The following is a 72089-nucleotide window of genomic DNA, read 5'->3' on the forward strand; positions in this document are numbered from 1 at the left end:
CTGTAATCTGTGGACTATCAGATTGTTGATGAAACACAGAAATTGCATCGGGATTGAATACAACAGTCACCATGTGTACATTCCTCCATAAAAGTAATGTCTCAAACAGTCTACGCTTTGATGGTTTCCTGGAAGACCAGTAGTAGTTTCCGATTCACATGTGGAGGCATTCTGTAATCTGTGGACTATCAGAGTGTTGATGAAACACAGAAATTGCATCGGGATTCAATACAACAGTCACCATGCGCGGTTTCTTACATAAAAGTAATGTCTCAAACAGTCTACGCTTTCATCGTTCCCTGGAGACCAGTAGTAGTTTCCGATGCACATCTCGTGGCATTCTGTAATCTGTGGTCTATCAGAGTGTTGATGAAACACTGTAAATGCATCGGGATTGAATACAACAGTCACCATGAGCACTTTCCTCCATGGGAGTAATGTCTCAAAGAGTCTACGTTTGGTCGTTCCCGGGAAAACCAGTAGTAGTTTCCGATGCACATCTCGTGGCATTCTGTAATCTGTGGTCTATCAGAGTGTTGATGAAACACTGTAAATGCATCGGGATTGAATACAACTGTCACCATGCGCCCTTTCCTCCATGGGAGTAATGTAACAAACAGCCTACGCTTTGATCGTTAACTGGAAGACCAGTAGTAGTTTCCGATTAACATCTGGAGGCATTCTGTAATCTGTGGACTATCAGAGTGTTGATGAAACACAGAAAATGCATCGGGATTGAATACAACAGTCACCATGCGCACTTTCCTCCATGGGAGTAATGTCTCAAAGAGTTTACGCTTTGATCGTTCCCTGGAAGACCAGTAGTAGTTTCCGATGCACATTTGGAGGCATTCTCTAATCTGTGGAGTATCAGAGTGTTGATAAAGCACAGAAATTGCATCGGGATTGAATACAACAGTCACCATGCGCACTTTCCTTCATGGGAGTAATGTCCCAAACAGTCTACGCTTTGATCGTTCCCTGGAGGACCAGTAGTAGTTTCCGATTAACATCTGGAGGCATTTTGTAAACTGTGGACTATCAGAGTGTTGATGAAACACAGAAATTGCATCGGGATTGAATACAACATTCTCCATGCGCAGTTTACTCCATGGGAGTAATGTCTCAAGCAGTCTACGCTTTGATCGTTCCCTGGAATACCAGTAGTAGTTTCCGATTAACATCTGGAGGCATTCTGTAATCTGTGGATTATCAGAGTGTTGGTGAAACACAGACATTGCAATGGGATTGAATACAACAGTCACCATGCGTACATTCCTCGATAAAAGTAATGTCTCAAACAGTCTACGCTTTGATGGTTTCCTGGAAGACCAGTAGCAGTTTCCGATTCACATGTGGAGGCATTATGTAATCTGTGGACTATCAGAGTGTTGATGAAACACAGAAAATGCATCGAGATTGAATACAACAGTCACCATGCGCACTTTCCTCCACGGGAGTAATGTCTCAAACAATCTACGATTTGATCGTTCCCAGGAAGACCAGTAGTAGTTTCCGATGCACCTCTGGTGGCATTCTGTAATCTGTAGAATATCAGAGTGTTGATGAAACACAGTAATTGCATCCGGATTAAATAAAACACTCACCATGCTCACTTTCGTCCATGGGAGTAAAGTCTCTAACAGTCTACGCTTTGATCGTTCCCTGGAAGATTAGTAGTAGTTTCCGATGAACTTATGGAGGCTTTCTGTAATCTGTGGACTATCAGAGTGTTGATGAAACACAGAAATTGCATCGGGATTCAATACGACAGTCACCATGCGCACTCTCCTCCATGGGAGTAATGTCTCAAACAGTCTACGCTTTGATCGTTCCCGGGAAGACCAGTAGTAGTTTCCGATGCACATCTCGTGGCATTCTGTAGTCTGTGGACTATCAGAGTGTTGATGAAACACAGAAAATGCATCGGGATTGGATACAACAGTCACCATGCGCACTTTCCTCCATGGGAGTAATGTCCCAAACAGTCTACGCTTTGATCGTTCCCTGGAGGACCAGTAGTAGTTTCCGATTAACATCTGGTGGCATTTTGTAAACTGTCGACTATCAGAGTGTTGATGAAACACAGAAATTGCATTGGGATTGAATACAACAATCTCCATGCGCAGTTTCCTCCATGGGAGTAATGTCTCAAACAGTCTACGCTTTGATCGTTCCCTGGAAGACCAGTAGTAGTTTCCGATTAACATCTGGAGGCATTCTGTAATCTGTGGACTATCGGATTGTTGATGAAACACAGAAATTGCATCGGGATTGAATACAACAGTCACCATGCGCACATACCTCCATAAAAGTAATGTCTCAAACAGTCTACGCTTTGATGGTTTCCTGGAAGACCAGTAGTAGTTTCCGATTCACATGTGGAGGCATTCTGTAATCTGTGGACTACCAGAGTGTTGATGAAACACTGAAAATGCATCGGGATTGAATACAACAATCACCATGCGCACATACCTCCATAAAAGTAATGTCTCAAACAGTCTACGCTTTGATCGTTCCCTGGAAGACCAGTAGTAGTTTCCGATTCACATGTGGAGGCATTATGTAATCTGTGGACTATCAGAGTGTTGATGAAACACAGAAATTGCATCGGGATTCAATACAACAGTCACCATGCACTGTTTCTTACATAAAAGTAATGTCTCAAACAGTCTACGCTTTCATCGTTCCCTGGAGACCAGCAGTAGTTTCCGATGCACATCTCGTGGCATTCTGTAATCTGTGGTCTATCAGAGTGTTGATGAAACACTGAAAATGCATCGGGATTGAATACAACAGTCACCATGCGCACTTTCCTCCATGGGAGTAATGTGTCAAAGAGTCTACGTTTGATCGTTCCCTGGAAGGCCAGTAGTAGTTTCCGATGCACATTTGGAGACATTCTGTAATCTGTGGAGTATCAGAGTGTTGATGAATTTCAGAAATTGCATCGGGATTGAATACAACAATCACAGTGCGCACATACCTCCATAAAAGTAATGTCTCAAACAGTCTACGCTTTGATCGTTCCCTGGAAGACCAGTAGTAGTTTACGATGCACATCTGGAGTTATCCTGTAATCTGTGGAGTATCAGAGTGTTGATGAAACACAGAAATTGCATCGGTATTAAATACAACAGTCACCATGCGCACTTTCCTCCATGTGAGTAATGTCTCAAACAGTCTACTCTTTGATCGTTCCCTGGAAGACCAGTAGTAGTATCCGATGCACATCTGCAGGCATTCAGTAATCTGTGGACTATCAGAGTGTTGATGAAACACAGAAAATGCATCGGTATTGAATACAACAATCACCATGCGCACTTTCCTCCACGGGAGTATTGTCACAACCAATCTACGCTTTGATCGTTCCCTGGAAGACCAGTAGTAGTTTCCGATGCATCTCTGGTGGCATTCTGTAATGTGTAGACCATCAGAGTGTTGATGAAACACAGAAATTGAATCGGGATTGGATACAACATTCTCCATGCGCAGTATCCTCCATGGGAATAATGTCTCAAACAGTCTACGGTTTGATCGTTCCCTGGAAGACCAGTAGTAGTTTCCGATGCACATCTGCAGGCATTCAGTAATCTGTGGACTATCAGAGTGTTGTTGAAACACAGAAAATGCATCGGGATTGAATACAACAGTCACCATGCGCACTTTCCTCCACGGGAGTATTGTCACAAACAATCTACGCTTTGATCGTTCCCTGGAAGACCAGTAGTTGTTTCCGATGCACATCTGGCGGCATTCTGTAATCTGTGGACTATTAGAGTGTTGATGAAACACAGAAATTGCATCGGGATTGAATACAACAGTCACCATGCGCACATTCCTCCATAAAAGTAATGTCTCAAACAGTCTACGCTTTGATCGTTCCCTGGAAGACCAGTAGTAGTTTCCGATGCACAATTCGTGGCATTCTGTAATCTGTGGACTATCAGAGTGTTGATGAAACACAGAAATTGCATCGGGATTGAATACAACAGTCACCATGTGCTGTTTCTTACATAAAAGTAATGTGTCAAACAATCTATGCTTTGATCGTTCCCTCGAAGACCAGTAGTAGTTTCCGATGCACCTCTGGTGGCATTCTGTAATGTGTAGACTATCAGAGTGTTGATGAAACACAGGAATTGCATCGGGATTGAATAAAACAGTCATCATGCTCACTTTCCTCCGTGGGAGTAATGTCTCTAACAGTCTACGTTTTGATCGTTCCCTGGAAGTCCAGTAGTAGTTTCCGATGCACATCTGCAGGCATTCAGTAATCTGTGGACTATCAGAGTGTTGATGAAACACAGAAAATGCATCGGGATTGAATACAACAGTCACCATGCGCACTTTCCTCCACGGGAGTATTGTCACAAACAATCTACGCTTTGATCGTTCCCTGGAAGACCAGTAGTACTTTCCGATGAACATCTGGAGGCTTTCTGTAATCTGTGGACTATCAGAGTGTTGATGAAACACAGAAATTGCAACGGGATTGAATACAACATTCTCCATGCGCAGTTTCCTCCATGGGAGTAATGTCTCAAACAGTCTACGCTTTGATCGTTCAGTGGAAGACCAGTAGTAGTTTCAACTGCACATCTGGAGGCATTCTGTAATCTGTTGAGTATCAGAGTGATGATGAAACACAGAAATTCCATCGGGATTGAATACAACAGTCACCATGCGCACTTTCCACCATGGGTGTAATGTCTCATAGAGTCTACGCTTTGATCATTCCCGGGAAGACCAGTAGTAGTTTCCGATGCACTTCTCGTGGCATTCTGTAATCTGTGGACTATCAGAGTGTTGATGAAACACAGAAAATGCATCGGGATTGAATACAACAGTCACCATGCGCACTTTCCTCCATGGGAGTAATGTCTCAAAGAGTTTACGCTTTGATCGTTCCCTGGAAGACCAGTAGTAGTTTCCGATGCACATTTGGAGGCATTCTGTACTTTGTGGAGTATCAGAGTGTTGATTAAACACAGAAATAGCATCGGGATTGAATGCAACAGTCACCATGCGCACTTTCCTTCATGGGAGTAAAGTCCCAAACAGTCTACGCTTTGATCATTCCCTGGAGGACCAGTAGTAGTTTCCGATTAACATCTGGAGGCATTTTGTAAACTGTGGCCTATCAGAGTGTTGATGAAACACAGAAATTGCATCGGGATTGAATACAACATTCTCCATGCGCAGTTTCCTCCATGGGAGTAATGTCTCAAGCAGTCTACGCTTTGATCGTTCCCAGGAAGACCAGTAGTAGTTTCCGATTAACATCTGGAGGCATTCTGTAATCTGTGGACTATCAGAGTGTTGATGAAACACAGAAATTGCATCGGGATTGAATACAACAGTCACCATGCGCACTTTCCTCCAAGGGAGTAATGTCAAAAACAGTCTACGTTTTGATCGTTCCCTGGAAGAGTAGTAGTAGTTCCCGATGCACATCTGGAGGCATTCTGTAATCTGTGGAGTATCAGAGTGTTGATGAAACACAGAAATTGTATCGGGATTGAATACAACAGTCACCATGCGCACTTTCCTCCATGGGAGTAATGTCTCAAACAGTCTACGCTTCGATCGTTCCCGGGAAGACCAGTAGTAGCTTCCGATGCATATCTCGTGGCATTCTGTAATCAGTGGACTATCAGAGTGTTGATGAAACTCAGAAATTGCATCGGGATTGAATACAAGAGTCACCATGCGCACTTTCCTCCATGGGAGTAATGTCCCAAACAGTCTACGCTTTGATCGTTCCCTGGAAGACCAGTAGTAGTTTCCGATTAACATCTGGAGGCATTCTGTAATCTGTGGACTATCAGAGTGTTGATGAAACACAGAAATTGCATCGGGATTGAATACAACAGCTTTGATCGTTCCCTGGAAGACCAGTAGTAGTTTCCGATTAACATCTGGAGGCATTCTGTAATCTGTGGACTATCAGAGTGTTGATGAAACACAGAAATTGCATCGGGATTGAATACAACAGTCACCATGCGGACAATCCTCCATAAATGGAATGTCTCCAACAGTCTACGATTTGATCGTTTCCTAAAAGACCAGTAGTAGTTTCCGATTCACATGTGGAGGCATTCTGTAATCTGTGGACTATCAGAGTGTTGATGAAACACAGAAATTGCATCGGGATTGAATACAACAGTCACCATGCGCTGTTTCTAACATAAAAGTAATGTCTCAAACAGTCTACGCTCTCATCGTTCCCTGGAAGACCAGTAGTAGTTTCCGATGCACATCTCGTGGCATTCTGTAATCTGTGGTCTATCAGAGTGTTGATGAAACACAGTAAATGCATCGGGATTGAATACAACAGACACCATGCGCACTTTCCTAAATGGGAGTAATGTCTCAAAGAGTTTACGCTTTGATTGTTCCCTGGAAGACCAGTAGTAGTTCCCGATGCACATCTGGAGGCATTCTGTAATCTGTTGAGTATCAGAGTGTTGATGAAACACAGATATTGCATCGGTATTGAATACAAGAGTCACCATGCGCACTTTCCTCCATGTGAGTAATGTCTCAAACAGTCTACGCTTTGATCTTCCCTGGAAAACCAGTAGTAGTTTCCGATGCACATCTGCAGGCATTCTGTAATCTGTGGACTATCAGAGTGTTGATGAAACACAGAAAATGCATCGGGATTGAATACAACAGTCACCATGCGCACTTTCCTCCACGGGAGTATTGTCACAAACAATCGACGCTTTGATCGCTCCCTGGAAGACCAGTAGTAGTTTCCGATGCACCTCTGGTGGCATTCTGTAATGTGTAGACTATCAGAGTGTTGATGAAGCACAGAAATTGGATCGGGATTGAATACAACATTCTCCATGCGCAGTTTCCTCCATGGGAGTAATGTCTCAAACAGTCTACGATTTGATCGTTCCCTGGAAGACCAGTAGTAGTTTCCGATGCAAATTTGGAGGCATTCTGTAATCTGTGGAGTATCAGAGTGTTGATGAAACACAGAAATTGCATCGGGATTGAATACAACAGTCACCATGCGCACATTCCTCCATAAAAGTAATGTCTCAAACAGTCTACGCTTTGGTCGTTCCCTGGAAGACCAGTAGTAGTTTCCGATGAACATCTGGAGGCTTTCTGTAATCTGTGGACTATCAGAGTGTTGATGAAACACAGAAATTGCATCGGGATTGAATACAACAGTCACCATGCGCACTTTCGTCCATGGGAGTAATGTCTCTAACAGTCTACGCTTTGATCGTTCCCTGGAAGACCAGTAGTAGTTTCCGACGCACATGTGGAGGCTTTCCGTAATGTGTGGACTGACAGAGAGTTGATGAAACACAGAAATTGCATCGCGATTGAATACAACAGTCACCATGCGCACTTTCCTCCATGGGAGTAATGTCTCAAACAGTCTACGCTTCGATCGTTCCCGGGAAGACCAGTAGTAGTTTCCGATGCACATCTCGTGTCATTCTGTAATCTGTGGACTATCAGAGTGTTGATGAAACACAGAAATTGCATCGGGATTGAATACAACAGTCACCATGCGCACTTTCCTGCATGGGAGTAATGTCTCTAACAGTCTACGCTTTGATCGTTCCCTGGAAGACCAGTAGTAGTTTCCGATGCACATCTGGAGGCTTTCCGTAATGTGTGGACTATCAGAGTGTTGATGAAACACAGAAATTGCATCGGGATTGAATACAACAGTCACCATGCGCACTTTCCTCCATAGGAGTAATGTCTCAAACAGTCTACGCTTCGATCGTTCCCAGGAAGACCAGTAGTAGTTTCCGATGCACATCTCGTGGCATTCTGTAATCTGTGGACTATCAGAGTGTTGATGAAACACAGAAAATGCATCGGGATTGAATGCAACAGTCACCATGCGCACTTTCCTCCATGGGAGTAATGTCTCAAAGAGTTTACGCTTTGATCGTTACATGGAAGACCAGTAGTAGTTTCCGATGCACATCTCGTGGCATTCTGTAATCTGTGGACTATCAGAGTGTTGATGAAACACAGAAAATGCATCGGGATTGAATACAACAGTCACCATGCGCACTTTGCTCCATGGGAGTAATGTCTCAAACAGTCTACGCTTTGATCGTTCCCTGGAAGACCAGTAGTATTTTCCGATGCACATTTGGAGGCATTCTGTAATCTGTGGAGTATCAGAGTGTTGATAAAACACAGAAATTGTATCGGGATTGAATAAAACAGTCACCATCCGCACTTTCCTCCAGGGGAGTAATGTCTGAAACAGTCTACGCTTAGATCGTTCCCGGGAAGACCAGTAGTAGTTTCCGATTAACATCTGGAGGCATTCTGTAATCTGTGGACTATCAGAGTGTTGATGAAAGACACAAATTGCATCGGGATTAAATACAACAGTCACCATGCGCACTCTCCTCCATGGGAGTAATGTCTCAAACACTCTACGCTTTGATCGTTCCCTGGAAGACCAGTAGTAGTTTCCGATTAACATCGGGAGGCATTTTGTAATCTGTGGACTATCAGAGTGTTGATGAAACATAGAAATTGCATCGGGATTGAATACAACAATCACCATGAGCACATTCCTCCATAAAAGTAATGTCTCAAACATTCTATGCTTTGATCGTTCCCTGGAAGACCAGTAGTAGTTTCCGATGCAAATCTGGAGGCATTCTGTAATCTGTGGAGTATCAGAGTGTTGATGAAACACAGATATTGCATCGGAATTGAATACAACAGTCACCATGCGCACTTTCCTCCATGGGAGTAATGTCAAAAACAGTCTACGTTTTGATCGTTCCCTGGAAGACCAGTAGTAGTTCCCGATGCATATCTTGCGACACTCTGTAATCTGTGGACTATCAGAGTGTTGATGAAACACAGAAAATGCATCGGGATTGAATACAACAGTCACCATGCCCACTTTCCTCCATGGGAGTAATGTCTCAAAGAGTTTTTCGCTTTGATTGTTCCCTGGAAGACCAGTAGTAGTTTCCGATGCACATCTGGAGGCATTCTGTAATCTGTGGACTATTAGAGTGTTGATGAAACACAGAAATTGCATCGGGATTGAATACAACAGTCACCATGCGCACATTCCTCCATAAAAGTAATGTCTCAAACAGTCTACGCTTTGATCGTTCCCTGGAAGACCAGTAGTAGTTTCCGATGCACATCTGGAGGCATTCTGTAGTCTGTGGACTATTAGAGTGTTGATGAAACACAGAAATAGCATCGCTATTGAATACAACAGTCACCATGCGCACTTTAATCCATGGGAGTAATGCCTCAAACAGTCTACGCTTTGATCGGTCCCTGGAAGAGCAGTAGTAGTTTCCGATGCACATCTGGAGGCATTCTGTAATCTTTGGACTATCAGAGTGATGATGAAAGACAGAAAATGCATCGGGATTGAATACAACAGTCACCATGCGCACTTTCCTCCATGGGAGTAATGTCTCAAACAGTCTACGCTTTGATCGTTCCCAGGAGAACCAGAAGTAGTTTCCGATTAACATCTGGAGGCATTTTGTAATCTGTGGACTATCAGAGTGTTGATGAAACACAGAAATTGCATCGGGATTGAATACAACATTCTCCATGCGCAGTTCCCTCCATGGGAGTAATGTCTCAAACAGTCTACGCTTTGATCGTTCCCTGGAAGACCAGTAGTAGTTTCCGATTAACATCTGGAGGCATTCTGTAATCTGCGGACTATCAGAGTGTTGATGAAACACAGAAATTGCATCGGGTTTCAATACAACAGTCACCATGCGTACATTCCTCCATAAAAGTAATGTCTCAAACAGTCTACGGTTTGATGGTTTCCTGGAAGACCAGTAGTAGTTTCCGATTCACATGTGGAGGCATTCTGTAATCTGTGGACTATCAGAGTGTTGATGAAACACAGAAATTGCATCGGGATTCAATACAACAGTCACCATGCGCTGTTTCTTACATAAAAGTAATGTCTCAAACAGTCTACGCTTTCATCGTTCCCTGGAGACCAGTAGTAGTTTCCGATGCACATCTCGTGGCATTCTGTAATCTGTGGTCCATCAGAGTGTTGATGAAACACTGTAAATGCATCGGGATTGAATACAACAGTCACCATGCGTCCTTTCCTCCATGGGAGTAATGTAACGAACAGCCTACGCTTTGATCGTTAACTGGAAGACCAGTAGTAGTTTCCGATTAACATCTGGAGGCATTCTGTAATCTGTGGACTATCAGAGTGTTGATGAAACACAGAAATTGCATCGGGATTGAATACAACATTCTCCATGCGCAGTTCGAACCATAGGAGTAATGTCTCAAACAGTCTACGCTTTGATCGTTCAGTGGAAGGCCAGTAGTAGTTTCAACTGCACATCTGGAGGCATTCTGTAATCTGTTGAGTATCAGAGTGTTGATGAAACACAGAAATTGCATCGGGATTGAATACAACAGTCACCATGCGCACTTTCCTCCATGGGAGTAATGTCTCAAAGAGTCTACGCTTTGATCGTTCCCGGGAAGAACAGTAGTAGTTTCCGATTAACATCTGGAGGCATTCTGTAATCTGTGGACTATCAGACTGTTGATGAAAGACACAAATTGCATCGGGATTGAATACAACAGTCACGATGCGCACTTCCCTCCATGGGAGTAATGTCTCAAACAGTCTACGCTTTGATCGTTCCCTGGAAGACCAGTAGTAGTTTCCGATGCACATTTGGAGGCATTCTGTAATCTGCGGACTATCAGAGTGTTGATGAAACATAGAAATTGCATCGGGATTGAATACAACAATCACCATGAGCACATTACTCCATAAAAGTAATGTCTCAAACAGTCTACGCTTTGATCGTTCCCTGGAAGACCAGTAGTATTTTCCGATGCAAATCTGGAGGCATTCTGTAATCTGTGGAGTATCAGAGTGTTGATGAAACACAGATATTGCATCGGGATTGAATACAACAGTCACCAAGCGCACTTTCCTCCATGGGAGTAACGTCAAAAACAGTCAACCTCTTTGATCGTTCCCTGGAAGACCAGTAGTAGTTCCCGATGCACATCTTGCGACATTCTGTAATCTGTGGACTATCAGAGTGTTGATGAAACACAGAGAATGCATCGGGATTGAATACAACAGTCACCATGCGCACTTTCCTCCACGGGAGTAATGTCTCAAACAATCTACGCTTTGATCGTTCCCTGGAAGACCAGTAGTAGTTTCCGATGAACATCTGGAGGCTTTCTGTAATCTGTGGACTATCAGAGTGTTGATGAAACACAGAAATTGCATCGGGATTGAATACAACAGTCACCATGCGCACTTTCCTCCATGGGAGTAATGTCTCTAACAGTCTACGCTTTGATCGTTCCCTGGAAGACCAGTAGTAGTTTCCGACGCACATGTGGAGGCTTTCCGTAATGTGTGGACTATCAGAGTGTTGATGAAACACAGAAATTGCATCGGGATTGAATACAACAGTCACCATGCACACTTTCCTCCATGGGAGTAATGTCTCAAACAGTCTACGCTTCGATCGTTCCCGGGAAGACCAGTAGTAGTTTCCGATGCACATCTCGTGGCATTCTGTAATCTGTGGACTATCAGAGTGTTGATGAAACACAGAAAATGCATCGGGATTGAATGCAACAGTCACCATGCGCACTTTCCTCCATGGGAGTAATGTCTTAAAGAGTTTACGCTTTGATCGTTCCCTGGAAGACCAGTAGTAGTTCCTGATGCATATCTTGCGACATTCTGTAATCTGTGGACTATCAGAGTGTTGATGAAACACAGAAAATGCATCGGGATTGAATACAACAGTCACCATGCGCACTTTCCTCCACGGGAGTAATGTCTCAAACAATCTACGCTTTGATCGTTCCCTGGAAGACCAGTAGTAGTTTCCGATGCACTTCTGGTGGCATTCTGTAATGTGTAGACTATCAGAGTACTGATGAAACACAGTAATTGCATCGGGATTGAATAAAACAGTCACCATGCCCACTTTCCTCCATGGGAGTAATGTCTCAAAGAGTTTTTCGCTTTGATTGTTCCCTGGAAGACCAGTAGTAGTTGCCGATGCACATCTGGAGGCATTCTGTAATCTGTGGACTATTAGAGTGCTGATGAAACACAGAAATTGCATCGGGATTCAATACAACAGTCACCATGCGCTGTTTCTTACATAAAAGTAATGTCTCAAACAGTCTACGCTTTCATCGTTCCCTGGAGACCAGTAGTAGCTTCCGATGCACATCTCGTGGCATTCTGTAATCTGTGGTCCATCAGAGTGTTGATGAAACACTGTAAATGCATCGGGATTGAATACAACAGTCACCATGCGTCCTTTCCTCCATGGGAGTAATGTAACAAACAGCCTACGCTTTGATCGTTAACTGGAAGACCAGTAGTAGTTTCCGATTAACATCTGGAGGCATTCTGTAATCTGTGGACTATCAGAGTGTTGATGAAACACAGAAATTGCATCGGGATTGAATACAACATTCTCCATGCGCAGTTCGAACCATAGGAGTAATGTCTCAAACAGTCTACGCTTTGATCGTTCAGTGGAAGGCCAGTAGTAGTTTCAACTGCACATCTGGAGGCATTCTGTAATCTGTTGAGTATCAGAGTGTTGATGAAACACAGAAATTGCATCGGGATTGAATACAACAGTCACCATGCGCACTTTCCTCCATGGGAGTAATGTCTCAAAGAGTCTACGCTTTGATCGTTCCCGGGAAGAACAGTAGTAGTTTCCGATTAACATTTGGAGGCATTCTGTAATCTGTGGACTATCAGACTGTTGATGAAAGACACAAATTGCATCGGGATTGAATACAACAGTCACGATGCGCACTTCCCTCCATGGGAGTAATGTCTCAAAGAGTTTACGCTTTGATCGTTACATGGAAGACCAGTAGTAGTTTCCGATGCACATCTCGTGGCATTATGTAATCTGTGGACTATTAGAGTGTTGATGAAACACAGAAATTGCATCGGGATTTAATACAACAGTCACCATGCGCGCTTTCCGCCATGGGAGTAATGTCTCAAACAGTCTACGCTTCGATCGTTCCCGGGAAGACCAGTAGTAGTTTCCGATGCACATATCGTGGCATTCTGTAATCTGTGGACTATCAGAGTGTTGATGAAACACAGAAAATGCATCGGGATTGAATGCAACAATCACCATGCGCACTTTCCTCCATGGGAGTAATGTCTCAAAGAGTTTACGCTTTGATCGTTACATGGAAGACCAGTAGTAGTTTCCGATGCACATCTCGTGGCATTATGTAATCTGTGGACTATCAGAGTGTTGATGAAACACAGAAAATGCATCGGGATTGGATACAACAGTCACCATGCGCACTTTCCTCCATGGGACTAATGTGTCAAACAGTCTACGCTTTGATCGTTCCCTGGAAGACCAGTAGTATTTTCCGATGCACATTTGGAGGCATTCTGTAATCTGTGGAGTATCAGAGTGTTGATAAAACTCAGAAATTGCATCAGGATTGAATACAACAGTCACCATGCGCACATTCCTCCATGGGAGTAATGTCTCAAACAGTCTACAATTTGATCGTTCCTTGGAAGACCAGTAGAAGTTTCCGATGCACATCTGGAGGCATTCTGTAATCTGTGGAGTATTAGAGAGTTGATGAAACACAGAAATTGTATCGGGATTGAATAAAACAGTCACCATCCGCACTTTCCTCCAGGGGAGTAATGTCTGAAACAGTCTACGCTTTGATCGTTCCCGGGAAGACCAGTAGTAGTTTCCGATTAACATCTGGAGGCATTCTGTAATCTGTGGACTATCAGAGTGTTGATGCAAGACACAAATTGCATCGGGATTGAATACAACAGTCACCATGCGCACTTTCCTCCATGGGAGAAATGTCTCAAACACTCTACGATTTGATCGTTCCCTGGAAGACCAGTAGTAGTTTCCGATTAACATCTGGAGGCATTTTGTAATCTGTGGACTATCAGAGTGTTGATGAAACATAGAAATTGCATCGGGATTGAATACAACAATCACCATGAGCACATTCCTCCATAAAAGTAATGTCTCAAACAGTCTATGCTTTGATCGTTCCCTGGAAGACCAGTAGTAGTTTCCAATGCTAATCTGGAGGCATTCTGTAATCTGTGGAGTATCAGAGTGTTGATGAAACACAGATATTGCATCGGGATTGAATACAACAGTCACCATGAGCACTTTCCTCCATGGGAGTAATGTCAAAAATAGTCTACGTTTTGATCGTTCCCTGGAAGACCAGTAGTAGTTCCTGATGCATATCTTGCGACATTCTGTAATCTGTGGACTATCAGAGTGTTGATGAAACACAGAAAATGCATCGGGATTGAATACAACAGTCACCATGCGCACTTTCCTCCACGGGAGTAATGTCTCAAACAATCTACGCTTTGATCGTTCCCTGGAAGACCAGTAGTAGTTTCCGATGCACTTCTGGTGGCATTCTGTAATGTGTAGACTATCAGAGTACTGATGAAACACAGTAATTGCATCGGGATTGAATAAAACAGTCACCATGCCCACTTTCCTCCATGGGAGTAATGTCTCAAAGAGTTTTTCGCTTTGATTGTTCCCTGGAAGACCAGTAGTAGTTTCCGATGCACATCTGGAGGCATTCTGTAATCTGTGGACTATTAGAGTGTTGATGAAACACAGAAATTGCATCGGGATTGAATACAACAGTCACCATGCGCACATTCCTCCATAAAAGTAATGTCTCAAACAGTCTACGCTTTGATCGTTCCCTGGAAGACCAGTAGTAGTTTCCGATGCACATCTGGAGGCATTCTGTAATCTGTGGACTATTAGAGTGTTGATGAAACACAGAAATTGCATCGGGATTGAATACAACAGTCACCATGCGCACATTCCTCTATAAAAGTAATGTCTCAAACAGTCTACGCTTTGATCGTTCCCTGGAAGACCAGTAGTAGTTTCCGATGCACATCTGGAGGCATTCTGTAATCTGTGGACTATCAGAGTGTTGATGAAACACAGAAATAGCATCGCTATTGAATACAACAGTCACCATGCGCAATTTAAACCATGGGAGTAATGCCTCAAACAGTCTACGCTTAGATCGGTCCCTGGAAGAGCAGTAGTAGTTTCCGATGCACATCTGGAGGCATTCTGTAATCTTTGGACTATCAGAGTGTTGATGAAAGACAGAAAATGCATCGGGATTGAATGCAACAGTCACCATGCGCACTTTCCTCCGTGGGAGTAATGTCTCAAACAATGTACGCTTTGATCGTTCCCTGAAAGACCAGTAGTAGTTTCCGATGCACCTCTGGTTGCATTCTGTAATGTGTAGACTATCAGAGTGTTGATGAAACACAGTAATTGCATCCGGATTGAATAAAACCGTCACCATGATCACTTTCCTCCATGGGAGTAATGTTTCTAACAATCTACACTTTGATCGTTCCCTGGAAGTCCAGTAGTAGTTTCCGATTCACATTTGGAGGCATTCTGTAATCTGTGAGGTATCAGAGTGTTGATGAAACACAGAAATTGCATCGGGATTGAATACGACAGTCACCATGCGCACTTTCCTCCATAGGAGTAATGTCTCAAACAGTCTACGCTTTGACCGTTCCCGGGAAGACCAGTAGTAGTTTCCGATGCACATCTCGTGGCATTCTGTAATCTGTGGACTATCAGAGAGTTGATGAAACACAGAAAATGCATCGGGATTGGATACAACAGTCACCATGCGCACTTTCCTCCATATGAGTAATGTCTCAAACAGTCTACGCTTTGATCGTTCCCTGGAGAACCAGTAGTAGTTTCCGATTAACATCTGGAGGCATTTTGTAATCTGTGGACTATCAGAGTGTTGATGAAACACAGAAATTGCGTGGGGATTGAATACAACAGTCACCATGCGTACATTCCTCCATAAAAGTAATGTCTCAAACAGTCTACGGTTTGATGGTTTCCTGGAAGACCAGTAGTAGTTTCCGATTCACATGTGGAGGCATTCTGTAATCTGTGGACTATCAGAGTGTTGATGAAACACAGAAATTGCATCGGGATTCAATACAACAGTCACCATGCGCTGTTTCTTACATAAAAGTAATGTCTCAAACAGTCTACGCTTTCATCGTTCCCTGGAGACCAGTAGTAGTTTCCGATGCACATCTCGTGGCATTCTGTAATCTGTGGTCTATCAGAGTGTTGATGAAACACAGAAATTGCATCGGGATTGAATACAACAGTCACCATGCGCAGTTCGAACCATAGGAGTAATGTCTCAAACAGTCTACGCTTTGATCGTTCAGTGGAAGGCCAGTAGTAGTTTCAACTGCACATCTTTAGGCATTCTGTAATCTGTTGAGTATCAGAGTGTTGATGAAACACAGAAATTGCATCGGGATTGAATACAACAGTCACCATGCGCACTTTCCTCCATGGGAGTAATGTCTCAAAGAGTCTACGCTTTGATCGTTCCCGGGAAGAACAGTTGTAGTTTCCGATGCACATCTCGTGGCATTCTGTAATCTGTGGACTATCAGAGTGTTGATGAAACACAGAAAATGCATCGGGATTGAATACAACAGTCACCATGCGCACTTTCCTCCATGGGAGTAATGTCTCAAAGAGTTTACACTTTGATCGTTCCCTGGAAGACCAGTACTAGTTTCCGATGCACATTTGGAGGCATTCTGTAATCTGTGGAGTATCAGAGTGTTGATATAACACAGAAATTGCATCGGGATTGAATACAACAGTCACCATGCGCAGTTCGAACCATAGGAGTAATGTCTCAAACAGTCTACGCTTTGATCGTTCAGTGGAAGGCCAGTAGTAGTTTCAACTGCACATCTTTAGGCATTCTGTAATCTGTGGAGTATTAGAGAGTTGATGAAACACAGAAATTGTATCGGGATTGAATAAAACAGTCACCATCCGCACTTTCCTCCAGGGGAGTAATGTCTGAAACAGTCTACGCTTTGATCGTTCCCGGGAAGACCAGTAGTAGTTTCCGATTAACATCTGGAGGCATTCTGTAATCTGTGGACTATCAGAGTGTTGATGAAAGACACAAATTGCATCGGGATTGAATACAACAGTCACCATGCGCACTTTCCTCCATGGGAGAAATGTCTCAAACACTCTACGATTTGATCGTTCCCTGGAAGACCAGTAGTAGTTTCCGATTAACATCTGGAGGCATTTTGTAATCTGTGGACTATCAGAGTGTTGATGAAACATAGAAATTGCATCGGGATTGAATACAACAATCACCATGAGCACATTCCTCCATAAAAGTAATGTCTCAAACAGTCTATGCTTTGATCGTTCCCTGGAAGACCAGTAGTAGTTTCCAATGCTAATCTGGAGGCATTGTGTAATCTGTGGAGTATCAGAGTGTTGATGAAACACAGATATTGCATCGGGATTGAATACAACAGTCACCATGAGCACTTTCCTCCATGGGAGTAATGTCAAAAATAGTCTACGTTTTGATCGTTCCCTGGAAGACCAGTAGTAGTTCCTGATGCATATCTTGCGACATTCTGTAATCTGTGGACTATCAGAGTGTTGATGAAACACAGAAAATGCATCGGGATTGAATACAACAGTCACCATGCGCACTTTCCTCCACGGGAGTAATGTCTCAAACAATCTACGCTTTGATCGTTCCCTGGAAGACCAGTAGTAGTTTCCGATGCACTTCTGGTGGCATTCTGTAATGTGTAGACTATCAGAGTACTGATGAAACACAGTAATTGCATCGGGATTGAATAAAACAGTCACCATGCCCACTTTCCTCCATGGGAGTAATGTCTCAAAGAGTTTTTCGCTTTGATTGTTCCCTGGAAGACCAGTAGTAGTTTCCGATGCACATCTGGAGGCATTCTGTAATCTGTGGACTATTAGAGTGTTGATGAAACACAGAAATTGCATCGGGATTGAATACAACAGTCACCATGCGCACATTCCTCCATAAAAGTAATGTCTCAAACAGTCTACGCTTTGATCGTTCCCTGGAAGACCAGTAGTAGTTTCCGATGCACATCTGGAGGCATTCTGTAATCTGTGGACTATTAGAGTGTTGATGAAACACAGAAATTGCATCGGGATTGAATACAACAGTCACCATGCGCACATTCCTCTATAAAAGTAATGTCTCAAACAGTCTACGCTTTGATCGTTCCCTGGAAGACCAGTAGTAGTTTCCGATGCACATCTGGAGGCATTCTGTAATCTGTGGACTATCAGAGTGTTGATGAAACACAGAAATAGCATCGCTATTGAATACAACAGTCACCATGCGCAATTTAAACCATGGGAGTAATGCCTCAAACAGTCTACGCTTAGATCGGTCCCTGGAAGAGCAGTAGTAGTTTCCGATGCACATCTGGAGGCATTCTGTAATCTTTGGACTATCAGAGTGTTGATGAAAGACAGAAAATGCATCGGGATTGAATGCAACAGTCACCATGCGCACTTTCCTCCGTGGGAGTAATGTCTCAAACAATGTACGCTTTGATCGTTCCCTGAAAGACCAGTAGTAGTTTCCGATGCACCTCTGGTTGCATTCTGTAATGTGTAGACTATCAGAGTGTTGATGAAACACAGTAATTGCATCCGGATTGAATAAACCGTCACCATGATCACTTTCCTCCATGGGAGTAATGTTTCTAACAATCTACACTTTGATCGTTCCCTGGAAGTCCAGTAGTAGTTTCCGATTCACATTTGGAGGCATTCTGTAATCTGTGAGGTATCAGAGTGTTGATGAAACACAGAAATTGCATCGGGATTGAATACGACAGTCACCATGCGCACTTTCCTCCATAGGAGTAATGTCTCAAACAGTCTACGCTTTGACCGTTCCCTGGAAGACCAGTAGTAGTTTCCGATGCACATCTCGTGGCATTCTGTAATCTGTGGACTATCAGAGAGTTGATGAAACACAGAAAATGCATCGGGATTGGATACAACAGTCACCATGCGCACTTTCCTCCATATGAGTAATGTCTCAAACAGTCTACGCTTTGATCGTTCCCTGGAGAACCAGTAGTAGTTTCCGATTAACATCTGGAGGCATTTTGTAATCTGTGGACTATCAGAGTGTTGATGAAACACAGAAATTGCGTGGGGATTGAATACAACAGTCACCATGCGTACATTCCTCCATAAAAGTAATGTCTCAAACAGTCTACGGTTTGATGGTTTCCTGGAAGACCAGTAGTAGTTTCCGATTCACATGTGGAGGCATTCTGTAATCTGTGGACTATCAGAGTGTTGATGAAACACAGAAATTGCATCGGGATTCAATACAACAGTCACCATGCGCTGTTTCTTACATAAAAGTAATGTCTCAAACAGTCTACGCTTTCATCGTTCCCTGGAGACCAGTAGTAGTTTCCGATGCACATCTCGTGGCATTCTGTAATCTGTGGTCTATCAGAGTGTTGATGAAACACAGAAATTGCATCGGGATTGAATACAACAGTCACCATGCGCAGTTCGAACCATAGGAGTAATGTCTCAAACAGTCTACGCTTTGATCGTTCAGTGGAAGGCCAGTAGTAGTTTCAACTGCACATCTTTAGGCATTCTGTAATCTGTTGAGTATCAGAGTGTTGATGAAACACAGAAATTGCATCGGGATTGAATACAACAGTCACCATGCGCACTTTCCTCCATGGGAGTAATGTCTCAAAGAGTCTACGCTTTGATCGTTCCCGGGAAGAACAGTTGTAGTTTCCGATGCACATCTCGTGGCATTCTGTAATCTGTGGACTATCAGAGTGTTGATGAAACACAGAAAATGCATCGGGATTGAATACAACAGTCACCATGCGCACTTTCCTCCATGGGAGTAATGTCTCAAAGAGTTTACACTTTGATCGTTCCCTGGAAGACCAGTACTAGTTTCCGATGCACATTTGGAGGCATTCTGTAATCTGTGGAGTATCAGAGTGTTGATATAACACAGAAATTGCATCGGGATTGAATACAACAGTCACTATGCGCACATTCCTCCATGGGAGTAATGTCTCAAACAGTCTACGCTTTGATCGTTCCCGGGAAGAACAGTAGTAGTTTCCGATGCACATCTCGTGGCATTCTGTAATCTGTGGACTATCAGAGTGTTGATGAAACACAGAAAATGCATCGGGATTGAATACAACAGTCACCATGCGCACTTTCCTCCATGAGAGTAATGTCTCAAAGAGTTTACGCTTTTATCGTTCCCTGGAAGACCAGTAGTAGTTTCCGATGCACATTTGGAGGCATTCTGTAATCTGTGGACTATCAGAGTGTTGATGAAACACAGAAATTGCATTGGGATTGAATACAACAGTCACCATGCACACTTTCCTCCATGGCAGTAATGTCTCAAACAGTCTACGCTTTGATCGTTCAATGGGAGAGCAGTAGTAGTTTCCGATGCACATCTGGAGGCATTCTGTAATCTGTGGACTATCAGAGTGTTGATGAAACACAGAAAATGCATCGAGATTGAATACAACAGTCACCATGCGCACTTTCCTCCACGGGAGTAATGTTTCAAACAATCTACGCTTTGATCGTTCCCTGGAAGACCAGTAGTAGCTTCCGATGCACCTCTGGTGGCATTCTGTAATCTGTAGACTATCAGAGTGTTGATGAAACACAGTAATTGCATCCGGATTGAATAAAACACTCACCATGCTCACTTTCCTCCATGGGAGTAATGTCTCTAACAGTCTACGCTTTGATCGTTTCCTGGAGGACCAGTAGTAGTTTCCGATGAACTTCTGGAGGCTTTCTGTAATCTGTGGACTACCAGAGTGTTGATGAAACACAGAAATTGCATCGGGATTGAATACGACAGTCACCATGCGCACTTTCCTCCATGGGAGTAATGTCTCAAACAGTCTACGCTTTGATCGTTCCAAGGGAAGACAAGTAGTAGCTTTTGATGCACATCTCGTGGCATTCTGTAATCTGTGGACTATCAGAGTGTTGATGAAACACAGAAAATGCATCGGGATTGAATACAACAGTCACCATTCGCACTCTCCTCCATGGGAGTAATGTCGCAAACAGTCTACGCTTTGATCGTTCCTGGGAAGACCAGTAGTAGTTTCCGATGCACCTCTGGTGGCATTCTGTTATCTGTGGACTATCAGAGTGTTGATGAAACACAGAAAATGCATCGGGATTCAATGAAACACCCACCATGCTCACTTTCCTCCATGGGAGTAATGTCTCTAACAGTCTACGCTTTGATCGTTTCCTGGAAGACCAGTAGTAGTTGACGATGAACTTCTGGAGGCTTTCTGTAATCTGTGGACTATCAGAGTGTTGATGAAACACAGAAATTGCATTGGGATTGAATACAACAGTCACCATGCACACTTTCCTCCATGGCAGTAATGTCTCAAACAGTTTACGCTTTGATCGTTCAATGGGAGAGCAGTAGTAGTTTCCGATGCACATCTGGAGGCATTCTGTAATCTGTGGACTATCAGAGTGTTGATGAAACACAGAGAATGCATCGGGATTGGATACAACAGTCACCATGCGCACTTTTTCCATGGGAGTAATGTCTCAAACAGTCTACGCTTTGATCGTTCCAAGGGAAGACAAGTAGTAGCTTTTGATGCACATCTCGTGGCATTCTGTAATCTGTGGACTATCAGAGTGTTGATGAAACACAGAAAATGCATCGGGATTGAATACAACAGTCACCATGCGCACTTTCCTCCATGGGAGTAATGTCTCAAACAGTCTACGCTTTGATCGTTCCTGGGAAGACCAGTAGTAGTTTCCGATGCACCTCTGGTGGCATTCTGTAATCTGTGGACTATCAGTGTGTTGATGAAACACAGAAAATGCATCGGGATTGAATAAAACACTCACCATGCTCACTTTCCTCCATGGGAGTAATGTCTCTAACAGTCTACGCTTTGATCGTTTCCTGGAAGACCAGTAGTAGTTTCCGATGAACTTCTGGAGGCTTTCTGTAATCTGTGGACTATCAGAGTGTTGATGAAACACAGAAATTGCATTGGGATTGAATACAACAGTCACCATGCACACTTTCCAAGATGGCAGTAATGTCTCAAACAGTCTACGCTTTGATCGTTCAATGGGAGAGCAGTAGTAGTTTCCGATGCACATCTGGAGGCATTCTGTAATCTGTGGACTATCAGAGTGTTGATGAAACACAGAAATGCATCGAGATTGAATACAACAGTCACCATGCGCACTTTCCTGCACGGGAGTAATGTCTCAAACAATCTATGCTTTGATCGTTCCCTGGAAGACCAGTAGTAGTTTCCGATGCACCTCTGGTGGCATTCTGTAATCTGTAGACTATCAGAGTGTTGATGAAACACAGTAATTGCATCCGGATTGAATAAAACACTCACCATGCTCACTTTCCTCCATGGGAGTAATGTCTCTAACAGTCTACGCTTTGATCGTTTCCTGGAAGACCAGTAGTAGTTTCCGATGAACTTCTGGAGGCTTTCTGTAATCTGTGGACTATCAGAGTGTTGATGAAACACAGAAATTGCATCGGGATTGAATACGACAGTCACCATGCGCACTTTCCTCCATGGGAGTAATGTCTCAAACAGTCCTCGCTTTGATCGTTCCCGGGAAGACAAGTAGTAGTTTCCGATGCACATCTCGTGGCATTTTGTAATCTGTGGACTATCAGAGTGTTGATGAAACACAGAGAATGCATCGGGATTGGATACAACAGTCACCATGCGCACTTTCCTCCATGGGAGTAATGTCTCAAACAGTCTACGCTTTGATCGTTCCTGGGAAGACCAGTAGTAGTTTCCGTTGCACATCTCGTGTCATTCTGTAATCTGTGGACTATCAGAGTGTTGATGAAACACAGAAAATGCATCGGGATTGGATACAACAGTCACCATGCGCACTTTCCTCCGTGGGAGTAATGTCTCAAACAATGTACGCTTTGATCGTTCCCTGAAAGACCAGTAGTAGTTTCCGATGCACCTCTGGTTGCATTCTGTAATGTGTAGACTATCAGAGTGTTGATGAAACACAGTAATTGCATCCGGATTGAATAAAACCGTCACCATGCTCACTTTCCTCCATGGGAGTAATGTTTCTAACAATCTACACTTTGATCGTTCCCTGGAAGTCCAGTAGTAGTTTCCGATTCACATTTGGAGGCATTCTGTAATCTGTGAAGTATCAGAGTGTTGATGAAACACAGAAATTGCATCGGGATTGAATACGACAGTCACCATGCGCACTTTCCTCCATAGGAGTAATGTCTCAAACAGTCTACGCTTTGACCGTTCCCGGGAAGACCAGTAGTAGTTTCCGATGCACATCTCGTGGCATTCTGTAATCTGTGGACTATCAGAGAGTTGATGAAACACAGAAAATGCATCGGGATTGGATACAACAGTCACCATGCGCACTTTCCTCCATATGAGTAATGTCTCAAACAGTCTACGCTTTGATCGTTCCCTGGAGAACCAGTAGTAGTTTCCGATTAACATCTGGAGGCATTTTGTAATCTGTGGACTATGAGAGTGTTGATGAAACACAGAAATTGCGTGGGGATTGAATACAACAGTCACCATGCGTACATTCCTCCATAAAAGTAATGTCTCAAACAGTCTACGGTTTGATGGTTTCCTGGAAGACCAGTAGTAGTTTCCGATTCACATGTGGAGGCATTCTGTAATCTGTGGACTATCAGAGTGTTGATGAAACACAGAAATTGCATCGGGATTCAATACAACAGTCACCATGCGCTGTTTCATACATAAAAGTAATGTCTCAAACAGTCTACGCTTTCATCGTTCCCTGGAGACCAGTAGTAGTTTCCGATGCACATCTCGTGGCATTCTGTAATCTGTGGTCTATCAGAGTGTTGATGAAACACTGTAAATGCATCGGGATTGAATACAACAGTCACCATGCGTCCTTTCCTCCATGGGAGTAATGTAACAAACAGCCTACGCTTTGATCGTTAACTGGAAGACCAGTAGTAGTTTCCGATTAACATCTGGAGGCATTCTGTAATCTGTGGACTATCAGAGTGTTGATGAAACACAGAAATTGCATCGGGATTGAATACAACAGTCACCATGCGCAGTTCGAACCATAGGAGTAATGTCTCAAACAGTCTACGCTTTGATCGTTCAGTGGAAGGCCAGTAGTAGTTTCAACTGCACATCTTTAGGCATTCTGTAATCTGTTGAGTATCAGAGTGTTGATGAAACACAGAAATTGCATCGGGATTGAATACAACAGTCACCATGCGCACTTTCCTCCATGGGAGTAATGTCTCAAAGAGTCGACGCTTTCATCGTTCCCGGGAAGAACAGTTGTAGTTTCCGATGCACATCTCGTGGCATTCTGTAATCTGTGGACTATCAGAGTGTTGATGAAACACAGAAAATGCATCGGGATTGAATACAACAGTCACCATGCGCACTTTCCTCCATGGGAGTAATGTCTCAAAGAGTTTACACTTTGATCGTTCCCTGGAAGACCAGTAGTAGTTTCCGATGCACATTTGGAGGCATTCTGTAATCTGTGGAGTATCAGAGTGTTGATAAAACACAGAAATTGCATCGGGATTGAATACAACAGTCACTATGCGCACATTCCTCCATGGGAGTAATGTCTCAAACAGTCTACGCTTTGATCGTTCCCGGGAAGAACAGTAGTAGTTTCCGATGCACATCTCGTGGCATTCTGTAATCTGTGGACTATCAGAGTGTTGATGAAACACAGAAAATGCATCGGGATTGAATACAACAGTCACCATGCGCACTTTCCTCCATGAGAGTAATGTCTCAAAGAGTTTACGCTTTTATCGTTCCCTGGAAGACCAGTAGTAGTTTCCGATGCACATTTGGAGGCATTCTGTAATCTGTGGACTATCAGAGTGTTGATGAAACACAGAAATTGCATTGGGATTGAATACAACAGTCACCATGCACACTTTCCTCCATGGCAGTAATGTCTCAAACATTCTACGCTTTGATCGTTCAATGGGAGAGCAGTAGTAGTTTCCGATGCACATCTGGAGGCATTCTGTAATCTGTGGACTATCAGAGTGTTGATGAAACACAGAAAATGCATCGGGATTGAATACAACAGTCACCATGCGCACTCTCCTCCATGGGAGTAATGTCGCAAACAGTCTACGCTTTGATCGTTCCTGGGAAGACCAGTAGTAGTTTCCGATGCACCTCTGGTGGCATTCTGTTATCTGTGGACTATCAGAGTGTTGATGAAACACAGAAAATGCATCGGGATTCAATGAAACACTCACCATGCTCACTTTCCTCCATGGGAGTAATGTCTCTAACAGTCTACGGTTTGATCGTTTCCTGGAAGACCAGTAGTAGTTGACGATGAACTTCTGGAGGCTTTCTGTAATCTGTGGACTATCAGAGTGTTGATGAAACACAGAAATTGCATTGGGATTGAATACAACAGTCACCATGCGCACTTTCCTCCATGGCAGTAATGTCTCAAACAGTCTACGCTTTGATCGTTCAATGGGAGAGCAGTAGTAGTTTCCGATGCACATCTGGAGGCATTCTGTAATCTGTGGACTATCAGAGTGTTGATGAAACACAGAGAATGCATCGGGATTGGATACAACAGTCACCATGCGCACTTTCCTCCATGGGAGTAATGTCTCAAACAGTCTACGCTTTGATCGTTCCAAGGGAAGACAAGTAGTAGCTTTTGATGCACATCTCGTGGCATTCTGTAATCTGTGGACTATCAGAGTGTTGATGAAACACAGAAAATGCATCGGGATTGAATACAACAGTCACCATGCGCACTTTCCTCCATGGGAGTAATGTCTCAAACAGTCTACGCTTTGATCGTTCCTGGGAAGACCAGTAGTAGTTTCCGATGCACCTCTGGTGGCATTCTGTAATCTGTGGACTATCAGAGTGTTGATGAAACACAGAAAATGCATCGGGATTGAATAAAACACTCACCATGCTCACTTTCCTCCATGGGAGTAATGTCTCTAACAGTCTACGCTTTGATCGTTTCCTGGAAGACCAGTAGTAGTTTCCGATGAACTTCTGGAGGCTTTCTGTAATCTGTGGACTATCAGAGTGTTGATGAAACACAGAAATTGCATTGGGATTGAATACAACAGTCACCATGCACACTTTCCTCCATGGCAGTAATGTCTCAAACAGTCTACGCTTTGATTGTTCAATGGGAGAGCAGTAGTAGTTTCCGATGCACATCTGGAGGCATTCTGTAATCTGTGGACTATCAGAGTGTTGATGAAACACAGAAATCCATCGAGATTGAATACAACAGTCACCATGCGCACTTTCCTGCACGGGAGTAATGTCTCAAACAATCTATGCTTTGATCGTTCCCTGGAAGACCAGTAGTAGTTTCCGATGCACCTCTGGTGGCATTCTGTAATCTGTAGACTATCAGAGTGTTGATGAAACACAGTAATTGCATCCGGATTGAATAAAACACTCACCATACTCACTTTCCTCCATGGGAGTAATGTCTCTAACAGTCTACGCTTTGATCGTTTCCTGGAAGACCAGTAGTAGTTTCCGATGAACTTCTGGAGGCTTTCTGTAATCTGTGGACTATCAGAGTGTTGATGAAACACAGAAATTGCATCGGGATTGAATACGACAGTCACCATGCGCACTTTCCTCCATGGGAGTAATGTCTCAAACAGTCCTCGCTTTGATCGTTCCCGGGAAGACAAGTAGTAGTTTCCGATGCACATCTCGTGGCATTTTGTAATCTGTGGACTATCAGAGTGTTGATGAAACACAGAGAATGCATCGGGATTGGATACAACAGTCACCATGCGCACTTTCCTCCATGGGAGTAATGTCTCAAACAGTCTACGCTTTGATCGTTCCTGGGAAGACCAGTAGTAGTTTCCGTTGCACATCTCGTGTCATTCTGTAATCTGTGGACTATCAGAGTGTTGATGAAACACAGAAAATGCATCGGGATTGGATACAACAGTCACCATGCGCACTTTCCTCCATGGGAGTAATGTCTTAAACAGTCTACGCTTTGATCGTTCCCTGGAAGACCAGTAGTAGTTTCCGAAGCACATTTGGAGGCATTCTGTAATCTGTGGAGTATCAGAGTGTTGATGAAACACAGAAATTGCATCGGGATTGAATACAACAGTCACCATGCGCAGTTTCCTCCATGGGAGTAATGTCTCAAACAGTCTACGCTTTGATCGTTCCCTGGAAGACCAGTAGTAGTTTCCGATTGACATCTGGAGGCATTCTGTAATCTGTGGATTATCAGAGTGTTGATGAAACACAGAAATTGCATCGGGATTGAATACAACAGTCACCATGCGTACATTCCTCCATAAAAGTAATGTCTCAAAGAGTCTACGATATGATGGTTTCCTGCAAGACCATTAGTAGTTTCCGATTCACATGTGGAGGCATTCTGTAATCTGTGGACTATCAGAGTGTTGATGAAACACAGAAATTTCATCGGGATTCAATACAACAGTCACCATGCGCTGTTTCTTACATAAGGGTAATGTCTCAAACAGTCTACGCTTTCATCGTTCCCTGGAGACCAGTAGTAGTTTCCGATGCACATCTCGTGGCATTCTGTAATCTGTGGTCTATCAGATTATTGATGAATCACTGTAAATGCATCGTGATTGAATACAACAGTCACCATTCGCCCTTTCCTCCATGGGAGTAATGTAACAAACAGCCTACGCTTTGATCGTTAACTGGAAGACCAGTAGTAGTTTCCGATTAACATCTGGAGGCATTCTGTAATCTGTTGAGTATCAGAGTGTTGATGAAACACAGAAATTGCATCGGGATTGAATACAACAGTCACCATGCGCACTTTCCTCCATGGGAGTAATGTCTCTAACAGTCTACGCTTTGATCGTTCCCTGGAAGACCAGTAGTAGTTTCCGATGCACATTTGGAGGCATTCTGTAATCTGTGGAGTATCAGAGTGTTGATGAAAAACAGAAATTGCATCGGGATTGAATACAACAGTCACCATGCGCACTTTCCTTCATGGGAGTAATGTCCCAAACAGTCTACGCTTTGATCGTTCCCTGGAGACCCAGTAGTAGTTTCCGATTAACATCTGGAGGCATTTTGTAACCTGTGGACTATCAGAGTGTTGATGAAACACAGAAATTGCATCGGGATTGAATACAACATTCTCCATGCGCAGTTTCCTCCATGGGAGTAATGTCTCAAACAGTCTACGCTTTGATCGTTCCCTGGAAGACCAGTAGTAGTTTCCGATTCACATGTGGAGGCATTCTGTAATCTGTGGACTATCAGAGTGTTGATGAAACACAGAAATTGCATCGGGATTCAATACAACAGTCACCATTCGCTGTTTCTTACATAAAAGTAATGTCTCAAACAGTCTACGCTTTCATCGTTCCCTGGAGACCAGTAGTAGTTTCCGATGCACATCTCGTGGCATTCTGTAATCTGTGGTCTATCAGAGTGTTGATGAAACACTGTAAATGAATCGGGATTGAATACAACAATCACCATGCGCACTTTTCTCCATGGGAGTAATGTAACAAACAGCCTACGCTTTGATCGTTAACTGGAAGACCAGTAGTAGTTTCCGATTAACATCTGGAGGCATTCTGTAATCTGTGGACTATCAGAGTGTTGATGAAACACAGAAAATGCATCGGGATTTAATACAACATTCTCCATGCGCAGTTCGATCCATAGGAGTAATGTCTCAAACAGTCTACGCTTTGATCGTTCAGTGGAAGGCCAGTAGTAGTTTCAACTGCACATCTGGAGGCATTCTGTAATTTGTTGAGTATCAGAGTGTTGATGAAACACAGAAATGGCATCGGGATTGAATACAAGAGTCACCATGCGCACTTTCCTCCATGGGAGTAATGTCTCAAAGAGTCTACGCTTTGATCGTTCCCGGAAGACCAGTAGTAGTTTCCGATGCACATCTCGTGGCATTCTGTAATCTGTGGACTATCAGAGTGTTGATGAAACACAGAAAATGCATCGGGATTGAATACAACAGTCACCATGCGCACTTTCCTCCATGGGAGTAATGTCTCAAAGACTTTACACTTTGATCGTTCCCTGGAAGACCAGTAGTAGTTTCCGATGCACATTTGGAGGCATTCTGTAATCTGTGGAGTATCAGAGTGTTGATAAAACACAGTAATTGCATCGGGATTGAATACAACAGTCACCATGCGCACTTTCCTCCATGGGAGTAATGTCTCAAACAGTCCTCGCTTTGATCGTTCCCGGGAAGACAAGTAGTAGTTTCCGATGCACATCTCGTGGCATTCTGTAATCTGTTGAGTATCAGAGTGTTGATGAAACACAGAAATTGCATCGGGATTGAATACAACAGTCACCATGCGCACTTTCCTCCATGGGAGTAATGTCTCTAACAGTCTACGCTTTGATCGTTCCCTGGAAGACCAGTAGTAGTTTCCGATGAACTTCTGGAGGCTTTCTGTAATCTGTGGATTATCAGAGTGTTGATGAAACCAGAAATTGCATCGGGATTGAATACGACAGTCACCATGCGCACTTTCCTCCATGGGAGTAATGTCTCAAACAGTCCTCGCTTTGATCGTTCCCGGGAAAACAAGTAGTAGTTTCCGATGCACATCTCGTGGCATTCTGTAATCTGTGGACTATCAGAGTGTTGATGAAACACAGAAAATGCATCGGGATTGGATACAACAGTCACCATGCTCACTTTCCTCCATGGGAGTAATGTTTCAAACAGTCTACGCTTTGATCGTTCCCTGGAAGACCAGTAGTGGTTTCCGATGCACATTTGGAGGCATTCTGTAATCTGTGGAGTATCAGAGTGTTGATGAAACACAGAAATTGCATCGGGATTGAATACAACAGTCACCATGCGCACTTTTCTCCATGGGAGTAATGTCTCAAACAGTCTACGCTTTGATCGTTCCCTGGAAGACCAGTAGTAGTTTCCGACGCACATGTGGAGGCTTTCCGTAATGTGTGGACTATCAGAGTGTTGATGAAACACAGAAATTGCATCGGGATTGAATACAACAGTCACCATGCACACTTTCCTCCATGGGAGTAATGTCTCAAACAGTCTACGCTTCGATCGTTCCCGGGAAGACCAGTAGTAGTTTCCGATGCACATCTCGTGGCATTCTGTAATCTGTGGACTATCAGAGTGTTGATGAAACACAGAAAATGCATCGGGATTGAATGCAACAGTCACCATGCGCACTTTCCTCCATGGGAGTAATGTCTTAAAGAGTTTACGCTTTGATCGTTCCCTGGAAGGCCAGTAGTAGTTCCTGATGCATATCTTGCGACATTCTGTAATCTGTGGACTATCAGAGTGTTGATGAAACACAGAAAATGCATCGGGATTGAATACAACAGTCACCATGCGCACTTTCCTCCACGGGAGTAATGTCTCAAACAATCTACGCTTTGATCGTTCCCTGGAAAACCAGTAGTAGTTTCCGATGCACTTCTGGTGGCATTCTGTAATGTGTAGACTATCAGAGTATTGATGAAACACAGTAATTGCATCGGGATTGAATAAAACAGTCACCATGCCCACTTTCCTCCATGGGAGTAATGTCTCAAAGAGTTTTTTGCTTTGATTGTTCCCTGGAAGACCAGTAGTAGTTTCCGATGCACATCTGGGGGCATTCTGTAATCTGTGGACTATTAGAGTGTTGATGAAACACAGAAATTGCATCGGGATTTAATACAACAGTCACCATGCGCACTTTCCGCCATGGGAGTAATGTCTCAAACAGTCTACGCTTCGATCGTTCCCGGGAAGACCAGTAGTAGTTTCCGATGCACATCTCGTGGCATTCTGTAATCTGTGGACTATCAGAGTGTTGATGAAACACAGAAAATGCATCGGGATTGAATGCAACAATCACCATGCGCACTTTCCTCCATGGGAGTAATGTCTCAAAGAGTTTACGCTTTGATCGTTACATGGAAGACCAGTAGTAGTTTCCGATGCACATCTCGTGGCATTCTGTAATCTGTGGACTATCAGAGTGTTGATGAAACACAGAAAATGCATCGGGATTGGATACAACAGTCACCATGCGCACTTTCCTCCATGGGACTAATGTCTCAAACAGTCTACGCTTTGATCGTTCCCTGGAAGACCAGTAGTATTTTCCGATGCACATTTGGAGGCATTCTGTAATCTGTGGAGTATCAGAGTGTTGATAAAACTCAGAAATTGCATCAGGATTGAATACAACAGTCACCATGCGCACATTCCTCCATGGGAGTAATGTCTCAAACAGTCTACAATTTGATCGTTCCTTGGAAGACCAGTAGAAGTTTCCGATGCACATCTGGAGGCATTCTGTAATCTGTGGAGTATTAGAGAGTTGATGAAACACAGAAATTGTATCGGGATTGAATAAAACAGTCACCATCCGCACTTTCCTCCAGGGGAGTAATGTCTCAAACAGTCTACGCTTTGATCGTTCCCGGGAAGACCAGTAGTAGTTTCCGATTAACATCTGGAGGCATTCTGTAATCTGTGGACTATCAGAGTGTTGATGAAAGACACAAATTGCATCGGGATTGAATACAACAGTCACCATGCGCACTTTCCTCCATGGGAGTAATGTCTCAAACACTCTACGATTTGATCGTTCCCTGGAAGACCAGTAGTAGTTTCCGATTAACATCTGGAGGCATTTTGCAATCTGTGGACTATCAGAGTGTTGATGAAACATAGAAATTGCATCGGGATTGAATACAACAATCACCATGAGCACATTCCTCCATAAAAGTAATGTCTCAAACAGTCTATGCTTTGATCGTTCCCTGGAAGACCAGTAGTAGTTTCCAATGCAAATCTGGAGGCATTCTGTAATCTGTGGAGTATCAGAGTGTTGATGAAACACAGATATTGCATCGGGATTGAATACAACAGTCACCATGAGCACTTTCCTCCATGGGAGTAATGTCAAAAATAGTCTACGTTTTGATCGTTCCCTGGAAGACCAGTAGTAGTTCCTGATGCATATCTTGCGACATTCTGTAATCGGTGGACTATCAGAGTGTTGATGAAACACAGAAAATGCATCGGGATTGAATACAACAGTCACCATGCGCACTTTCCTCCACGGGAGTAATGTCTCAAACAATCTACGCTTTGATCGTTCCCTGGAAGACCAGTAGTAGTTTCCGATGCACTTCTGGTGGCATTCTGTAATGTGTAGACTATCAGAGTACTGATGAAACACAGTAATTGCATCGGGATTGAATAAAACAGTCACCATGCCCACTTTCCTCCATGGGAGTAATGTCTCAAAGAGTTTTTCGCTTTGATTGTTCCCTGGAAGACCAGTAGTAGTTTCCGATGCACATCTGGAGGCATTCTGTAATCTGTGGACTATTAGAGTGTTGATGAAACACAGAAATTGCATCGGGATTGAATACAACAGTCACCATGCGCACATTCCTCCATAAAAGTAATGTCTCAAACAGTCTACGCTTTGATCGTTCCCTGGAAGACCAGTAGTAGTTTCCGATGCACATCTGGAGGCATTCTGTAATCTGTGGACTATTAGAGTGTTGATGATACACAGAAATTGCATCGGGATTGAATACAACAGTCACCATGCGCACATTCCTCTATAAAAGTAATGTCTCAAACAGTCTACGCTTTGATCGTTCCCTGGAAGACCAGTAGTAGTTTCCGATGCACATCTGGAGGCATTCTGTAATCTGTGGACTATCAGAGTGTTGATGAAACACAGAAATAGCATCGCTATTGAATACAACAGACACCATGCGCACTTTAATCCATGGGAGTAATGCCTCAAACAGTCTACGCTTAGATCGGTCCCTGGAAGAGCAGTAGTAGTTTCCGATGCACATCTGGAGGCATTCTGTAATCTTTGGACTATCAGAGTGTTGATGAAAGACAGAAAATGCATCGGGATTGAATACAACAGTCACCATGCGCACTTTCCTCCGTGGGAGTAATGTCTCAAACAATGTACGCTTTGATCGTTCCCTGAAAGACCAGTAGTAGTTTCCGATGCACCTCTGGTGGCATTCTGTAATGTGTAGACTATCAGAGTGTTGATGAAACACAGTAATTGCATCCGGATTGAATAAAACCGTCACCATGCTCACTTTCCTCCATGGGAGTAATGTTTCTAACAATCTACACTTTGATCGTTCCCTGGAAGTCCAGTAGTAGTTTCCGATTCACATTTGGAGGCATTCTGTAATCTGTGAAGTATCAGAGTGTTGATGAAACACAGAAATTGCATCGGGATTGAATACGACAGTCACTATGCGCACTTTCCTCCATAGGAGTAATGTCTCAAACAGTCTACGCTTTGACCGTTCCCGGGAAGACCAGTAGTAGTTTCCGATGCACATCTCGTGGCATTCTGTAATCTGTGGACTATCAGAGAGTTGATGAAACAAAGAAAATGCATCGGGATTGGATACAACAGTCACCATGCGCACTTTCCTCCATATGAGTAATGTCTCAAACAGTCTACGCTTTGATCGTTCCCTGGAGAACCAGTAGTAGTTTCCGATTAACATCTGGAGGCATTTTGTAATCTGTGGACTATCAGAGTGTTGATGAAACACAGAAATTGCGTGGGGATTGAATACAACAGTCACCATGCGTACATTACTCCATAAAAGTAATGTCTCAAACAGTCTACGGTTTGATGGTTTCCTGGAAGACCAGTAGTAGCTTCCGATTCACATGTGGAGGCATTCTGTAATCTGTGGACTATCAGAGTTTTGATGAAACACAGAAATTGCATCGGGATTCAATACAACAGTCACCATGCGCTGTTTCTTACATAAAAGTAATGTCTCAAACAGTCTACGCTTTCATCGTTCCCTGGAGACCAGTAGTAGTTTCCGATGCACATCTCGTGGCATTCTGTAATCTGTGGTCTATCAGAGTGTTGATGAAACACTGTAAATGCATCGGGATTGAATACAACAGTCACCATGCGTCCTTTCCTCCATGGGAGTAATGTAACAAACAGCCTACGCTTTGATCGTTAACTGGAAGACCAGTAGTAGTTTCCGATTAACATCTGGAGGCATTCTGTAATCTGTGGACTATCAGAGTGTTGATGAAACACAGAAATTGCATCGGGATTGAATACAACAGTCACCATGCGCAGTTCGAACCATAGGAGTAATGTCTCAAACAGTCTACGCTTTGATCGTTCAGTGGAAGGCCAGTAGTAGTTTCAACTGCACATCTTTAGGCATTCTGTAATCTGTTGAGTATCAGAGTGTTGATGAAACACAGAAATTGCATCGGGATTGAATACAACAGTCACCATGCGCACTTTCCTCCATGGGAGTAATGTCTCAAAGAGTCTACGCTTTGATCGTTCCCAGGAAGAACAGTTGTAGTTTCCGATGCACATCTCGTGGCATTCTGTAATCTGTGGACTATCAGAGTGTTGATGAAACACAGAAAATGCATCGGGATTGAATACAACAGTCACCATGCGCACTTTCCTCCATGGGAGTAATGTCTCAAAGAGTTTACACTTTGATCGTTCCCTGGAAGACCAGTAGTAGTTTCCGATGCACATTTGGAGGCATTCTGTAATCTGTGGAGTATCAGAGTGTTGATAAAACACAGAAATTGCATCGGGATTGAATACAACAGTCACTATGCGCACATTCCTCCATGGGAGTAATGTCTCTAACAGTCTACGCTTTGATCGTTTCCTGGAAGACCAGTAGTAGTTTCCGATGAACTTCTGGAGGCTTTCTGTAATCTGTGGACTACCAGAGTGTTGATGAAACACAGAAATTGCATCGGGATTGAATACGACAGTCACCATGTGCACTTTCCTCCATGGGAGTAATGTCTCAAACAGTCCTCGCTTTGATCGTTCCCGGGACGACAAGTAGTAGTTTCCGATGCACATCTCGTGGCAATCTGTAATCTGTGGACTATCAGAGTGTTGATGAAACACAGAGAGTGCATCGGGATTGGATAGAACAGTCACCATGTGCACTTTCCTCCATGGGAGTAATGTCTCAAACAGTCTACGCTTTGATCGTTCCCTGAAAGACCAGTAGTAGTTTCCGATGCACATTTGGAGGCATTCTGTAATCTGTGGAGTATCAGAGTGTTGATAAAACACAGAAATTGCATCGGGATTGAATACAACAGTCACTATGCGCACATTCCTCCATGGGAGTAATGTCTCTAACAGTCTACGCTTTGATCGTTTCCTGGAAGACCAGTAGTAGTTTCCGATGAACTTCTGGAGGCTTTCTGTAATCTGTGGACTACCAGAGTGTTGATGAAACACAGAAATTGCATCGGGATTGAATACGACAGTCACCATGCGCACTTTCCTCCATGGGAGTAATGTCTCAAACAGTCCTCGCTTTGATCGTTCCCGGGAAGACAAGTAGTAGTTTCCGATGCACATCTCGTGGCAATCTGTAATCTGTGGACTATCAGAGTGTTGATGAAACACAGAAATTGCATTGGGATTGAATACAACAGTCACCATGCACACTTTCCTCCATGGCAGTAATGTCTCAAACAGTCTACGCTTTGATCGTTCAATGGGAGAGCAGTAGTAGTTTCCGATGCACATCTGGAGGCATTCAGTAATCTGTGGACTATCAGAGTGTTAATGAAACACAGAGAATGCATCGGGATTGGATACAACAGTCACCATGCGCACTTTCCTCCATGGGAGTAATGTCTCAAACAGTCTACGCTTCGATCGTTCCAAGGGAAGACAAGTAGTAGCTTTTGATGCACATCTCGTGGCATTCTGTAATCTGTGGACTATCAGAGTGTTGATGAAACACAGAAAATGCATCGGGATTGAATACAACAGTCACCATGCGCACTTTCCTCCATGGGAGTAATGTCTCAAACAGTCTACGCTTTGATCGTTCCTGGGAAGACCAGTAGTAGTTTCCGATGCACCTCTGGTGGCATTCAGTAATCTGTGGACTATCAGAGTGTTGATGAAACACAGAAAATGCATCGGGATTGAATAAAACACTCACCATGCTCACTTTCCTCCATGGGAGTAATGTCTCTAACAGTCTACGCTTTGATCGTTTCCTGGAAGACCAGTAGCAGTTTCCGATGAACTTCTGGAGGCTTTCTGTAATCTGTGGACTATCAGAGTGTTGATGAAACACAGAAATTGCATTGGGATTGAATACAACAGTCACCATGCACACTTTCCTCCATGGCAGTAATGTCTCAAACAGTCTACGCTTTGATCGTTCAATGGGAGAGCAGTAGTAGTTTCCGATGCACATCTGGAGGCATTCTGTAGTCTGTGGACTATCAGAGTGTTGATGAAACACAGAAATGCATCGAGATTGAATACAACAGTCACCATGCGCACTTTCCTGCACGGGAGTAATGTCTCAAACAATCTATGCTTTGATCGTTCCCTGGAAGACCAGTAGTAGTTTCCGAGGCACCTCTGGTGGCATTCTGTAATCTGTAGACTATCAGAGTGTTGATGAAACACAGTAATTGCATCCGGATTGAATAAAACACTCACCATGCTCACTTTCCTCCATGGGAGTAATGTCTCTAACAGTCTACGCTTTGATCGTTTCCTGGAAGACCAGTAGTAGTTTCCGATGAACTTCTGGAGGCTTTCTGTAATCTGTGGACTATCAGAGTGTTGATGAAACACAGAAATTGCATCGGGATTGAATACGACAGTCACCATGCGCACTTTCCTCCATGGGAGTAATGTCTCAAACAGTCCTATCTTTGATCGTTCCCGGGAAGACAAGTAGTAGTTTCCGATGCACATCTCGTGGCATTTTGTAATCTGTGGACTATCAGAGTGTTGATGAAACACAGAGAATGCATCGGGATTGGATACAACAGTCACCATGCGCACTTTCCTCCATGGGAGTAATGTCTCAAACAGTCTACGCTTTGACCGTTCCCGGGAAGACCAGTAGTAGTTTCCGATGCACATCTCGTGGCATTCTGTAATCTGTGGACTATCAGAGAGTTGATGAAACAAAGAAAATGCATCGGGATTGGATACAACAGTCACCATGCGCACTTTCCTCCATATGAGTAATGTCTCAAACAGTCTACGCTTTGATCGTTCCCTGGAGAACCAGTAGTAGTTTCCGATTAACATCTGGAGGCATTTTGTAATCTGTGGACTATCAGAGTGTTGATGAAACACAGAAATTGCGTGGGGATTGAATACAACAGTCACCATGCGTACATTACTCCATAAAAGTAATGTCTCAAACAGTCTACGGTTTGATGGTTTCCTGGAAGACCAGTAGTAGCTTCCGATTCACATGTGGAGGCATTCTGTAATCTGTGGACTATCAGAGTTTTGATGAAACACAGAAATTGCATCGGGATTCAATACAACAGTCACCATGCGCTGTTTCTTACATAAAAGTAATGTCTCAAACAGTCTACGCTTTCATCGTTCCCTGGAGACCAGTAGTAGTTTCCGATGCACATCTCGTGGCATTCTGTAATCTGTGGTCTATCAGAGTGTTGATGAAACACTGTAAATGCATCGGGATTGAATACAACAGTCACCATGCGTCCTTTCCTCCATGGGAGTAATGTAACAAACAGCCTACGCTTTGATCGTTAACTGGAAGACCAGTAGTAGTTTCCGATTAACATCTGGAGGCATTCTGTAATCTGTGGACTATCAGAGTGTTGATGAAACACAGAAATTGCATCGGGATTGAATACAACAGTCACCATGCGCAGTTCGAACCATAGGAGTAATGTCTCAAACAGTCTACGCTTTGATCGTTCAGTGGAAGGCCAGTAGTAGTTTCAACTGCACATCTTTAGGCATTCTGTAATCTGTTGAGTATCAGAGTGTTGATGAAACACAGAAATTGCATCGGGATTGAATACAACAGTCACCATGCGCACTTTCCTCCATGGGAGTAATGTCTCAAAGAGTCTACGCTTTGATCGTTCCCAGGAAGAACAGTTGTAGTTTCCGATGCACATCTCGTGGCATTCTGTAATCTGTGGACTATCAGAGTGTTGATGAAACACAGAAAATGCATCGGGATTGAATACAACAGTCACCATGCGCACTTTCCTCCATGGGAGTAATGTCTCAAAGAGTTTACACTTTGATCGTTCCCTGGAAGACCAGTAGTAGTTTCCGATGCACATTTGGAGGCATTCTGTAATCTGTGGAGTATCAGAGTGTTGATAAAACACAGAAATTGCATCGGGATTGAATACAACAGTCACTATGCGCACATTCCTCCATGGGAGTAATGTCTCTAACAGTCTACGCTTTGATCGTTTCCTGGAAGACCAGTAGTAGTTTCCGATGAACTTCTGGAGGCTTTCTGTAATCTGTGGACTACCAGAGTGTTGATGAAACACAGAAATTGCATCGGGATTGAATACGACAGTCACCATGTGCACTTTCCTCCATGGGAGTAATGTCTCAAACAGTCCTCGCTTTGATCGTTCCCGGGAAGACAAGTAGTAGTTTCCGATGCACATCTCGTGGCAATCTGTAATCTGTGGACTATCAGAGTGTTGATGAAACACAGAGAGTGCATCGGGATTGGATAGAACAGTCACCATGTGCACTTTCCTCCATGGGAGTAATGTCTCAAACAGTCTACGCTTTGATCGTTCCCTGAAAGACCAGTAGTAGTTTCCGATGCACATTTGGAGGCATTCTGTAATCTGTGGAGTATCAGAGTGTTGATAAAACACAGAAATTGCATCGGGATTGAATACAACAGTCACTATGCGCACATTCCTCCATGGGAGTAATGTCTCTAACAGTCTACGCTTTGATCGTTTCCTGGAAGACCAGTAGTAGTTTCCGATGAACTTCTGGAGGCTTTCTGTAATCTGTGGACTACCAGAGTGTTGATGAAACACAGAAATTGCATCGGGATTGAATACGACAGTCACCATGCGCACTTTCCTCCATGGGAGTAATGTCTCAAACAGTCCTCGCTTTGATCGTTCCCGGGAAGACAAGTAGTAGTTTCCGATGCACATCTCGTGGCAATCTGTAATCTGTGGACTATCAGAGTGTTGATGAAACACAGAAATTGCATTGGGATTGAATACAACAGTCACCATGCACACTTTCCTCCATGGCAGTAATGTCTCAAACAGTCTACGCTTTGATCGTTCAATGGGAGAGCAGTAGTAGTTTCCGATGCACATCTGGAGGCATTCAGTAATCTGTGGACTATCAGAGTGTTAATGAAACACAGAGAATGCATCGGGATTGGATACAACAGTCACCATGCGCACTTTCCTCCATGGGAGTAATGTCTCAAACAGTCTACGCTTCGATCGTTCCAAGGGAAGACAAGTAGTAGCTTTTGATGCACATCTCGTGGCATTCTGTAATCTGTGGACTATCAGAGTGTTGATGAAACACAGAAAATGCATCGGGATTGAATACAACAGTCACCATGCGCACTTTCCTCCATGGGAGTAATGTCTCAAACAGTCTACGCTTTGATCGTTCCTGGGAAGACCAGTAGTAGTTTCCGATGCACCTCTGGTGGCATTCAGTAATCTGTGGACTATCAGAGTGTTGATGAAACACAGAAAATGCATCGGGATTGAATAAAACACTCACCATGCTCACTTTCCTCCATGGGAGTAATGTCTCTAACAGTCTACGCTTTGATCGTTTCCTGGAAGACCAGTAGCAGTTTCCGATGAACTTCTGGAGGCTTTCTGTAATCTGTGGACTATCAGAGTGTTGATGAAACACAGAAATTGCATTGGGATTGAATACAACAGTCACCATGCACACTTTCCTCCATGGCAGTAATGTCTCAAACAGTCTACGCTTTGATCGTTCAATGGGAGAGCAGTAGTAGTTTCCGATGCACATCTGGAGGCATTCTGTAGTCTGTGGACTATCAGAGTGTTGATGAAACACAGAAATGCATCGAGATTGAATACAACAGTCACCATGCGCACTTTCCTGCACGGGAGTAATGTCTCAAACAATCTATGCTTTGATCGTTCCCTGGAAGACCAGTAGTAGTTTCCGAGGCACCTCTGGTGGCATTCTGTAATCTGTAGACTATCAGAGTGTTGATGAAACACAGTAATTGCATCCGGATTGAATAAAACACTCACCATGCTCACTTTCCTCCATGGGAGTAATGTCTCTAACAGTCTACGCTTTGATCGTTTCCTGGAAGACCAGTAGTAGTTTCCGATGAACTTCTGGAGGCTTTCTGTAATCTGTGGACTATCAGAGTGTTGATGAAACACAGAAATTGCATCGGGATTGAATACGACAGTCACCATGCGCACTTTCCTCCATGGGAGTAATGTCTCAAACAGTCCTATCTTTGATCGTTCCCGGGAAGACAAGTAGTAGTTTCCGATGCACATCTCGTGGCATTTTGTAATCTGTGGACTATCAGAGTGTTGATGAAACACAGAGAATGCATCGGGATTGGATACAACAGTCACCATGCGCACTTTCCTCCATGGGAGTAATGTCTCAAACAGTCTACGCTTTGATCGTTCCTGGGAAGACCAGTAGTAGTTTCCGTTGCACATCTCGTGTCATTCTGTAATCTGTGGACTATCAGAGTGTTGATGAAACACAGAAAATGCATCGGGATTGGATACAACAGTCACCATGCGCACTTTCCTCCATGGGAGTAATGTCTTAAACAGTCTACGCTTTGATCGTTCCCTGGAAGACCAGTAGTAGTTTCCGAAGCACATTTGGAGGCATTCTGTAATCTGTGGAGTATCAGAGTGTTGATGAAACACAGAAATTGCATCGGGATTGAATACAACAGTCACCATGCGCAGTTTCCTCCATGGGAGTAATGTCTCAAACAGTCTACGCTTTGATCGTTCCCTGGAAGACCAGTAGTAGTTTCCGATTGACATCTGGAGGCATTCTGTAATCTGTGGACTATCAGAGTGTTGATGAAACACAGAAATTGCGTGGGGATTGAATACAACAGTCACCATGCGTACATTCCTCCATAAAAGTAATGTCTCAAACAGTCTACGGTTTGATGGTTTCCTGGAAGACCAGTAGTAGTTTCCGATTCACATGTGGAGGCATTCTGTAATCTGTGGACTATCAGAGTTTTGATGAAACACAGAAATTGCATCGGGATTCAATACAACAGTCACCATGCGCTGTTTCTTACATAAAAGTAATGTCTCAAACAGTCTACGCTTTCATCGTTCCCTGGAGACCAGTAGTAGTTTCCGATGCACATCTCGTGGCATTCTGTAATCTGTGGTCTATCAGAGTGTTGATGAAACACTGTAAATGCATCGGGATTGAATACAACAGTCACCATGCGTCCTTTCCTCCATGGGAGTAATGTAACAAACAGCCTACGCTTTGATCGTTAACTGGAAGACCAGTAGTAGTTTCCGATTAACATCTGGAGGCATTCTGTAATCTGTGGACTATCAGAGTGTTGATGAAACACAGAAATTGCATCGGGATTGAATACAACAGTCACCATGCGCAGTTCGAACCATAGGAGTAATGTCTCAAACAGTCTACGCTTTGATCGTTCAGTGGAAGGCCAGTAGTAGTTTCAACTGCACATCTTTAGGCATTCTGTAATCTGTTGAGTATCAGAGTGTTGATGAAACACAGAAATTGCATCGGGATTGAATACAACAGTCACCATGCGCACTTTCCTCCATGGGAGTAATGTCTCAAAGAGTCTACGCTTTGATCGTTCCCAGGAAGAACAGTTGTAGTTTCCGATGCACATCTCGTGGCATTCTGTAATCTGTGGACTATCAGAGTGTTGATGAAACACAGAAAATGCATCGGGATTGAATACAACAGTCACCATGCGCACTTTCCTCCATGGGAGTAATGTCTCAAAGAGTTTACACTTTGATCGTTCCCTGGAAGACCAGTAGTAGTTTCCGATGCACATTTGGAGGCATTCTGTAATCTGTGGAGTATCAGAGTGTTGATAAAACACAGAAATTGCATCGGGATTGAATACAACAGTCACTATGCGCACATTCCTCCATGGGAGTAATGTCTCTAACAGTCTACGCTTTGATCGTTTCCTGGAAGACCAGTAGTAGTTTCCGATGAACTTCTGGAGGCTTTCTGTAATCTGTGGACTACCAGAGTGTTGATGAAACACAGAAATTGCATCGGGATTGAATACGACAGTCACCATGCGCACTTTCCTCCATGGGAGTAATGTCTCAAACAGTCCTCGCTTTGATCGTTCCCGGGAAGACAAGTAGTAGTTTCCGATGCACATCTCGTGGCAATCTGTAATCTGTGGACTATCAGAGTGTTGATGAAACACAGAGAGTGCATCGGGATTGGATAGAACAGTCACCATGTGCACTTTCCTCCATGGGAGTAATGTCTCAAACAGTCTACGCTTTGATCGTTCCCTGAAAGACCAGTAGCAGTTTCCGATGCACATTTGGAGGCATTCTGTAATCTGTGGAGTATCAGAGTGTTGATGAAACACAGAAATTGCATCGGGATTGAATACAACTGTCACCATGCGCACTTTCCTCCATGGGAGTAATGTCTCAAACAGTCTACGCTTTGATCGTTCCAAGGGAAGACAAGTAGTAGCTTTTGATGCACATCTCGTGGCATTCTGTAATCTGTGGACTATCAGAGTGTTGATGAAACACAGAAAATGCATCGGGATTGAATACAACAGTCACCATGCGCACTCTCCTCCATGGGAGTAATGTCGCAAACAGTCTACGCTTTGATCGTTCCTGGGAAGACCAGTAGTAGTTTCCGATGCACCTCTGGTGGCATTCTGTTATCTGTGGACTATCAGAGTGTTGATGAAACACAGAAAATGCATCGGGATTCAATGAAACACTCACCATGCTCACTTTCCTCCATGGGAGTAATGTCTCTAACAGTCTACGCTTTGATCGTTTCCTGGAAGACCAGTAGTAGTTGACGATGAACTTCTGGAGGCTTTCTGTAATCTGTGGACTATCAGAGTGTTGATGAAACACAGAAATTGCATTGGGATTGAATACAACAGTCACCATGCACACTTTCCTCCATGGCAGTAATGTCTCAAACAGTCTACGCTTTGATCGTTCAATGGGAGAGCAGTAGTAGTTTCCGATGCACATCTGGAGGCATTCAGTAATCTGTGGACTATCAGAGTGTTGATGAAACACAGAGAATGCATCGGGATTGGATACAACAGTCACCATGCGCACTTTCCTCCATGGGAGTAATGTCTCAAACAGTCTACGCTTCGATCGTTCCAAGGGAAGACAAGTAGTAGCTTTTGATGCACATCTCGTGGCATTCTGTAATCTGTGGACTATCAGAGTGTTGATGAAACACAGAAAATGCATCGGGATTGAATACAACAGTCACCATGCGCACTTTCCTCCATGGGAGTAATGTCTCAAACAGTCTACGCTTTGATCGTTCCTGGGTGGACCAGTAGTAGTTTCCGATGCACCTCTGGTGGCATTCAGTAATCTGTGGACTATCAGAGTGTTGATGAAACACAGAAAATGCATCGGGATTGAATAAAACACTCACCATGCTCACTTTCCTCCATGGGAGTAATGTCTCTAACAGTCTACGCTTTGATCGTTTCCTGGAAGACCAGTAGCAGTTTCCGATGAACTTCTGGAGGCTTTCTGTAATCTGTGGACTATCAGAGTGTTGATGAAACACAGAAATTGCATTGGGATTGAATACAACAGTCACCATGCACACTTTCCTCCATGGCAGTAATGTCTCAAACAGTCTACGCTTTGATCGTTCAATGGGAGAGCAGTAGTAGTTTCCGATGCACATCTGGAGGCATTCTGTAGTCTGTGGACTATCAGAGTGTTGATGAAACACAGAAATGCATCGAGATTGAATACAACAGTCACCATGCGCACTTTCCTGCACGGGAGTAATGTCTCAAACAATCTATGCTTTGATCGTTCCCTGGAAGACCAGTAGTAGTTTCCGAGGCACCTCTGGTGGCATTCTGTAATCTGTAGACTATCAGAGTGTTGATGAAACACAGTAATTGCATCCGGATTGAATAAAACACTCACCATGCTCACTTTCCTCCATGGGAGTAATGTCTCTAACAGTCTACGCTTTGATCGTTTCCTGGAAGACCAGTAGTAGTTTCCGATGAACTTCTGGAGGCTTTCTGTAATCTGTGGACTATCAGAGTGTTGATGAAACACAGAAATTGCATCGGGATTGAATACGACAGTCACCATGCGCACTTTCCTCCATGGGAGTAATGTCTCAAACAGTCCTCGCTTTGATCGTTCCCGGGAAGACAAGTAGTAGTTTCCGATGCACATCTCGTGGCATTTTGTAATCTGTGGACTATCAGAGTGTTGATGAAACACAGAGAATGCATCGGGATTGGATACAACAGTCACCATGCGCACTTTCCTCCATGGGAGTAATGTCTCAAACAGTCTACGCTTTGATCGTTCCTGGGAAGACCAGTAGTAGTTTCCGTTGCACATCTCGTGTCATTCTGTAATCTGTGGACTATCAGAGTGTTGATGAAACACAGAAAATGCATCGGGATTGGATACAACAGTCACCATGCGCACTTTCCTCCATGGGAGTAATGTCTTAAACAGTCTACGCTTTGATCGTTCCCTGGAAGACCAGTAGTAGTTTCCGAAGCACATTTGGAGGCATTCTGTAATCTGTGGAGTATCAGAGTGTTGATGAAACACAGAAATTGCATCGGGATTGAATACAACAGTCACCATGCGCAGTTTCCTCCATGGGAGTAATGTCTCAAACAGTCTACGCTTTGATCGTTCCCTGGAAGACCAGTAGTAGTTTCCGATTGACATCTGGAGGCATTCTGTAATCTGTGGATTATCAGAGTGTTGATGAAACACAGAAATTGCATCGGGATTGAATACAACAGTCACCATGCGTACATTCCTCCATAAAAGTAGTGTCTCAAACAGTCTACGATATGATGGTTTCCTGCAAGACCATTAGTAGTTTCCGATTCACATGTGGAGGCATTCTGTAATCTGTGGACTATCAGAGTGTTGATGAAACACAGAAATTTCATTGGGATTCAATACAACAGTCACCATGCGCTGTTTCTTACATAAGAGTAATGTCTCAAACAGTCTACGCTTTCATCGTTCCCTGGAGACCAGTAGTAGTTTCCGATGCACATCTCGTGGCATTCTGTAATCTGTGGTCTATCAGATTATTGGTGAATCACTGTAAATGCATCGTGATTGAATACAACAGTCACCATTCGCCCTTTCCTCCATGGGAGTAATGTAACAAACAGCCTACGCTTTGATCGTTAACTGGAAGACCAGTAGTAGTTTCCGATTAACATCTGGAGGCATTCTGTAATCTGTGGACAATCAGAGTGTTGATGAAACACAGAAATTGCATCGGGATTGAATACAACATTCTCCATGCGCAGTTCGATCCATAGGATTAATGTCTCAAACAGTCTACGCTTTGATCGTTCAGTGAAAGGCCAGTAGCAGTTTCAACTGCACATCTGGAGGCATTCTGTAATCTGTTGAGTATCAGAGTGTTGATGAAACACAGAAATTGCATCGGGATTGAATACAACAGTCACCATGCGCACTTTCCTCCATGGGAGTAATGTCTCTAACAGTCTACGCTTTGATCGTTCCCTGGAAGACCAGTAGTAGTTTCCGATGCACATTTGGAGGCATTCTGTAATCTGTGGAGTATCAGAGTGTTGATGAAAAACAGAAATTGCATCGGGATTGAATACAACAGCCACCATGCGCACTTTCCTTCATGGGAGTAATGTCCCAAACAGTCTACGCTTTGATCGTTCCCTGGAGAACCAGTAGTAGTTTCCGATTAACATCTGGAGGCATTTTGTAACCTGTGGACTATCAGAGTGTTGATGAAACACAGAAATTGCATCGGGATTGAATACAACATTCTCCATGCGCAGTTTCCTCCATGGGAGTAATGTCTCAAACAGTCTACGCTTTGATCGTTCCCTGGAAGACCAGTAGTAGTTTCCGATTCACATGTGGAGGCATTCTGTAATCTGTGGACTATCAGAGTGTTGATGAAACACAGAAATTGCATCGGGATTCAATACAACAGTCACCATTCGCTGTTTCTTACATAAAAGTAATGTCTCAAACAGTCTACGCTTTCATCGTTCCCTGGAGACCAGTAGTAGTTTCCGATGCACATCTCGTGGCATTCTGTAATCTGTTGGGTATCAGAGTGTTGATGAAACACAGAAATTGCATCGGGATTGAATACGACAGTCACCATGCGCACTTTCCTCCATGGGAGTAATGTCTCATACAGTCCTCGCTTTGATCGTTCCCGGGAAAACAAGTAGTAGTTTCCGATGCACATCTCGTGGCATTCTGTAATCTGTGGACTATCAGAGTGTTGATGAAACACAGAAAATGCATCGGGATTGGATACAACAGTCACCATGCTCACTTTCCTCCATGGGAGTAATGTTTCAAACAGTCTACGCTTTGATCGTTCCCTGGAAGACCAGTAGTGGTTTCCGATGCACATTTGGAGGCATTCTGTAATCTGTGGAGTATCAGAGTGTTGATGAAACACAGAAATTGCATCGGGATTGAATACAACAGTCACCATGCGCACTTTTCTCCATGGGAGTAATGTCTCAAACAGTCTACGCTTTGATCGTTCCCTGGAAGAGCAGTAGTAGTTTCCGATGCACATCTGGAGGCATTCTGTAATCTGTAGACTATCAGAGTGTTGATGAAACACAGTAATTGCATCCGGATTGAATAAAACACTCACCATGCTCACTTTTCTCCATGGGAGTAATGTCTCAAACAGTCTACGCTTTGATCGTTCCCGGGAAGACAAGTAGTAGTTTCCGATGCACATCTCGAGGCATTCTGTAATCTGTGGACTATCAGAGTGTTGATGAAACACAGAAAATGCATCCGGATTGGATACAACAGTCACCATGCGCACTTTCCTCAATGAGAGTAATGTCTCAAACAGTCTACGCTTTGATCGTTCCCTGGAAGACCAGTAGTAGTTTCCGATGCACATTTGGAGGCATTCTGTAATCTGTGGAGTATCAGAGTGTTGATGAAACACAGAAATTGCATCGGGATTGAATACAACAGTCACCATGCGCACTTTCCTCCATGGGAGTAATGTCTCAAACAGTCTACGCTTTGATCGTTCCAAGGCAAGACAAGTAGTAGCATCCGATGCACATCTCGTGGCATTCTGTAATCTGTGGACTATCAGAGTGTTGATGAAACACAGAAAATGCATCGGGATTGGATACAACAGTCACCATGCGCACTTTCCTCCATGGGTGTATGTCTTAAACAGTCTACGCTTTGATCGTTCCTGGGAAGACCAGTAGTAGTATCCGATGCACATCTCGTGGCATTCTGTAATCTGTGGACTATCAGAGTGTTGATGAAACACAGAAAATGCATCGGGATTTGATACAACAGTCACCATGCGCACTTTCCTCCATGGGAGTAATGTCATAAACAGTCTACGCTTTGATCGTTCCCTGGAAGACCAGTAGTAGATTCCGATGCACATTTGGAGGCATTCTGTAATCTGTGGAGTATCAGAGTGTTGATGAAGCACAGAAATTGCATCAGGATTGAATACAACAGTCACCATGCGCAGTTTCCTCCATGGGAGTAATGTCTCAAACAGTCTACGCTTTGATCGTTCCCTGGAAGACCAGTAGTAGTTTCCGATTAACATCTGGAGGCATTCTGTAATCTGTGACTATCAGAGTGTTGATGAAACACAGAAATTGCATCGGGATTGAATACAACAGTCACCATGCGTACATTATTCCATAAAAGTAATGTCTCAAACAGTCTACGCTTTGATGGTTTCCTGGAAGACCAGTAGTAGTTTCCGATTCTTATGTGGAGGCATTCAGTAATCTGTGGACTATCAGAGTGTTGATGAAACACAGAAATTTCATCGGGATTCAATACAACAGTCACCATGCGCTGTTTCTTACATAAAAGTAATGTCTCAAACAGTCTACGCTTTCATCGTTCAATGGGGACCAGTAGTAGTTTCCGATGCACATCTCGTGGCATTCTGTAATCTGTGGTCTATCAGATTGTCGATGAATCACTGTAAATGCATCGTGATTGAATACAACAGTCACCATGCGCCCTTTCCTCCATGGGAGTAATGTAACAAACAGCCTACGCTTTGATCGTTAACTGGAAGACCAGTAGTAGTTTCCGATTAACATCTGGAGGCATTCTGTAATCTGTGGTCTATCAGAGTGTTGATGAAACACTGTAAATGCATCGGGATTGAATACAACAGTCACCATGCGTCCTTTCCTCCATGGGAGTAATGTAACAAACAGCCTACGCTTTGATCGTTAACTGGAAGACCAGTAGTAGTTTCCGATTAACATCTGGAGGCATTCTGTAATCTGTGGACTATCAGAGTGTTGATGAAACACAGAAATTGCATCGGGATTGAATACAACAGTCACCATGCGCAGTTCGAACCATAGGAGTAATGTCTCAAACAGTCTACGCTTTGATCGTTCAGTGGAAGGCCAGTAGTAGTTTCAACTGCACATCTTTAGGCATTCTGTAATCTGTTGAGTATCAGAGTGTTGATGAAACACAGAAATTGCATCGGGATTGAATACAACAGTCACCATGCGCACTTTCCTCCATGGGAGTAATGTCTCAAAGAGTCTACGCTTTGATCGTTCCCAGGAAGAACAGTTGTAGTTTCCGATGCACATCTCGTGGCATTCTGTAATCTGTGGACTATCAGAGTGTTGATGAAACACAGAAAATGCATCGGGATTGAATACAACAGTTACCATGCGCACTTTCCTCCGTGGGAGTAATGTCTCAAAGAGTTTACACTTTGATCGTTCCCTGGAAGACCAGTAGTAGTTTCCGATGCACATTTGGAGGCATTCTGTAATCTGTGGAGTATCAGAGTGTTGATAAAACACAGAAATTGCATCGGGATTGAATACAACAGTCACTATGCGCACATTCCTCCATGGGAGTAATGTCTCTAACAGTCTACGCTTTGATCGTTTCCTGGAAGACCAGTAGTAGTTTCCGATGAACTTCTGGAGGCTTTCTGTAATCTGTGGACTACCAGAGTGTTGATGAAACACAGAAATTGCATAGGGATTGAATACGACAGTCACCATGCGCACTTTCCTCCATGGGAGTAATGTCTCAAACAGTCCTCGCTTTGATCGTTCCCGGGAAGACAAGTAGTAGTTTCCGATGCACATCTCGTGGCAATCTGTAATCTGTGGACTATCAGAGTGTTGATGAAACACAGAGAATGCATCGGGATTGGATACAACAGTCACCATGTGCACTTTCCTCCATGGGAGTAATGTCTCAAACAGTCTACGCTTTGATCGTTCCCTGAAAGACCAGTAGCAGTTTCCGATGCACATTTGGAGGCATTCTGTAATCTGTGGAGTATCAGAGTGTTGATGAAACACAGAAATTGCATCGGGATTGAATACAACTGTCACCATGCGCACTTTCCTCCATGGGAGTAATGTCTCAAACAGTCTACGCTTTGATCGTTCCAAGGGAAGACAAGTAGTAGCTTTTGATGCACATCTCGTGGCATTCTGTAATCTGTGGACTATCAGAGTGTTGATGAAACACAGAAAATGCATCGGGATTGAATACAACAGTCACCATGCGCCCTCTCCTCCATGGGAGTAATGTCGCAAACAGTCTACGCTTTGATCGTTCCTGGGAAGACCAGTAGTAGTTTCCGATGCACCTCTGGTGGCATTCTGTTATCTGTGGACTATCAGAGTGTTGATGAAACACAGAAAACGCATCGGGATTCAATGAAACACTCACCATGCTCACTTTCCTCCATGGGAGTAATGTCTCTAACAGTCTACGCTTTGATCGTTTCCTGGAAGACCAGTAGTAGTTGACGATGAACTTCTGGAGGCTTTCTGTAATCTGTGGACTATCAGAGTGTTGATGAAACAAAGAAATTGCATTGGGATTGAATACAACAGTCACCATGCACACTTTCCTCCATGGCAGTAATGTCTCAAACAGTCTACGCTTTGATCGTTCAATGGGAGAGCAGTAGTAGTTTCCGATGCACATCTGGAGGCATTCTGTAATCTGTGGACTATCAGAGTGTTGATGAAACACAGAGAATGCATCGGGATTGGATACAACAGTCACCATGCGCACTTTCCTCCATGGGAGTAATGTCTCAAACAGTCTACGCTTTGATCGTTCCAAGGGAAGACAAGTAGTAGCTTTTGATGCACATCTCGTGGCATTCTGTAATCTGTGGACTATCAGAGTGTTGATGAAACACAGAAAATGCATCGGGATTGAATACAACAGTCACCATGCGCACTTTCCTCCATGGGAGTAATGTCTCAAACAGTCTACGCTTTGATCGTTCCTGGGAAGACCAGTAGTAGTTTCCGATGCACCTCTGGTGGCATTCAGTAATCTGTGGACTATCAGAGTGTTGATGAAACACAGAAAATGCATCGGGATTGAATAAAACACTCACCATGCTCACTTTCCTCCATGGGAGTAATGTCTCTAACAGTCTACGCTTTGATCGTTTCCTGGAAGACCAGTAGCAGTTTCCGATGAACTTCTGGAGGCTTTCTGTAATCTGTGGACTATCAGAGTGTTGATGAAACACAGAAATTGCATTGGGAATGAATACAACAGTCACCATGCACACTTTCCTCCATGGCAGTAATGTCTCAAACAGTCTACGCTTTGATCGTTCAATGGGAGAGCAGTAGTAGTTTCCGATGCACATCTGGAGGCATTCTGTAGTCTGTGGACTATCAGAGTGTTGATGAAACACAGAAATGCATCGAGATTGAATACAACAGTCACCATGCGCACTTTCCTGCACGGGAGTAATGTCTCAAACAATCTATGCTTTGATCGTTCCCTGGAAGACCAGTAGTAGTTTCCGAGGCACCTCTGGTGGCATTCTGTAATCTGTAGACTATCAGAGTGTTGATGAAACACAGTAATTGCATCCGGATTGAATAAAACACTCACCATGCTCACTTTCCTCCATGGGAGTAATGTCTCTAACAGTCTACGCTTTGATCGTTCCCTGGAAGACCAGTAGTAGTTTCCGATGCACATTTGGAGGCATTCTGTAATCTGTGGAGTATCAGAGTTTTGATGAAAAACAGAAATTGCATCGGGATTGAATACAACAGTCACCATGCGCACTTTCCTTCATGGGAGTAATGTCCCAAACAGTCTACGCTTTGATCGTTCCCTGGAGAACCAGTAGTAGTTTCCGATTAACATCTGGAGGCATTTTGTAACCTGTGGACTATCAGAGTGTTGATGAAACACAGAAATTGCATCGGGATTGAATACAACATTCTCCATGCGCAGTTTCCTCCATGGGAGTAATGTCTCAAACAGTCTACGCTTTGATCGTTCCCTGGAAGACCAGTAGTAGTTTCCGATTCACATGTGGAGGCATTCTGTAATCTGTGGACTATCAGAGTGTTGATGAAACACTGAAATTGCATCGGGATTCAATACAACAGTCACCATTCGCTGTTTCTTACATAAAAGTAATGTCTCAAACAGTCTACGCTTTCATCGTTCCCTGGAGACCAGTAGTAGTTTCCGATGCACATCTCGTGGCATTCTGTAATCTGTTGAGTATCAGAGTGTTGATGAAACACAGAAATTGCATCGGGATTGAATACAACAGTCACCATGCGCACTTTTCTCCATGGGAGTAATGTCTCATACAGTCCTCGCTTTGATCGTTCCCGGGAAAACAAGTAGTAGTTTCCGATGCACATCTCGTGGCATTCTGTAATCTGTGGACTATCAGAGTGTTGATGAAACACAGAAAATGCATCGGGATTGGATACAACAGTCACCATGCTCACTTTCCTCCATGGGAGTAATGTTTCAAACAGTCTACGCTTTGATCGTTCCCTGGAAGACCAGTAGTGGTTTCCGATGCACATTTGGAGGCATTCTGTAATCTGTGGAGTATCAGAGTGTTGATGAAACACAGAAATTGCATCGGGATTGAATACAACAGTCACCATGCGCACTTTTCTCCATGGGAGTAATGTCTCAAACAGTCTACGCTTTGATCGTTCCCTGGAAGAGCAGTAGTAGTTTCCGATGCACATCTGGAGGCATTCTGTAATCTGTAGACTATCAGAGTGTTGATGAAACACAGTAATTGCATCCGGATTGAATAAAACACTCACCATGCTCACTTTCCTCCATGGGAGTAATGTCTCTAACAGTCTACGCTTTGATCGTTCAAAGGAAGACCTGTAGTAGTTTCCGATGAACTACTGGAGGCTTTCTGTAATCTGTGGACTATCAGAGTGTTGATGAAACATAGAAATTGCATCGGGATTGAATACGACAGTCACCATGCGCACTTTCCTCCATGGGAGTAATGTCTCAAACAGTCTACGCTTTGATCGTTCCCGGGAAGACAAGTAGTAGTTTCCGATGCACATCTCGAGGCATTCTGTAATCTGTGGACTATCAGAGTGTTGATGAAACACAGAAAATGCATCCGGATTGGATACAACAGTCACCATGCGCACTTTCCTCAATGGGAGTAATGTCTCAAACAGTCTACGCTTTGATCGTTCCCTGGAAGACCAGTAGTAGTTTCCGATGCACATTTGGAGGCATTCTGTAATCTGTGGAGTATCAGAGTGTTGATGAAACACAGAAATTGCATCGGGATTGAATACAACAGTCACCATGCGCACTTTCCTCCATGGGAGTAATGTCTCAAACAGTCTACGCTTTGATCGTTCCAAGGCAAGACAAGTAGTAGCATCCGATGCACATCTCGTGGCATTCTGTAATCTGTGGACTATCAGAGTGTTGATGAAACACAGAAAATGCATCGGGATTGGATACAACAGTCACCATGCGCACTTTCCTCCATGGGTGTATGTCTTAAACAGTCTACGCTTTGATCGTTCCTGGGAAGACCAGTAGTAGTATCCGATGCACATCTCGTGGCATTCTGTAATCTGTGGACTATCAGAGTGTTGATGAAACACAGAAAATGCATCGGGATTGGATACAACAGTCACCATGCGCACTTTCCTCCATGGGAGTAATGTCATAAACAGTCTACGCTTTGATCGTTCCCTGGAAGACCAGTAGTAGATTCCGATGCACATTTGGAGGCATTCTGTAATCTGTGGAGTATCAGAGTGTTGATGAAGCACAGAAATTGCATCAGGATTGAATACAACAGTCACCATGCGCAGTTTCCTCCATGGGAGTAATGTCTCAAAAGGTCTACGCTTTGATCGTTCCCTGGAAGACCAGTAGTAGTTTCCGATTAACATCTGGAGGCATTCTGTAATCTGTGACTATCAGAGTGTTGATGAAACACAGAAATTGCATCGGGATTGAATACAACAGTCACCATGCGTACATTATTCCATAAAAGTAATGTCTCAAACAGTCTACGCTTTGATGGTTTCCTGGAAGACCAGTAGTAGTTTCCGATTCTTATGTGGAGGCATTCAGTAATCTGTGGACTATCAGAGTGTTGATGAAACACAGAAATTTCATCGGGATTCAATACAACAGTCACCATGCGCTGTTTCTTACATAAAAGTAATGTCTCAAACAGTCTACGCTTTCATCGTTCAATGGGGACCAGTAGTAGTTTCCGATGCACATCTCGTGGCATTCTGTAATCTGTGGTCTATCAGATTGTCGATGAATCACTGTAAATGCATCGTGATTGAATACAACAGTCACCATGCGCCCTTTCCTCCATGGGAGTAATGTAACAAACAGCCTACGCTTTGATCGTTAACTGGAAGACCAGTAGTAGTTTCCGATTAACATCTGGAGGCATTCTGTAATCTGTGGTCTATCAGAGTGTTGATGAAACACTGTAAATGCATCGGGATTGAATACAACAGTCACCATGCGTCCTTTCCTCCATGGGAGTAATGTAACAAACAGCCTACGCTTAGATCGTTAACTGGAAGACCAGTAGTAGTTTCCGATTAACATCTGGAGGCATTCTGTAATCTGTGGACTATCAGAGTGTTGATGAAACACAGAAATTGCATCGGGATTGAATACAACAGTCACCATGCGCAGTTCGAACCATAGGAGTAATGTCTCAAACAGTCTACGCTTTGATCGTTCAGTGGAAGGCCAGTAGTAGTTTCAACTGTACATCTTTAGGCATTCTGTAATCTGTTGAGTATCAGAGTGTTGATGAAACACAGAAATTGCATCGGGATTGAATACAACAGTCACCATGCGCACTTTCCTCCATGGGAGTAATGTCTCAAAGAGTCTACGCTTTGATCGTTCCCAGGAAGAACAGTTGTAGTTTCCGATGCACATCTCGTGGCATTCTGTAATCTGTGGACTATCAGAGTGTTGATGAAACACAGAAAATGCATCGGGATTGAATACAACAGTCACCATGCGCACTTTCCTCCATGGGAGTAATGTCTCAAAGAGTTTACACTTTGATCGTTCCCTGGAAGACCAGTAGTAGTTTCCGATGCACATTTGGAGGCATTCTGTAATCTGTGGAGTATCAGAGTGTTGATAAAACACAGAAATTGCATCGGGATTGAATACAACAGTCACTATGCGCACATTCCTCCATGGGAGTAATGTCTCTAACAGTCTACGCTTTGATCGTTTCCTGGAAGACCAGTAGTAGTTTCCGATGAACTTCTGGAGGCTTTCTGTAATCTGTGGACTACCAGAGTGTTGATGAAACACAGAAATTGTATAGGGATTGTATACGACAGTCACCATGCGCACTTTCCTCCATGGGAGTAATGTCTCAAACAGTCCTCGCTTTGATCGTTCCCGGGAAGACAAGTAGTACTTTCCGATGCACATCTCGTGGCAATCTGTAATCTGTGGACTATCAGAGTGTTGATGAAACACAGAGAATGCATCGGGATTGGATACAACAGTCACCATGTGCACTTTCCTCCATGGGAGTAATGTCTCAAACAGTCTACGCTTTGATCGTTCCCTGAAAGACCAGTAGCAGTTTCCGATGCACATTTGGAGGCATTCTGTAATCTGTGGAGTATCAGAGTGTTGATGAAACACAGAAATTGCATCGGGATTGAATACAACTGTCACCATGCGCACTTTCCTCCATGGGAGTAATGTCTCAAACAGTCTACGCTTTGATCGTTCCAAGGGAAGACAAGTAGTAGCTTTTGATGCACATCTCGTGGCATTCTGTAATCTGTGGACTATCAGAGTGTTGATGAAACACAGAAAATGCATCGGGTTTGAATACAACAGTCACCATGCGCCCTCTCCTCCATGGGAGTAATGTCGCAAACAGTCTACGCTTTGATCGTTCCTGGGAAGACCAGTAGTAGTTTCCGATGCACCTCTGGTGGCATTCTGTTATCTGTGGACTATCAGAGTGTTGATGAAACACAGAAAATGCATCGGGATTCAATGAAACACTCACCATGCTCAAATTTCCTCCATGGGAGTAATGTCTCTAACAGTCTACGCTTTGATCGTTTCCTGGAAGACCAGTAGTAGTTGACGATGAACTTCTGGAGGCTTTCTGTAATCTGTGGACTATCAGAGTGTTGATGAAACACAGAAATTGCATTGGGATTGAATACAACAGTCACCATGCACACTTTCCTCCATGGCAGTAATGTCTCAAACAGTCTACGCTTTGATCGTTCAATGGGAGAGCAGTAGTAGTTTCCGATGCACATCTGGAGGCATTCTGTAATCTGTGGACTATCAGAGTGTTGATGAAACACAGAGAATGCATCGGGATTGGATACAACAGTCACCATGCGCACTTTCCTCCATGGGAGTAATGTCTCAAACAGTCTACGCTTTGATCGTTCCAAGGGAAGACAAGTAGTAGCTTTTGATGCACATCTCGTGGCATTCTGTAATCTGTGGACTATCAGAGTGTTGATGAAACACAGAAAATGCATCGGGATTGAATACAACAGTCACCATGCGCACTTTCCTCCATGGGAGTAATGTCTCAAACAGTCTACGCTTTGATCGTTCCTGGGAAGACCAGTAGTAGTTTCCGATGCACCTCTGGTGGCATTCAGTAATCTGTGGACTATCAGAGTGTTGATGAAACACAGAAAATGCATCGGGATTGAATAAAACACTCACCATGCTCACTTTCCTCCATGGGAGTAATGTCTCTAACAGTCTACGCTTTGATCGTTTCCTGGAAGACCAGTAGCAGTTTCCGATGAACTTCTGGAGGCTTTCTGTAATCTGTGGACTATCAGAGTGTTGATGAAACACAGAAATTGCATTGGGATTGAATACAACAGTCACCATGCACACTTTCCTCCATGGCAGTAATGTCTCAAACAGTCTACGCTTTGATGGTTCAATGGGAGAGCAGTAGTAGTTTCCGATGCACATCTGGAGGCATTCTGTAGTCTGTGGACTATCAGAGTGTTGATGAAACACAGAAATGCACGAGATTGAATACAACAGTCACCATGCGCACTTTCCTGCACGGGAGTAATGTCTCAAACAATCTATGCTTTGATCGTTCCCTGGAAGACCAGTAGTAGTTTCCGAGGCACCTCTGGTGGCATTCTGTAATCTGTAGACTATCAGAGTGTTGATGAAACACAGTAATTGCATCCGGATTGAATAAAACACTCACCATGCTCACTTTCCTCCATGGGAGTAATGTCTCTAACAGTCTACGCTTTGATCGTTTCCTGGAAGACCAGTAGTAGTTTCCGATGAACTTCTGGAGGCTTTCTGTAATCTGTGGACTATCAGAGTGTTGATGAAACACAGAAATTGCATCGGGATTGAATACGACAGTCACCATGCGCACTTTCCTCCATGGGAGTAATGTCTCAAACAGTCCTCGCTTTGATCGTTCCCGGGAAGACAAGTAGTAGTTTCCGATGCACATCTCGTGGCATTTTGTAATCTGTGGACTATCAGAGTGTTGATGAAACACAGAGAATGCATCGGGATTGGATACAACAGTCACCATGCGCACTTTCCTCCATGGGAGTAATGTCTCAAACAGTCTACGCTTTGATCGTTCCTGGGAAGACCAGTAGTAGTTTCCGTTGCACATCTCGTGTCATTCTGTAATCTGTGGACTATCAGAGTGTTGATGAAACACAGAAAATGCATCGGGATTGGATACAACAGTCACCATGCGCACTTTCCTCCATGGGAGTAATGTCTTAAACAGTCTACGCTTTGATCGTTCCCTGGAAGACCAGTAGTAGTTTCCGAAGCACATTTGGAGGCATTCTGTAATCTGTGGAGTATCAGAGTGTTGATGAAACACAGAAATTGCATCGGGATTGAATACAACAGTCACCATGCGCAGTTTCCTCCATGGGAGTAATGTCTCAAAGAGTCTACGCTTTGATCGTTCCAAGGAAGACCTGTAGTAGTTTCCGATGAACTACTGGAGGCTTTCTGTAATCTGTGGACTATCAGAGTGTTGATGAAACATAGAAATTGCATCGGGATTGAATACGACAGTCACCATGCGCACTTTCCTCCATGGGAGTAATGTCTCAAACAGTCTACGCTTTGATCGTTCCCGGGAAGACAAGTAGTAGTTTCCGATGCACATCTCGAGGCATTCTGTAATCTGTGGACTATCAGAGTGTTGATAAAACACAGAAAATGCATCCGGATTGGATACAACAGTCACCATGCGCACTTTCCTCAATGGGAGTAATGTCTCAAACAGTCTACGCTTTGATCGTTCCCTGGAAGACCAGTAGTAGTTTCCGATGCACATTTGGAGGCATTCTGTAATCTGTGGAGTATCAGAGTGTTGATGAAACACAGAAATTGCATCGGGATTGAATACAACAGTCACCATGCGCACTTTCCTCCATGGGAGTAATGTCTCAAACAGTCTACGCTTTGATCGTTCCAAGGCAAGACAAGTAGTAGCATCCGATGCACATCTCGTGGCATTCTGTAATCTGTGGACTATCAGAGTGTTGATGAAACACAGAAAATGCATCGGGATTGGATACAACAGTCACCATGCGCACTTTCCTCCATGGGTGTATGTCTTCAACAGTCTACGCTTTGATCGTTCCTGGGAAGACCAGTAGTAGTATCCGATGCACATCTCGTGGCATTCTGTAATCTGTGGACTATCAGAGTGTTGATGAAACACAGAAAATGCATCGGGATTGGATACAACAGTCACCATGCGCACTTTCCTCCATGGGAGTAATGTCATAAACAGTCTACGCTTTGATCGTTCCCTGGAAGACCAGTAGTAGATTCCGATGCACATTTGGAGGCATTCTGTAATCTGTGGAGTATCAGAGTGTTGATGAAGCACAGAAATTGCATCAGGATTGAATACAACAGTCACCATGCGCAGTTTCCTCCATGGGAGTAATGTCTCAAACAGTCTACGCTTTGATCGTTCCCTGGAAGACCAGTAGTAGTTTCCGATTAACATCTGGAGGCATTCTGTAATCTGTGACTATCAGAGTGTTGATGAAACACAGAAATTGCATCGGGATTGAATACAACAGTCACCATGCGTACATTATTCCATAAAAGTAATGTCTCAAACAGTCTACGCTTTGATGGTTTCCTGGAAGACCAGTAGTAGTTTCCGATTCTTATGTGGAGGCATTCTGTAATCTGTGGACTATCAGAGTGTTGATGAAACACAGAAATTTCATCGGGATTCAATACAACAGTCACCATGCGCTGTTTCTTACATAAAAGTAATGTCTCAAACAGTCTATGCTTTCATCGTTCAATGGGGACCAGTAGTAGTTTCCGATGCACATCTCGTGGCATTCTGTAATCTGTGGTCTATCAGATTGTCGATGAATCACTGTAAATGCATCGTGATTGAATACAACAGTCACCATGCGCCCTTTCCTCCATGGGAGTAATGTAACAAACAGCCTACGCTTTGAACGTTAACTGGAAGACCAGTAGTAGTTTCCGATTAACATCTGGAGGCATTCTGTAATCTGTGGACTATCAGAGTGTTGATGAAACACAGAAATTGCATCGGGATTGAATAGAACATTCTACATGCGCAGTTCCCTCCATAGGAGTAATGTCTCAAAGAGTCTACGCTTTGATCGTTCAGTGGAAGGCCAGTAGTAGTTTCAACTGCACATCTGGAGATATTCTGTAATCTGTTGAGTATCAGAGTGTTGATGAAACTCAGAAATTGCATCGGGATTGAATACAACAGTCACCAAGCGCACTTTCCTCCATGGGAGTAATGTCTCAAAGAGTCTACACTTTGATCGTTCCCGGGAAGACCAGTAGTAGTTTCCGATGCACATTTCGTGGCATTCTGTAATCTGTGGACTATCAGAGTGTTGATGAAACACAGAAAATGCATCGGGATTGAATACAACAGTCACCATGCGCACTTTCCTCCATGGGAGTAATGTCTCAAAGAGTTTATGCTTTGATCGTTCCCTGGAAGACCAGTAGTAGTTTCCGATGCACATTTGGAGGCATTCTGTAATCTGTGGAGTATCAGAGTGTTGATAAAACACAGAAATTGCATCGGGATTGAATACAACAGTCACTATGCGCACATTCCTCCATGGGAGTAATGTCTCAAACAGTCTACGCTTTGATCGTTCCCGGGAAGACCAGTAGTAGTTTCCGATGCACATCTCGTGGCATTCTGTAATCTGTGGACTATCAGGGTGTTGATGAAACACAGAAAATGCATCGGGATTGAATACAACAGTCACCATGCGCACTTTCCTCCATGGGAGTAATGTCTCAAAGAGTTTACGCTTTGATCGTTCCCTGGAAGACCAGTAGTACTTTCCGATGCACATTTGGAAGCATTCTGTAATCTGTGGACTATCAGAGTGGTGATGAAACACACAAATTGCATTAGGATTGAATACAACAGTCACCATGCACACTTTCCTCCATGGCAGTAATGTCTCAAACAGTCTACGCTTTGATCGTTCCCTGGAAGAGCAGTAGTAGTTTCCGATGCACATTTGGAGGCATTCTGTAATCTGTGGACTATCAGAGTGTTGATGAAACACAGAAAATGCATCGGGAGTGAATACAACAGTCACCATGCCCACTTTCCTCCACGGGAGTAATGTCTCAAACAATCTACGCTTTGATCGTTCCCTGGAAGACCAGTAGTAGTTTCCGATGCACCTCTGGTGGCATTCTGTAATCTGTAGACTATCAGAGTGTTGATGAAACACAGTAATTGCATCCGGATTGAATAAAACACTCACCATGCGCACTTTCCTCCATGGGAGTAATGTCTCAAACAGTCTACGCTTTGATCGTTCCCTGGAAGACCAGTAGTAGTTTCCGATGCACATTTGGTGGCATTCTGTAATCTGTGGAGTATCAGAGTGTTGATGAAACACAGAAATTGCATCGGGATTGAATACAACAGTCACCATGCGCACTTTCCTTCATGGGAGTAATGTCCCAAACAGTCTACGCTTTGATCGTTCCCTGGAGGACAGGTAGTAGTTTCCGATTAACATCTGGAGGCATTTTGTAATCTGTGGACTATCAGAGTGTTGATGAAACACAGAAATTGCATCGGGATTGAATACAACAGTCACCATGCACACTTTCCTCCATGGCAGTAATGTCTCAAACAGTCTACGCTTTGATCGTTCCCTGGAAGACCAGTAGTAGTTTCCGATGCCCATCTGGAGGCATTCCGTAATCTGTGGAGTATCAGAGAGTTGATGAAACACAGAAATTCGATCGGGATTGAATAAAACAGTCACCATCCGCACTTTCCTAAATGGGAGTAATGTCTGAAACAGTCTACGCATTGATCGTTCCCGGGAAGACCAGTAGTAGTTTTCGATTAACATCTGGAGGAATTCTGTAGTCTGTGGACTATCAGAGTGTTGATGAACCATAGAAATTGCATCGGGATTGAATACAACAATCACCTGAGCAGATTCCTCCATAAAAGTAATGTCCCAAACAGCCTACGCTTTGATCGTGCCCTGGAAGATCAGTAGTAGTTTCCGATTAACATCTGGAGGCATCCTGTAATCTGTGGACTATCAGAGTGTTGATGAAACACAGAAACTGCATCGGGATTGAATAGCACATTCTCCATGCGCAGTTTCCTCCATGGGAGTAATGTCTCAAAGAGTTTACGCTTTGATCGTTCCCTGGAAGACCAGTAGTAGTTTCCGATGCACATTTGGAGGCATTCTGTAATCTGTGGAGTATCAGAGTGTTGATAAAACACAGAAATTGCATCGGGATTGAATACAACTGTCACTATGCGCACATTCCTCCATGGGAGTAATGTCTCAAACAGTCTACGCATTGATCGTTCCCAGGAAGACCAGTAGTAGTTTCCGATGCACATCTCGTTACATTCTGTAATCTGTGGACTATCAGAGTGTTGATGAAACACAGAAAATGCATCGGGATTGAATACAACAGTCACCATGCGCACTTTCCTCCATGGGAGTAATGTCTCAAAGAGTTTACGCTTTGATCGTTCCCTGGAAGACCAGTAGTAGTTTCCGATGCAGATTTGGAGGCATTGTGTAATCTGTGGACTATCAGAGTGTTGATGAAACACAGAAATTGCATCGGGATTGAATACAACAGTCACCATGCGCACTTTCCTCCATGGGAGTAATGTCTCAAACAGTCTACGCTTTGATCGTTCCAAGGGAAGACAAGTAGTAGCATCCGATGCACATCTCGTGGCATTCTGTAATCTGTGGACTATCAGAGTGTTGATAAAACACAGAAATTGCATCGGGATTGAATACAACAGTCACTATGCGCACATTCCTCCATGGGAGTAATGTCTCAAACAGTCTACGCTTTGATCGTTCCCGGGAAGACCAGTAGTAGTTTCCGATGCACATCTCGTGGCTTTCTGTAATCTGTGGACTATCAGGGTGTTGATGAAACACAGAAAATGCATCGGGATTGAATACAACAGTCACCATGCGCACTTTCCTCCATGGGAGTAATGTCTCAAAGAGTTTACGCTTTGATCGTTCCCTGGAAGACCAGTAGTACTTTCCGATGCACATTTGGAAGCATTCTGTAATCTGTGGACTATCAGAGTGGTGATGAAACACACAAATTGCATTGGGATTGAATACAACAGTCACCATGCACACTTTCCTCCATGGCAGTAATGTCTCAAACAGTCTACGTTTTGATCGTTCCCTGGAAGAGCAGTAGTAGTTTCCGATGCACATTTGGAGGCATTCTGTAATCTGTGGACTATCAGAGTGTTGATGAAACACAGAAAATGCATCGGGAGTGAATACAACAGTCACCATGCCCACTTTCCTCCACGGGAGTAATGTCTCAAACAATCTACGCTTTGATCGTTCCCTGGAAGACCAGTAGTAGTTTCCGATGCACCTCTGGTGGCATTCTGTAATCTGTAGACTATCAGAGTGTTGATGAAACACAGTAATTGCATCCGGATTGAATAAAACACTCACCATGCGCACTTTCCTCCATGGGAGTAATGTCTCAAACAGTCTACGCTTTGATCGTTCCCTGGAAGACCAGTAGTAGTTTCCGATGCACATTTGGTGGCATTCTGTAATCTGTGGAGTATCAGAGTGTTGATGAAACACAGAAATTGCATCGGGATTGAATACAACAGTCACCATGCGCACTTTCCTTCATGGGAGTAATGTCCCAAACAGTCTACGCTTTGATCGTTCCCTGGAGGACAGGTAGTAGTTTCCGATTAACATCTGGAGGCATTTTGTAATCTGTGGACTATCAGAGTGTTGATGAAACACAGAAATTGCATCGGGATTGAATACAACAGTCACCATGCACACTTTCCTCCATGGCAGTAATGTCTCAAACAGTCTACGCTTTGATCGTTCCCTGGAAGACCAGTAGTAGTTTCCGATGCCCATCTGGAGGCATTCCGTAATCTGTGGAGTATCAGAGAGTTGATGAAACACAGAAATTCGATCGGGATTGAATAAAACAGTCACCATCCGCACTTTCCTAAATGGGAGTAATGTCTGAAACAGTCTACGCATTGATCGTTCCCGGGAAGACCAGTAGTAGTTTCCGATTAACATCTGGAGGAATTCTGTAATCTGTGGACTATCAGAGTGTTGATGAACCATAGAAATTGCATCGGGATTGAATACAACAATCACCTGAGCAGATTCCTCCATAAAAGTAATGTCCCAAACAGCCTACGCTTTGATCGTGCCCTGGAAGATCAGTAGTAGTTTCCGATTAACATCTGGAGGCATCCTGTAATCTGTGGACTATCAGAGTGTTGATGAAACACAGAAACTGCATCGGGATTGAATACCACATTCTCCATGCGCAGTTTCCTCCATGGGAGTAATGTCTCAAAGAGTTTACGCTTTGATCGTTCCCTGGAAGACCAGTAGTAGTTTCCGATGCACATTTGGAGGCATTCTGTAATCTGTGGAGTATCAGAGTGTTGATAAAACACAGAAATTGCATCGGGATTGAATACAACTGTCACTATGCGCACATTCCTCCATGGGAGTAATGTCTCAAACAGTCTACGCATTGATCGTTCCCAGGAAGACCAGTAGTAGTTTCCGATGCACATCTCGTTACATTCTGTAATCTGTGGACTATCAGAGTGTTGATGAAACACAGAAAATGCATCGGGATTGAATACAACAGTCACCATGCGCACTTTCCTCCATGGGAGTAATGTCTCAAAGAGTTTACGCTTTGATCGTTCCCTGGAAGACCAGTAGTAGTTTCCGATGCAGATTTGGAGGCATTGTGTAATCTGTGGACTATCAGAGTGTTGATGAAACACAGAAATTGCATCGGGATTGAATACAACAGTCACCATGCGCACTTTCCTCCATGGGAGTAATGTCTCAAACAGTCTACGCTTTGATCGTTCCAAGGGAAGACAAGTAGTAGCATCCGATGCACATCTCGTGGCATTCTGTAATCTGTGGACTATCAGAGTGTTGATGAAACACAGAAAATGCATCGGGATTGGATACAACAGTCACCATGCGCACTTTCCTCCATGGGTGTAATGTCTTAAACAGTCTACGCTTTGATCGTTCCTGGGAAGACCAGTAGTAGTATCCGATGCACATCTCGTGGCATTCTGTAATCTGTGGACTATCAGAGTGTTGATGAAACACAGAAAATGCATCGGGATTGGATACAACAGTCACCATGCGCACTTTCCTCCATGGGAGTAATGTCTTAAACAGTCTACGCTTTGATCGTTCCCTGGAAGACCAGTAGTAGATTCCGATGCACATTTGGAGGCATTCTGTAATCTGTGGAGTATCAGAGTGTTGATGAAGCACAGAAATTGCATCAGGATTGAATACAACAGTCACCATGCGCAATTTCCTCCATGGGAGTAATATCTCAGTCTACGCTTTGATCGTTCCCTGGAAGACCAGTAGTAGTTTCCGATTAACATCTGGAGGCATTCTGTAATCTGTGACTATCAGAGTGTTGATGAAACACAGAAATTGCATCGGGATTGAATACAACAGTCACCATGCGTACATTCCTCCATGGGAGTAATGTCTCAAACAGTCTACGCTTTGATGGTTTACAGGAAGACCAGTAGTAGTTTCCGATTCTTATGTGGAGGCATTATTTAATCTGTGGACTATCAGAGTGTTGATGAAACACAGAAATTTCATCGGGATTCAATACAACAGTCACCATGCGCTGTTTCTTACATAAAAGTAATGTCTCAAACAGTCTACGCTTTCATCGTTCCCTGGGGACCAGTAGTAGTTTCCGATGCACATCTCGTGGCATTCTGTAATCTGTGGTCTATCAGATTGTCGATGAATCACTGTAAATGCATCGTGATTGAATACAACAGCCACCATGCGCCCATTCCTCCATGGGAGTAATGTAACAAACAGCCTACGCTTTGATCGTTAACTGGAAGACCAGTAGTAGTTTCCGATTAACATCTGGAGGCATTCTGTAATCTGTGGACTATCAGAGTGTTGATGAAACACAGAAATTGCATCGGGATTGAATACAACATTCTCCATGCGCAGTTCCCTCCATAGGAGTAATGTCTCTAACAGTCTACGCTTTGATCGTTCCCTGGAAGACCAGTAGTAGTTTCCGATGAACTTCTGGAGGCTTTCTGTAATCTGTGGATTATCAGAGTGTTGATGAAACACAGAAATTGCATCGGGATTGAATACGACAGTCACCATGCGCACTTTCCTCCATGGGAGTAATGTCTCAAACAGTCCTCGCTTTGATCGTTCCCGGGAAAACAAGTAGTAGTTTCCGATGCACATCTCGTGGCATTCTGTAATCTGTGGACTATCAGAGTGTTGATGAAACACAGAAAATGCATCGGGATTGGATACAACAGTCACCATGCTCACTTTCCTCCATGGGAGTAATGTTTCAAACAGTCTACGCTTTGATCGTTCCCTGGAAGACCAGTAGTGGTTTCCGATGCACATTTGGAGGCATTCTGTAATCTGTGGAGTATCAGAGTGTTGATGAAACACAGAAATTGCATCGGGATTGAATACAACAGTCACCATGCGCACTTTTCTCCATGGGAGTAATGTCTCAAACAGTCTACGCTTTGATCGTTCCCTGGAAGAGCAGTAGTAGTTTCCGATGCACATCTGGAGGCATTCTGTAATCTGTAGACTATCAGAGTGTTGATGAAACACAGTAATTGCATCCGGATTGAATAAAACACTCACCATGCTCACTTTCCTCCATGGGAGTAATGTCTCTAACAGTCTACGCTTTGATCGTTCCAAGGAAGACCTGTAGTAGTTTCCGATGAACTACTGGAGGCTTTCTGTAATCTGTGGACTATCAGAGTGTTGATGAAACATAGAAATTGCATCGGGATTGAATACGACAGTCACCATGCGCACTTTCCTCCATGGGAGTAATCTCTCAAACAGTCTACGCTTTGATCGTTCCCTGGAAGACCAGTAGTAGTTTCCGATGCACATTTGGAGGCATTCTGTAATCTGTGGAGTATCAGAGTGTTGATGAAACACAGAAATTGCATCGGGATTGAATACAACAGTCACCATGCGCACTTTCCTCCATGGGAGTAATGTCTCAAACAGTCTACGCTTTGATCGTTCCAAGGCAAGACAAGTAGTAGCATCCGATGCACATCTCGTGGCATTCTGTAATCTGTGGACTATCAGAGTGTTGATGAAACACAGAAAATGCATCGGGATTGGATACAACAGTCACCATGCGCACTTTCCTCCATGGGTGTATGTCTTAAACAGTCTACGCTTTGATCGTTCCTGGGAAGACCAGTAGTAGTATCCGATGCACATCTCGTGGCATTCTGTAATCTGTGGACTATCAGAGTGTTGATGAAACACAGAAAATGCATCGGGATTGGATACAACAGTCACCATGCGCACATTCCTCCATGGGAGTAATGTCTTAAACAGTCTACGCTTTGATCGTTCCCTGGAAGACCAGTAGTAGATTCCGATGCACATTTGGAGGCATTCTGTAATCTGTGGAGTATCAGAGTGTTGATGAAGCAGAGAAATTGCATCAGGATTGAATACAACAGTCACCATGCACAGTTTCCTCCATGGGAGTAATGTCTCAAACAGTCTACGCTTTGATCGTTCCCTGGAAGACCAGTAGTAGTTTCCGATTAACATCTGGAGGCATTCTGTAATCTGTGACTATCAGAGTGTTGATGAAACACAGAAATTGCATCGGGATTGAATACAACAGTCACCATGCGTACATTCCTCCATAAAAGTAATGTCTCAAACAGTCTACGCTTTGATGGTTTCCTGGAAGACCAGTAGTAGTTTCCGCTTCTTATGTGGAGGCATTCTGTAATCTGTGGACTATCAGAGTGTTGATGAAACACAGAAATTTCATCGGGATTGAATACAACATTCTCCATGCGCAGTTCCCTCCATAGGAGTAATGTCTCAAACAGTCTACGCTTTGATCGTTCAGTGGAAGGCCAGTAGTAGTTTCAACTGCACATCTGGAGATATTCTGTAATCTGTTGAGTATCAGAGTGTTGATGAAACACAGAAATTGCATCGGGATTGAATACAACAGTCACCAAGCGCACTTTCCTCCATGGGAGTAATGTCTCAAAGAGTCTACACTTTGATCGTTCCCGGGAAGACCAGTAGTAGTTTCCGATGCACATTTCGTGGCATTTTGTAATCTGTGGACTATCAGAGTGTTGATGAAACACAGAAAATGCATCGGGATTGAATACAACAGTCACCATGCGCACTTTCCTCCATGGGAGTAATGTCTCAAAGAGTTTATGCTTTCATCGTTCCCTGGAAGACCAGTAGTAGTTTCCGTTGCACATTTGGAGGCATTCTGTAATCTGTGGAGTATCAGAGTGTTGATAAAACACAGAAAATGCATTGGGATTGAATACAACAGTCACTATGCTCACATTCCTCCATGGGAGTAATGTCTCAAACAGTCTACGCTTTGATCGTTCCCGGGAAGACCAGTAGTAGTTTCCGATGCACATCTCGTGGCATTCTGTAATCTGTGGACTATCAGGGTGTTGATGAAACACAGAAAATGCATCGGGATTGAATACAACAGTCACCATGCGCACTTTCCTCCATGGGAGTAATGTCTCAAAGAGTTTACGTTTTGATCGTTCCCTGGAAGACCAGTAGTACTTTCCGATGCACATTTGGAGGCATTCTGTAATCTGTGGACTATCAGAGTGGTGATGAAACACACAAATTGCATTGGGATTGAATACAACAGTCACCATGCACACTTTCCTCCATGGCAGTAATGTCTCAAACAGTCTACGCTTTGATCGTTCCCTGGAAGAGCAGTAGTAGTTTCCGATGCACATCTGGAGGCATTCTGTAATCTGTGGACTATCAGAGTGTTGATGAAACACAGAAAATGCATCGGGAGTGAATACAACAGTCACCATGCCCACTTTCCTCCACAGGAGTAATGTCTCAAACAATCTACGCTTTGATCGTTCCCTGGAAGACCAGTAGTAGTTTCCGATGCACCTCTGGTGGCATTCTGTAATCTGTAGACTATCAGAGTGCTGATGAAACACAGTAATTGCATCCGGATTGAATAAAACACTCACCATGCTCACTTTCCTCCATTGTAGTAATGTCTCAAACAGTCTACGCTTTGATCGTTCCCGGGAAGACAAGTAGTAGTTTCCGATGCACATCTGGTGGCATTCTGTAATCTATGGACTATCAGAGTGGTGATGAAACACACAAATTGCATTGGGATTGAATACAACAGTCACCATGCACACTTTCCTCCATGGCAGTAATGTCTCAAACAGTCTACGCTTTGATCGTTCCCGGGAAGACAAGTAGTAGTTTCCGATGCCCATCTGGAGGCATTCCGTAATCTGTGGAGTATCAGAGAGTTGATGAAACACAGAAATTCGATCGGGATTGAATAAAACAGTCACCATCCGCACTTTCCTAAATGGGAGTAATGTCTGATACAGTCTACGCATTGATCGTTCCCGGGAAGACCAGTAGTAGTTTCCGATTAACATCTGGAGGAATTCTGTAATCTGTGGACTATCAGAGTGTTGATGAACCATAGAAATTGCATCGGGATTGAATACAACAATCACCTGAGCAGATTCCTCCATAAAAGTAATGTCCCAAACAGCCTACGCTTTGATCGTGCCCTGGAAGATCAGTAGTAGTTTCCGATTAACATCTGGAGGCATCCTGTAATCTGTGGACTGTCAGAGTGTTGATGAAACACAGAAACTGCATCGGGATTGAATACAACATTCTCCATGCGCAGTTTCCTCCATGGGAGTAATGTCTCAAAGAGTTTACGCTTTGATCGTTCCCTGGAAGACCAGTAGTAGTTTCCGATGCACATTTGGAGGCATTCTGTAATCTGTGGAGTATCAGAGTGTTGATAAAACACAGAAATTGCATCGGGATTGAATACAACAGTCACTATGCGCACATTCCTCCATGGGAGTAATGTCTCAAACAGTCTACGCATTGATCGTTCCCAGGAAGACCAGTAGTAGTTTCCGATGCACATCTCGTTACATTCTGTAATCTGTGGACTATCAGAGTGTTGATGAAACACAGAAAATGCATCGGGATTGAATACAACAGTCACCATTCGCACTTTCCTCCATGGGAGTAATGTCTCAAAGAGTTTACGCTTTGATCGTTCCCTGGAAGACCAGTAGTAGTTTCCGATGCAGATTTGGAGGCATTGTGTAATCTGTGGACTATCAGAGTGTTGATGAAACACAGAAATTGCATCGGGATTGTATACAACAGTCAGCATGCACACTTTCCTCCATGGGAGTAATGTCTCAAAGAGTTTACGCTTTGATCGTTCCCTGGAAGAACAGTAGTAGTTTCCGATGCCCATCTGGAGGCATTCCGCAATCTGTGCAGTATCAGAGAGTTGATGAAACACAGAAATTGTATCGGGATTGAATAAAACAGTCACCATCCGCACTTTCCTCCTTCGGAGTAAGGTCTGGAACAGTCTACGCATTGATCGTTCCTGGGAAGAGCAGTAGTAGTTTCCGATTAACATCTGGAGGCATTCTGTAATCTGTGGACTATCAGAGTGTTGATGAAACATAGAAATTGAATCGGTATTGAATACAACAGTCACCATGAGCACATTCTTCCATAAAAGTAATGTCTCAAACAGTCTACGCTTTGATCGTTCAGTGGAAGGCCAGTAGTAGTTTCAACTTCACATCTGGAGGCATTCTGTAATCTGTGGAGTATCAGAGTGTTGATAAAACACAGAAAATGCATCGGGATTGAATACAACAGCCACTATGCGCACATTCCTCCATGGGAGTAATGTTTCAAACAGTCTACGCTTTGATCGTTCCCGGGAAGGCCAGTAGTAGTTTCCGATGCACATCTCGTGGCATTCTTTAATCTGTGGACTATCAGAGTGTTGATGAAACACAGAAAATGCATCGGGATTGAATACAACAGTCACCATGCGCACTTTCCTCCATGGGAGTAATGTCTCAAAGAGTTTACGCTTTGATCGTTCCCTGGAAGACCAGTAGTACTTTCCGATGCACATTTGGAGGCATTCTGTAATCTGTGGACTATCAGAGTGGTGATGAAACACACAAATTGCATTGGGATTGAATACAACAGTCACCATGCACACTTTCCTCCATGGCAGTAATGTCTCAAACAGTCTACGCTTTGATCGTTCCCTGGAAGAGCAGTAGTAGTTTCCGATGCACATCTGGAGGCATTCTGTAATCTGTAGACTATCAGAGTGTTGATGAAACACAGTAATTGCATCCGGATTGAATAAAACACTCACCATGCTCACTTTCCTCCATTGTAGTAATGTCTCAAACAGTCTACGCTTTGATCGTTCCCTGGAAGACCAGTAGTAGTTTCCGATGCACATTTGGAGGCATTCTGTAATCTGTGGAGTATCAGAGTGTTGATGAAACACAGAAATTGCATCGGGATTGAATACAACAGTCACCATGCGCACTTTCCTTCATGGGAGTAATGTCCCAAACAGTCTACGCTTTGATCGTTCCCTGGAGGACAGGTAGTAGTTTCCGATTAACATCTGGAGGCATTTTGTAATCTGTGGACTATCAGAGTGTTGATGAAACACAGAAATTGCATCGGGATTGAATACAACAGTCACCATGCACACTTTCCTCCATGGCAGTAATGTCTCAAACAGTCTACGCTTTGATCGTTCCCTGGAAGACCAGTAGTAGTTTCCGATGCCCATCTGGAGGCATTCCGTAATCTGTGGAGTATCAGAGAGTTGATGAAACACAGAAATTCGATCGGGATTGAATAAAACAGTCACCATCCGCACTTTCCTAAATGGGAGTAATGTCTGAAACAGTCTACGCATTGATCGTTCCCGGGAAGACCAGTAGTAGTTTCCGATTAACATCTGGAGGAATTCTGTAATCTGTGGACTATCAGAGTGTTGATGAACCATAGAAATTGCATCGGGATTGAATACAACAATCACCTGAGCAGATTCTTCCATAAAAGTAATGTCCCAAACAGCCTACGCTTTGATCGTGCCCTGGAAGATCAGTAGTAGTTTCCGATTAACATCTGGAGGCATCCTGTAATCTGTGGACTATCAGAGTGTTGATGAAACACAGAAACTGCATCGGGATTGAATACAACATTCTCCATGCGCAGTTTCCTCCATGGGAGTAATGTCTCAAAGAGTTTACGCTTTGATCGTTCCCTGGAAGACCAGTAGTAGTTTCCGATGCACATTTGGAGGCATTCTGTAATCTGTGGAGTATCAGAGTGTTGATTAAACACAGAAATTGCATCGGGATTGAATACAACAGTCACTTTGCGCACATTCCTCCATGGGAGTAATGTCTCAAACAGTCTACGCATTGATCGTTCCCAGGAAGACCAGTAGTAGTTTCCGATGCACATCTCGTTACATTCTGTAATCTGTGGACTATCAGAGTGTTGATGAAACACAGAAAATGCATCGGGATTGAATACAACAGTCACCATGCGCACTTTCCTCCATGGGAGTAATGTCTCAAAGAGTTTACGCTTTGATCGTTCCCTGGAAGACCAGTAGTAGTTTCCGATGCAGATTTGGAGGCATTGTGTAATCTGTGGACTATCAGAGTGTTGATGAAACACAGAAATTGCATCGGGATTGAATACAACAGGCAGCATGCACACTTTCCTCCATGGGAGTAATGTCTCAAAGAGTTTACGCTTTGATCGTTCCCTGGAAGAACAGTAGTAGTTTCCGATGCCCATCTGGAGGCATTCCGTAATCTGTGCAGTATCAGAGAGTTGATGAAACACAGAAATTGTATCGGGATTGAATAAAACAGTCACCATCCGCACTTTCCTCCTTCGGAGTAAGGTCTGGAACAGTCTACGCATTGATCGTTCCCGGGAAGAGCAGTAGTAGTTTCCGATTAACATCTGGAGGCATTCT

This window comes from Schistocerca gregaria, unplaced genomic scaffold, assembly GCF_023897955.1.
Source record: "Schistocerca gregaria isolate iqSchGreg1 unplaced genomic scaffold, iqSchGreg1.2 ptg000178l, whole genome shotgun sequence".
In the NCBI taxonomy this organism is placed as follows: Eukaryota; Metazoa; Arthropoda; class Insecta; order Orthoptera; family Acrididae; genus Schistocerca; species Schistocerca gregaria.